The 72,089-nt window shown below is 40.6% G+C and overlaps 1 protein-coding gene across 1 annotated transcript; it reads right to left on the bottom strand.

The window, feature by feature from the left end:
• Positions 1–26,909: 26,909 nt before the first annotated feature.
• Positions 26,910–42,634, bottom strand: Atp6v1g3 (ATPase, H+ transporting, lysosomal V1 subunit G3). The gene is made up of 3 exons (NM_177397.3): positions 42,525–42,634; positions 32,606–32,706; positions 26,910–28,585 (listed from the first exon to the last, which is right to left on the bottom strand). Exons 1-3 carry the CDS (start codon positions 42,604–42,606, stop codon positions 28,412–28,414), a joined length of 357 nt encoding a protein of 118 aa, NP_796371.1. The 5' UTR covers positions 42,607–42,634; the 3' UTR covers positions 26,910–28,411.
• Positions 42,635–72,089: the final 29,455 nt, after the last annotated feature.

Genomic DNA, 72,089 nt, shown 5'->3' with positions numbered 1-72,089 from the left:
TCCATTTTCATTTCTGATTTTGTTAATTAGGATACTGTCTCTGTGCCCTCTGGTTAGTCTGTCTAAGGGTTCATCTATCTTGTTGATTTTCTCAAAAAACAGCTCCTGGTTTTGTTAATTCTTTGTATAGTTCTTTTTGTTTCTACTTGGTTGATTTAAGTCCTGAGTTTGATTATTTCCTGCCATCTACTCTTCTTGGATGTATTTGCTTCTTTTTGTTCTAGAGCTTTCAGGTGCGCTGTCAAGCTGCTAGTGTATGCTCTTTCCAGTTTCTTTTTGGAGGTCCTCAGAACTATGAGTTTTCCTCTTAGGAATGCTTTCATTGTGTCCCATAAGTTTGGGTATGTTGTGCCTTCATTTTCATTAAATTCTAAAGTCTTTATTTCTTCCTTGACCAAGTTACCATTGAGTAGAGTGTTGTTCAGCTTCCATGTGTATGTGGGCTTTCTATTGATTTTGTTGCTATTGAAGACTAACCTTAGTTTGTGGTCATCTGATAGGATGCATGGGATTATTTCAATCTTATATCTGCTGAGGCCTGTTTTGTGACTGATTATATGGCCACTTTTGGGGAAGGTACCATGAGGTGCTGAGAAGAAGGTAGATTCTTTTGTTTTGGATGCAATGTTCTATAGATATCTGTTAAATCCATTTGGTCCATAACTTCTGTTAATTTCACTGTGACTCTGTTTAGTTTATGTTTCCATGATTATTACTGAGAGTGGGGTGTTGAAATCTCCCACTATTATTGTGTGAGGTGCAATGTGTGCTTTGAGCTTTAGTAAAGTTTCTTCTATGAATGTGGAACTCTGCATTTGGAGCATAGATGCTCAGAATTGAGAGTTCTAGATTTTTCCTTTGATTAGTATGAAGTGTTCTTCCTTATTCTTTTTGATAACGTTTGGTTGAAAGTTGATTTTATTTGATATTAGAATGGCTACTCCAGTTTGGTTCTTGGGACCATTTGCTTGGAAAATTGTTTTCTAGCCCTTTACTCTGAGGTAGTGTTTGTCTTTGACACAGAGGTGTGTTTCCTGTATGCACAAACAAAATGCTAGTTCCTGTTTACATATCCAGTTAGTCTGTTAGTCTATGTCTTTTTATTGGGGAATTGAATCCACTGATGTTAAGAGATATTAAGGAATAGTGATTGTTGCTTCCTGTTATTTTTGATGTTATTTTTATATTTGTGTGGCTATCTTCTTTTGGGTTTGTTGAAAGATTACTTTCTTGCTTTTTCTAGGGTATAGTTTCCCTCCTTGTGTTTGTGTTTTCCATCTACTATCCTTTGTAGTGCTGGATTGTGGAAAGACGTTGCATAAATTAGTTTTTCTCATGGGATATCTTGGTTTCTCTATCTATGGTAATTAAGAATGTTGTTGGGTATAGTAGCCTGGAATGGTATTCGTGTTTTCTTAGGATCTGTATAACATCTGCCCAGGATCTTCTAGCTTTTACAGTCTCTGCTGAGATGTCTGGTGTAATTCTGATAGGTCTCCCTTTATATGTTACTTGACCTTGTTCCCTTACTGCTTTTAATATTCTTTCTTTGTTTTCTGCATGTGGTGTTTTGACTATTACATGACAGGAGGAATTTCTTTGCTGGCCCAATCTATTTGGAGTTCTGTAGACCTCTTGTATGTTTATGGGCATCTCTTTCTTTAGGTTAGGGAAGTTTTCTTCTATAATTTTGTTGAAGATGTCTACTGTCCCTTTAAGTTGGGAATGTTCACTCTCTTCTATACCTATTATCCTTAGGTTTCATCTTCTCATTGTGTCCTGGATTTCCTGGATATTTTGGGTTAGGAGGTTTTGGCATTTTGCATTTTCTTTGACTGTTGTGTCAATGTTTTCCATGGTATCTTCTGCATCTGAGATTCTCTCTTCTATCTCTTGTATTCTTTTGGTGATGCTTAAATCTATGACCCCAAATATCTTTCCTAGGTTTTTTTTTTTTTTATCTCCAGCGTTGTCTCCCTTTGTGATTTTCTTATTGTTTCTATTTCCATTTTCAGATTCTGGATGGTTTTGTTCAATTTCTTTTCTTGGTTAGTTGTGTTTTCCTATAATTTTAAAAGGGATTCTTGTATTTCCTCTTTAACAGCTTTGAGCTGTTTACTTGTGTTCTGTATTTCTTTAAGGGACTTATTTATGTTCTTCTTAAAGTCCTTTATCATCATCATGAGATGTGATTTTAAATTTTCTGGTTTGTTGGGGTATCCAGGGCTCACTGTGGTGGGAGAACTGATTTCTGTTGATGCCAAGTAGCCTTGATTAGTGTTGCTTATGTTCTTGCCCTTGCCTCTAGACATCTGGTTATCTCTGGTGTTAGCTGGTCTTGCTGCCTCTGACTGTGACTTGTCTCTTCTGCAAGTCTCTGTGTTAGAACTCCTGGGAGACCAGTTCTCTCCAGGAGGAATTTGGGTATGGAGAGATGTGGCACAGGGTCAGTTCCGGGGTACAGACAGAAACTGAAAGGATCCTGTGCCTGGCTGTTCTTTGGTTTCTGTGTCCTGATGGTTCTGTGTAGGTCCCTCTTGGGCCAGGAATTTGAGCAGAAGTGGTGGTCTTACCTGTGCCCACAGGTGTGTCAGAATTCCTGGGAGACCAGTTCTCTCCTGACTGTATTTGGGTATGGAGTGCTGTGGCACAGGATCAGCTCAAGGAACTGTGGCACAGGATCTGCTCTGGGCACAGACAGAAACCTCAAGTCACTTTAAAATGAGGTAATAAAGGTGGTCTACATAAATGGAAATGCAGAGTTAGAGTATGTCTCTATTGTCACTCCAAAGATTCCTAAGATAGTCTTTCCTATCAGATAGCTGATAGCACTGCTCTCAGCTGGGCTTGCTGAGAATTAGAAGCAAAATGCTTGCAAAGAATTTAGACGTTCTATTAACTGCAATATACATTATTGAAAAGTTCATTCTGATGGCAAAGGACTAGGCCACTTGATTGATTAATACCAATGCCCATGCCCAAGATAAAAAAACACTGCTTGGCTGAAGTGGATTGATTTCTCTATGCCTGGAATTCTATCTAGAAGGGAATGTTCCAGACTCATACATTAGGTGGCAGGGACTGGGGAGATGGAAGGGGAGTAAGGGAGAGGCTGATAGGAATTCTGAACATAATGACTATTTACACTACCCGTGCCTGATTGGTTAGTGCCAAATGTATAACTTTTAGTTAGTAGGTGCTGCTAAGTTCCAAAAGGCAATCATCAGACGATGCTACAAAGATATTTTCATGCTCAAGTAGTTTGGTATCTTTGCTAACTAGTATAGTATCAAGAGATATTTAATGTTGATACAAAGCAAAGAAATGTTTACAAGAAGGACTAATATCTGAAAACATGTCTCAGAAATAATCAGCCTTTTCTTATTTAATTAATTTGTGTACGTGAAGCAGGTGTGGGTATCAGAGGACAATTATCAGGAGTCAGCACTTTTCTTCTACTTCATGGGTCCAAGGGAATTAAACCTAGGTTGTCAGGCTTGGTATCAAGGGCCTTTGCCTGTTGAATTATATCATCCGCCTACCTAAACCTGAAAAAATAACACATGTATGTGTTGTTAGCTTCCTTAACTTCTTCTTCCACTAAAACTAGACAATTACTTTCTCCATTTTTGTCCTGGGTGATAAGAGCTATAAGACAAAAGGCCCATGGACAATGCAACTACATTTCTTTACAGAGTGTGTGAAGAGACATATATCCCCAAGAGAAATACTCTGCCCTAAACATGGGAAAGAGTTACTCCACTTCACATTCCAAAGTCAGTTTGGACAAGCAATTCTTCCATTAGATAGTCCCCAAAAGACCCAAGATTGATTATGTACAATTAATGCAAACCAAATGTCATTTTAAAAGTGGGCCCTAGGGTTATTGAGGAAAAAATGTACAGAAGGATTACAGAAGTTTGAGAATAACCAAAATATTCTTGGACTAAGTAAGACACTTGGTTTATTGGGGGACCAGAAGAACAAGTTGGGAGAAGGCTTAAGAAAGAGAAGGAGTGGCTGGGGAGGCGACCTAAGCCACAGCAACAGCGGTCGCCATCTTGGTCCGGGACCCGCCGAACTTAGGAAATTAGTCTGAACAGGTGAGAGGGTGCTCCAGAGAACCTGACAGCTTCTGGAACAGGCGGAAGCACAGAGGCGCTGAGGCAGCACCCTGCGTGGGCCGGGGACAGCCGGCCACCTTCCGGACCGGAGGACAGGTGCCCACCCGGCTGGGGAGGCGGCCTAAGCCACAGCAGCAGCGGTCGCCATCTTGGTCCGGGACCCGCCGAACTTAGGAAATTAGTCTGAACAGGTGAGAGGGTGCGCCAGAGAACCTGACAGCCTCTGGAACAGGCAGAAGCACAGAGGGGCTGAGGCAGCACCCTGTGTGGGCCGGGGACAGCCGGCCACCTTCCGGACCGGAGGACAGGTGCCCGCCCGGCTGGGGAGGCGACCTAAGCCACAGCAACAGCGGTCGCCATCTTGGTCCGGGACCCGCCGAACTTAGGAAATTAGTCTGAACAGGTGAGAGGGTGCGCCAGAGAACCTGACAGCTTCTGGAACAGGCGGAAGCACAGAGGCGCTGAGGCAGCACCCTGCGTGGGCCGGGGACAGCCGGCCACCTTCCGGACCGGAGGACAGGTGCCCACCCGGCTGGGGAGGCGGCCTAAGCCACAGCAGCAGCGGTCGCCATCTTGGTCCGGGACCGCCGAACTTAGGAAATTAGTCTGAACAGGTGAGAGGGTGCGCCAGAGAACCTGACAGCTTCTGGAACAGGCGGAAGCACAGAGGCGCTGAGGCAGCACCCTGTGTGGGCCGGGGACAGCCGGCCACCTTCCGGACCAGAGGACAGGTGCCCGCCCGGCTGGGGAGGCGACCTAAGCCACAGCAGCAGCGGTCGCCATCTTGGTCCCGGGACTCCAAGGAACTTAGGAATTTAGTCTGCTTAGGTGAGAGTCTGTACCACCTGGGAACTGCCAAAGCAACACAGTGTCTGAGAAAGGTCCTGTTTTGGGCCTTCTTCTTCGGCCAGGAGGAGGTCCAAATACAAGATATCTGCGCACCTTCCCTGTAAGAGAGCTTGCCAGCAGAGAGTGCTCTGAGCACTGAAACTCAGAGGAGAGAATCTGTCTCCCAGGTCTGCTGATAGACGGTAACAGAATCACCAGAAGAACAATCTCTAAACAGAGTCAACTATAACTACTAACTCCAGAGATTACCAGATGGCGAAAGGTAAACGGAGGAATCTTACTAACAGGAACCAAGACCACTCACCATCACCAGAACCCAGCACACCCACTTCGCCCAGTCCAGGGAACCCCAACACACCTGAGAACCTAGACCTAGATTTAAAAGCATATCTCATGATGATGGTAGAGGACATCAAGAAGGACTTTAATAAATCACTTAAAGAAATACAGGAGAACACTGCTAAAGAGTTACAAGTCCTTAAAGAAAAACAGGAAAACACAATCAAACAGGTAGAAGTCCTTACAGAAAAAGAGGAAAAAACATACAAACAGGTGATGGAAATGAACAAAACCATACTAGACCTAAAAAGGGAAGTAGACACAATAAAGAAAACTCAAAGCGAGGCAACACTAGAGATAGAAACCCTAGGAAAGAAATCTGGAACCATAGATTTGAGCATCAGCAACAGAATACAAGAGATGGAAGAGAGAATCTCAGGTGCAGAAGATTCCATAGAGAACATCGGCACAACAATCAAAGAAAATGGAAAATGCAAAAAGATCCTAACTCAAAATATCCAGGAAATCCAGGACACAATAAGAAGACCAAACGTACGGATAATAGGAGTGGATGAGAATGAAGATTTTCAACTCAAAGGTCCAGCAAACATCTTCAACAAAATTATTGAAGAAAACTTCCCAAATCTAAAGAATGAGATGCATATGAACATACAAGAAGCCTACAGAACTCCAAATAGACTGGACCAGAAAAGAAATTCCTCCCGACACATAATAATCAGAACATCAAATGCATTAAATAAAGGTAGAATACTAAAAGCAGTAAGGGAAAAAGGTCAAGTAACATATAAAGGCAAGCCTATCAGAATTACACCAGATTTTTCACCAGAGACTATGAAAGCCAGAAGAGCCTGGACAGATGTTATACAGACACTAAGAGAACACAAACTGCAGCCCAGGCTACTATACCCAGCCAAACTCTCAATTATCATAGAGGGAGAAACCAAAGTATTCCACGACAAAACCAAATTCACGCATTATCTCTCCACGAATCCAGCCCTTCAAAGGATAATAACAGAAAAAAACCAATACAAGAACGGGAACAACGCCCTAGAAAAAACAAGAAGGTAATCCCTCAACAAACCTAAAAGAAGACAGCCACAAGAACAGAATGCCACCTTTAACAACTAAAATAACAGGAAGCAACAATTACTTTTCCTTAATATCTCTTAACATCAATGGTCTCAACTCGCCAATAAAAAGACATAGACTAACAAACTGGCTACACAAACAAGACCCAACATTTTGCTGCTTACAGGAAACTCATCTCAGAGAAAAAGATAGACACTACCTCAGAATGAAAGGCTGGAAAACAATTTTCCAAGCAAATGGTATGAAGAAACAAGCAGGAGTAGCCATCCTAATATCTGATAAGATTGACTTCCAACCCAAAGTCATCAAAAAAGACAAGGAGGGACACTTCATTCTCATCAAAGGTAAAATCCTCCAAGAGGAACTCTCAATTCTGAATATCTATGCTCCAAATACAAGAGCAGCCACATTCACTAAAGAAACTTTAGTAAAGCTCAAAGCACACATTGCGCCTCACACAATAATAGTGGGAGACTTCAACACACCACTTTCACCAATGGACAGATCATGGAAACAGAAACTAAACAGGGACACACTGAAACTAACAGAAGTGATGAAACAAATGGATCTGACAGATATCTACAGAACATTTTTCCCTAAAACAAAAGGATATACCTTCTTCTCAGCACCTCATGGTACCTTCTCCAAAATTGACCACATAATAGGTCACAAATCAGGCCTCAACAGATTCAAAAATATTGAAATTGTCCCATGTATCCTATCAGATCACCATGCACTAAGGCTGATCTTCAATAACAAAATAAATAACAGAAAGCCAACATTCACATGGAAACTGAACAACACTCTTCTCAATGATACCTTGGTCAAGGAAGGAATAAAGAAAGAAATTAAAGACTTTTTAGAGTTTAATGAAAATGAAGCCACAACGTACCCAAACCTTTGGGACACAATGAAAGCATTTCTAAGAGGGAAACTCATAGCTATGAGTGCCTTCAAGAAAAAAACGGGAGAGAGCACATACTAGCAGCTTGACAACACATCTAAAAGCTCTAGAAAAAAAGGAAGCAAATTCACCCAAGAGGAGTAGACGGCAGGAAATAATCAAACTCAGGGGTGAAATCAACCAAGTGGAAACAAGAAGAACTATTCAAAGAATTAACCAAACGAGGAGTTGGTTCTTTGAGAAAATCAACAAGATAGATAAACCCTTAGCTAGACTCACTAAAGGGCACAGGGACAAAATCCTAATTAACAAAATCAGAAATGAAAAGGGAGACATAACAACAGATCCTGAAGAAACCCAAAACACCATCAGATCCTTCTACAAAAGGCTATACTCAACAAAACTGGAAAACCTGGACGAAATGGACAAATTTCTGGACAGATACCAGGTACCAAAGTTGAATCAGGATCAAGTTGACCTTCTAAACAGTCCCATATCCCCTAAAGAAATAGAAGCAGTTATTAACAGTCTCCCAGCCAAAAAAAGCCCAGGACCAGACGGGTTTAGTGCAGAGTTCTATCAGACCTTCAAAGAAGATCTAACTCCAGTTCTGCACAAACTTTTTCACAAGATAGAAGTAGAAGGTATTCTACCCAACTCATTTTATGAAGCCACTATTACTCTGATACCTAAACCACAGAAAGATCCAACAAAGATAGAGAACTTCAGACCAATTTCTCTTATGAACATCGATGCAAAAATCCTTAATAAAATTCTCGCTAACCGAATCCAAGAACACATTAAAGCAATCATCCATCCTGACCAAGTAGGTTTTAATCCAGGGATGCAGGGATGGTTTAATATACGAAAATCCATCAATGTAATCCATTATATAAACAAACTCAAAGACAAAAACCACATGATCATCTCGTTAGATGCAGAAAAAGCATTTGACAAGATCCAACACCCATTCATGATAAAAGTTCTGGAAAGATCAGGAATTCAAGGCCAATACCTAAACATGATAAAAGCAATCTACAGCAAACCAGTAGCCAACATCAAAGTAAATGGAGAGAAGCTGGAAGCAATCCCACTAAAATCAGGGACTAGACAAGGCTGCCCACTTTCTCCCTACCTTTTCAACATAGTACTTGAAGTATTAGCCAGAGCAATTCGACAACAAAAGGAGATCAAGGGGATACAAATTGGAAAAGAGGAAGTCAAAATATCACTTTTTGCAGATGATATGATAGTATATATAAGTGACCCTAAAAATTCCAACAGAGAACTCCTAAACCTGATAAACAGCTTCGGTGAAGTAGCTGGATATAAAATTAACTCAAACAAGTCAATGGCCTTTCTCTACACAAAGAATAAACAGGCTGAGAAAGAAATTAGGGAAACAACACCCTTCTCAATAGCCACAAATAATATAAAATATCTCGGCGTGACTCTAACGAAGGAAGTGAAAGATCTGTATGATAAAAACTTCAAGTCCCTGAAGAAAGAAATTAAAGAAGATCTCAGAAGATGGAAAGATCTCCCATGCTCATGGATTGGCAGGACCAACATTGTAAAAATGGCTATCTTGCCAAAAGCAATCTACAGATTCAATGCAATCCCCATTAAAATTCCAACTCAATTCTTCAACGAATTAGAAGGAGCAATTTGCAAATTTATCTGGAATAACAAAAAACCGAGGATAGCAAAAACTCTTCTCAAGGATAAAAGAACCTCTGTTGGAATCACCATGCCTGACCTAAAGCTTTACTACAGAGCAATTGTGATAAAAACTGCATGGTACTGGTATAGAGACAGACAAGTGGACCAATGGAATAGAATTGAAGACCCAGAAATGAACCCACACACCTATGGTCACTTGATCTTCGACAAGGGAGCCAAAACCATCCAGTGGAAGAAAGACAGCATTTTCAACAATTGGTGCTGGCACAACTGGTTGTTATCATGTAGAAGAATGCGAATCGATCCATACTTATCTCCTTGTACTAAGGTCAAATCTAAGTGGATCAAGGAACTTCACATAAAACCAGAGACACTGAAACTTATAGAGGAGAAAGTGGGGAAAAGCCTTGAAGATATGGGCACAGGGGAAAAATTCCTGAACAGAACAGCAATGGCTTGTGCTGTAAGATCGAGAATTGACAAATGGGACCTAATGAAACTCCAAAGTTTCTGCAAGGCAAAAGACACTGTCTATAAGACAAAAAGACCACCAACAGACTGGGAAAGGATCTTTACCTATCCTAAATCAGATAGGGGACTAATATCCAACATATATAAAGAACTCAAGAAGGTGGACCTCAGAAAATCAAATAACCCCCTTAAAAAATGGGGCTCAGAACTGAACAAAGAATTCTCACCTGAGGAATACCGAATGGCAGAGAAGCACCTGAAAAAATGTTCAACATCCTTAATCATCAGGGAAATGCAAATCAAAACAACCCTGAGATTCCACCTCACACCAGTGAGAATGGCTAAGATCAAAAATTCAGGTGACAGCAGATGCTGGCGAGGATGTGGAGAAAGAGGAACACTCCTCCATTGTTGGTGGGATTGCAGGCTTGTACAACCACTCTGGAAATCAGTCTGGCAGTTCCTCAGAAAATTGGACATAGTACTACCGGAGGATCCAGCAATACCTCTCCTGGGCATATATCCAGAAGAAGCCCCAACTGGTAAGAAGGACACATGCTCCACTATGTTCATAGCAGCCTTATTTATAATAGCCAGAAACTGGAAAGAACCCAGATGCCCCTCAACAGAGGAATGGATACAGAAAATGTGGTACATCTACACAATGGAGTACTACTCAGCTATTAAAAAGAATGAATTTATGAAATTCCTAGCCAAATGGATGGACCTGGAGAGCATCATCCTGAGTGAGGTAACACAATCACAAAGGAACTCACACAATATGTACTCACTGATAAGTGGATACTAGCCCAAAACCTAGGATACCCACGATATAAGATACAATTTCCTAAACACATGAAACTCAAGAAAAATGAAGACTGAAGTGTGGACACTATGCCCCTCCTTAGAAGTGGGAACAAAACACCCATGGAAGGAGTTACAGAAACAAAGTTTGGAGCTGAGATGAAAGGATGGACCATGTAGAGACTGCCATATCCAGGGATCCACCCCATAATCAGCATCCAAACGCTGACACCATTGCATATACTAGCAAGATTTTATCGAAAGGACCCAGATGTAGCTGTCTCTTGTGAGACTATGCCGGGGCCTAGCAAACACAGAAGTGGATGCTCACAGTCAGCTAATGGATGGATCACAGGGCTCCCAATGGAGGAGCTAGAGAAAGTACCCAAGGAGCTAAAGGGATCTTCAACCCTATAGGTGGAACAACATTATGAACTAACCAGTACCCCGGAGCTCTTGACTCTAGCTGCATATGTATCAAAAGATGGCCTAGTTGGCCATCACTGGAAAGAGAGGCCCATTGGACACGCAGACTTTGTGTGCCCCGGTACAGGGGAACGCCAGGGCCAAAGGGGGGGAGTGGGTGGGTAGGGGAGTGGGGGTGGGTGGGTAAGGGGGACTTTTGGTATAGCATTGGAAATGTAAATGAGCTAAATCCCTAATAAAAAATGGAAAAAAAAAAAAAAAAAAAAAAAAAAAAAAAAAAAAAAAAAAAAAAAAAGAAAGAGAAGGAGTTACCAATAATAAAAAGGAGAGAGGGAGACTGTATAGATAATAAGAAACTAATTACAAGTAACTTTTCACCCAAGAAAACAGAAGTGTTCTGCCTTTCACAGGGCTGAGTGAATATCCTCCTCCAGCTGGGAATGAGGTTATTATTATTTGGGTCTAGACAGCAAGGCTATAGTAGTGTCCTTTGTCAATAGTATTTGTAACCTTTATGGTGAAAAGGGACAAATTTCCCCACAGCTTTTAATAAAAGGTTCTCAGAAGTAGCTATACCCTCTTTAGGTCCTGGAATGAAAGAGATTGATAAAAAAAAATACTGTAGCAAGTCTTATCATCTCACCCGAGTGCGGGGAAGCCTGAGGCCTGGAAGGGAGAAAGAGAATTCAGGAAGAGGGTCTATTTTGAAGTGCTGTGGGTGTACTGGGATAAAGGACATAGAATTCTGGTTGTGGTGGGACAACAAAGGGAACGGGAGACAATGGCAGAGGGTAAATAAGAGGATGAGCCATAGGAGCCGTGGGGGAAATGCTGGCCCAAGGAGGTGGAGAGCACTTCAGGAGTGGGAGCTTTGTCTGAGTCCCATATGAAGAACCAGAAGGAGAGAAACATCACAGCACTGAATAGAGGGGAAACCAAAGGGAAATGAGTATAATAGCTTTCACCAGATGGGACCCAGCCCCGAGACAGAGAAAGGGAGGGCGTCTAGCCCCAGCCTGGCAGAAGGCGTCAACCTAAGATGTGCAGAGGAAAGGATCCTTCAGACAATTTAGCCTGAGAGTTTATAAACGTGGAGCCGGTACAGCTCAGAGCAGGGAGGAACATAGTCTCGCATCCAAGCACAGTGCCCTAGAAGTGAGACCCTGACATTCAGAATGCAGAAGAATGTGGCCTGCATTTAACAGGAACCAAGCAGCTAGATACGAGGAGGAAGACTTATTTTAGAGTGACTAAAAGAAAAAGGCACTTGCTGGGCAGAATTACCATCAAGATAAGGGTGTTCAAAGTGTGCAAACAGGAAGAGCTTAAGGGTGACAAAGTGAATGTCTGACCTGTCACCTATGTCACAATGGGTGGAGTAGGGTGGTGGTTGCTGGTTTTCCAGTGAAGAAGCAGTAACCAACACAAGGCCATACCATAACAAAGCACTTGATTAGCTTCAGGATTTAGAGACTGTGTCTGGGTCCTGGTTGTAGCAGTTGTTGGCACTGCCACTTTGAGCAGAGTATTTAACCTCTGGGTTTTGGTTTTTCAATCAGATCCACAGTATGACACACCACTGTTTGATTTTGATGAACACTGAAAACTGCAATGCACCTGAAGAAGTTGGTTCTGTGCCCATCAGATAGCACAATGATGTCTCCGTCACTTCATAAATATTGTTAAAGTGTTGTGCTAGACTGGGCCCTGGGATTCCAGACTCTGGCTTCAGGGCCCTTTCTAGCAAACTGTACAAGTACATATGACACCTGGTTAAAAATGTGTTTATGGAACTGACAGGAAAGATGAGAGGCCATCAGACTCTTAAAAGAAAGGTAACAGGTTGAGGTGTGTGTGTGTGTGTGTGTGTGTGTGTGTGTGAATGACATGTGAAAGTATTTTACCTAGAACTTGTGTATATTTGTACATGTACACAAACCCAACCACATGCACACACATATGTATACTCTCCCCCACGTATGCACACTCTCCTATACGTACATATAGCCATATACAGAATCATATACACATGCATATATGCATAGACACATCCACATCCACACACTTACAAACATACACATACATGCATACATACACATGTGCACACATGTAGCTGTATGCACATGTGTATACATGTACACACACATGGTAACAGGAAGTATACTGAGTAACTAAAATGTGATCTGTAGATTTCAACATTTGCAACGGAAGAACAGGAAGGGTGGACCCAGAACTTCTACAGCTGTGGTATCTTTGCACATGTGCAGTAGGTAAGTTTTTAGAGGGGAATGTGAATCATAGGAGTTAATGGTAAAATGTGAGTCCTGGTCAACTCAGTGTCTAGGCACCTGTGGAGGACAGATGTTGATGTCTGGATATCCTCCTCCATCACTTCCTCACACCACCTCCACCACCACCACCACCACCACCACCACCACCACCACTGTCGTCATCATCATTATCATCAACCTCATCATACTGCTCACCGTCATTATTTTATTAGTTTGTGCACGTGTGTGTGTGTGTGTGTGTGTGTGTGTGTGTGTGAGAGAGAGAGAGAGAGAGAGAGAGAGAGAGAGAGAGAGAGAGAGAGAGAGAAGGTCTTTATCTCACAATGTCAGCAAGCTCCAAGGACCCAGTGTTTTACACCCATTGCACAGGGCTCAGGGCCCTGACCCGTTCCTACACTGTTCAGCTACATAGATCCTAGGGACCACTCACCCGAGTGAGGACAGTGAACACTTTACTCACTGAACTATCTCCTCTGTACCCCACTCTTTCTTTAACTCCTTAAAAGTTCCATTGGAGGGCAGCCAAGAGCAATTGTGGTACAATTGTGGTAGCTTGTCTGGTTTGCAGGACTCTTGGGGACCACCCCAACAATAGCTCACAGGGACATATCTTATGCTTGACACTGAGATTTTCATTTAGCAATGTATGTCTTCTGTGAATAGAATTGTTTCCCATTCAGGTTACCTGTACTCAAATTTCCCTTAAATGTTTTAAAAATTAGTGTACAAGCTAGTGGTTTTCCAGAGTTTTTCTATGTATCCTTCATCTTGGATAGCCCACTCTCTATCTTGCTTTTCCTCCATTCCTCTGTCCTTTAGCTCCCAAATTTCCCCACTTCTTACATATCATATGTATTTACTGCTCTCACCAATCATATTTGACCCTATTGCTGACGATATCACACACTGCAGTTGCTGGACATAGAGACATCAATCTCAAATCAACTAGATTTCACAGTACCAGAAAGTGTCATTCAGGCAACCAGAGGAGAAAAGACATCAATGGTTTAATCCCTGTGCTGCCTAGACTTATGCCAACCTCACACACGCCAGAGTCACTTTAGAAAAGAGACTCTCAACTGAGAAAATGCGACCACCAGCTTGGCCTATGGGCTAGCCTGTGGTATATTTTCTTGATTGATGATGGTTGTGGGATGACCTAGAATACTGTGAATCGCGCCATTTCTGGATTGGTGGTATAGATTCAATAGGAAAGCAGGCTGAGCCAGGGAAGAGGAGCAATAGAGAGTAGCACTCTCCCATGGCCTCTTCATCATGTCCTGCATCCAGCTTCCTGCCCAGTTTGAGTGTCTGCCCTGACTTCTGTCAGTAATGGAGTGTGCCCTGAGTGTTGTAAGCTGACATACCCTTTCCTTCCCGTGTTGTTTATGGTCGTGATGTTTCATCACAGTAATCGAGGTTCTAAAACATCTGGCATTGGATTTTAGATGCTATAGTAGCAAACATGCCAGTCATGAAGAACTCACTGTGCAATAAGGGCATGACTGTTGCAGGAGTTAAAAAAAAAAACTACTTTTTGATAGGGTTTGAGGTCTGCTGCATATAGGGAAGAATTTATTTCTGTTACTGTAAATATTGTTAAAAGAACATAGCAAAGGGGGTCAGAGGCCCTGTGGGGAAACTACTATTGTGTTTTGATAAGTGATTATGTTGTCTAATTGTCATCTAAATATCTACCTTTATACCCACAGAGTTTTGATGCTCATGGCCTTGATGACAGAAGTTCTCTCTCCGCCCCTAGAGGCACATAAGGAAGAATCATAACTGGTCAAAAAAGTAGAGACCTGTGCATGCTCAGCCCTAAAGCAAACACCTTTATCACCCACCAAGGTTTAGAGAACATCTCAGAAGAGGAGTCAGAATGAGTCAAAGAGCTGGAGGACAGGACGTATTGTCTAATGCCTTCTGAGTGTGATTTGACTTTATACACATCAACACACAATAATCTTGTTATCTGCCCAAGACCTGTATATGAGCAGATTTCCAGCAGAGATGGGGAAAAGGCTTATAAGTTTGCATCCCCAGCCAAGTTGCTATTGACAGCAGGTGACTACTAGGGAAGAGAGAATCATTTTTCTTTGGGTATATGGTTACTTTTAGATCGCCAATGCTCCAGTCAGCATGAAATATACTCAGTGGGTTATTACTACTATTATTATTATTATTAAATAAAGAGGTCATGTGGTTTGGAGGTGGAAGTATGAGGACTGAAGTCCATAAAGAGACAGATAGATAGATGTGGCAAAAAGACAATGCCATGTAAAAGTATGATATTCTCAAAGAATAAATATAAAATTTATAAAAAAGGCCATTGAAATTTGAGGATAATTCCAATATATAATTGAACCTGTAGATCACTTTGAGTATTAGGGGCATTTTAATATTAACTTTTCTCATATGTAAATAAGGAATCTGTTTCTGTGTGTGTGTGTGTGTGTGTGTTTGTCATAATCCTGTTGAGATTGCAGGTGTATGCTACCATACCTTGTTTATGAAGTAGCTTTTAGTTATATATACTTATGCCATTTACCTCATTAACTCTACTAGTAAATATTTTATTCTCATTTGCAAATGGGATTGTTTTTAAATGTATTTTAAAATTATTTATTAGTGTATGGATAAAAATTATTTTTGCTTATTATTTATGTGACTTTTGTGGGTTTCTAGGCCTAATCTTATGTCATAGGTAGGCTTAAGATAAAAAACTTCTTACTTTATAATTTGAAAACCTTTACCATTTGAAAGTCTTTTTTTTTTTTTTTTTTTTTTTGCCTAATTATACTGACTAGGACTTGTCAGGTCCAAAGGAAAATCTACTTCTCCAAATTCCCATAGACAGAGGGGACAAATGACTATCTGTGGATCCTGTTAGCCTATGACTATCTGGACCCTATTAGCATACCAACGTATATGCTGGCCTCTAGGCTTCCTCATTATCATAAGTATCTGTTAAACATTTCAAAGTCCACACCAGCATCTTCTCTCCTTCCTCCTTAAACGTTGCCAGCTCAATGGTTCCCCTCCACCCCAGATATTAATTCTCTTTATAATCCTGCAATTTTTCTATGTTCTGTCTCTCTTTGCACCCCCCTCCCCCCGCTCTGGAGTCTTCTAGATGCCTCTGGCTGTTCTCTCTGCCCCCCTTCCCCTCACCTATCTAGAATAAAACCTTTCCCTTAACCATACCATAGAGTTGTCATATCGTCAATACATATGTTACTATATTGAAGAAAGTATTGGGGTGAGGGTTTGGAGATTTAGCTCAGTGGGAAAGCACTTGTTTACTAAGTGAAAAGATCTGCTGTGTTTGGTCTTCAGCTCAGGGGGGGGGTGGGGGAAAGTGCTGAGACAAGTCCCCTTGTACTTCTCCTGACCTTTAGAAAAGCCGTTTTGAGTTTTCTACCATCTAGTATAATTATCATGGGTCTCAAGGCTACTCAGCACGGAAAGTAAGGGGAAGAGTAGTGTTCAAGGACAGATACTTCCTCTGGGTCAGACATCAATCACTACTGCCTGGCACCATGGAGCAGAGTTTACCATGGTAACTGAGAGAATATCAGGACCTTGAAGTCTTGGCCATGAAATAAGCAAAATTAATACAGTGTTAGGCAGCTCTGTGGTAATGGAAACAGGCATGTTAACGCTCTCACAGAAGGGGGTTGGTGTCAGCAAATCCTCACCTGAGACTTCAGCCACAGCTCCTTCCTGCCCTGCAGCTGTCTGGGGGGTGGGGGCGTGTTAGAACTCATAGGAAGTGCAAGTTTGCCTGTGGTTGGGCTTTCAGTGATACAGCCTTGGTGAGCGATATATCCCCCATGCTGGTGGCACTCTTCTCTGCTATGGCTGCTTCTGAGTTCCCCATGTTTCTCTAACTAAACTCAATAAACTAATGTGGATAGAAGCGCTGCTCTGCTCTGTCATGGCCTTCTCTTGGTGGGTTGGATGTTTCCTCATAACTCTCTATCAAAAGCAATGCAGACAAGAGTGAAGAGTGAGATTGGTACACAATGGTGCTTTAAAAGAGATATACTGGACACTGGGCGTTAACTCTCTAAGAATACCAATAGCCCGAAACATCTGTCTTACACGTATATTTAAGTAGTGTTTTCTTGTATTTCCCTGCGTTTAAACAGAAGAATGGTACAAGAATATAGTGTTTCTTGTTTTTTTGTTAAAAATGCTCTATCAGTTTCATTTATTCTAAAACACATGGTCAGATCTTTCCTGTAAACCACTACTACCAGAAAAAGTACTTTCACAAATTCTGAATCTGAGAACATGTTTGCTTCTTTTACCACATCTACATCTGCCTATGCCTTTCTTTCAAGCTCACCATTAAAAACATTACCCCCACAAACCCTGTAATCATCTGTTTTCATTATGAATTAGCAGTTGTCTGCTTTCCCTTATTTCCAATAGAAATCTGAGATTGTGAAAGATGACCCCACTCAAGCTGTGATCACCTTGGTAAGAGAATCGAGCTTTTACTCACCACAGAAGACACGTTTAAGTGCCACGAGACAGTAGGCTTTGCCCTAAGGATTGTGTTAGCATCACTTATCAGCAAGCTATAGCACCCTACCAAGGAGGTGCCCCATAACTATGTGGCTATAACCTCTATCAGGACATTCCTTGCCCAGGGTTCAGGTTCATGTCTTCAAGTGTCTGGTTGTGCCCACAAGAAGCTTTCCAAGTGAAACACCAAAGGCCTTCCTGCAATCCTGTCTTTGCCTTCAGCCTGGTCAATGGAATATTCACTTTTGTCTATATTCTGCTGCAAGTCTTGCTGACTGAACTAGTTTTAAAGAAACTTCCATCATTTGGGGAGTGCTGTTTGTTTTGGTTGTTTACTGTTTTTTATTTGTTTGTTTTGTTTTTCTGAGACAGTATCTCACTGTGCATTCCAGGCTGGTTATGAATACCCTATGTAGATTATAGGCCTCCAGATGGGATTCCTCTTATCTCAGTCTCCCAGAGGAAGAAGTGTGAAAATCTTTTTAAACAGATCTTGATCTTACAGTTTTATTGCCCTGTAAATGCCAGACGCAGGATGTTAAGGCTTTGGGGTGTTACTTTGTACTCAAGTGTGAACCAGATGTATCACAAGAGCTTCCTCACCGTGCTATTTCCAAGACTCAAACCAGGGTGTGCTGGTTAGGTGCATGTCAACTCAACATAGTTTGGGATAACCTCAGTTGTGAAGATAATCCCACCAGATTGGCCCAGAACTAAGCCTGTGGGATATTTCCTTGATTAATTACTGGTGGGAGATGGGGGCTAGCTCACTATGGGTTGTGCCATCACTGGGTTTCTGGTCCTGTGTGCTATAAGAAAACCAGGCTGAGCAAACCATGATGACCAAGCCAGTAATAGCACTTCTGTGACCTCTATATCTTTTCCTGTCTCCAGGTTCCTGCCTTGCTTGGGTTCCCTCTCTGACTCCTTTTAATGTGGAAGTGTGAGATGAAGTAAACCCTTTCCTCTAAAGTTACTCATGGCCATGGTGTTTCATCACAGCAAGGAAGCCCTAAGTGAGACACGTACACAAAACCTGAGACCCAAATGCTCAGCTAACTTACATACTCTCACTGTCTGGTTAAGCAAGCCAAATTCTGCATAGCCACACACATGTGTGTTCACTTATTCCATCATTCTTCCTTTGAACAAATATTTGTTGAGTGTCTACCTAAGCTATTCATAGCTCCAAGATACACTAGAGACTTAGTTGTGTATGATATATCTATATCTAGATATAGATATATTCAGCTTAGTGTTTCTGCAGCCCTTTGCTGGATGTATTTCATTTGTTACTTATTATTTACAACTAAATATTAGGTAAGTTTTCAAGTTATTACAAGGAGATGGTAAGTAATAGAATGTTAAAATAGAAATGGCATGCCTAAGCATCTCCGTCTATAAGCCCTTCATCCTCACTGTGGGTCTTTTCTTTTTACTTTCCCAGTGTTTCCTGCCTCACAGTCCAGCATTCCAAATACCTACCTGGTTTGAAACCTCACATAACTAGTTGTGCTAATTAACAGATCCCGTTTCTTTTACTAGTTGTCAGACCCTTGGAATCTAAGGCAGCCTAGGTTAGAGTTCTGGAGGTTGCTAGGATGCAGAGTAAAACGTATTTGCTCTGCGGACATGAAAAAAGCCTGTACCACAGTTGGAGGAGCAGAAGAAAATAAGCTATTGTCATGGTGACATGGCTAGTAATAGATTCTCCATGTCATGGCTAGGTGAAGCTTCATTTAACTTAACCACTGTTTCTTTCAGTTGCATTATACAAAAAGCCCCCCGAGTGACCTTGACTGACATTTATTGCCAACAAACATGAAAGTCTTGAAGCAACAGTCTTCAAACTCCTTGTCAGTGTCTTAGCTATAACAAAGTCTACATGTGTAACATTTTCTCAACTTCGACTGAGTCTAAGATAGTTCATGATCTCAAAGAACTGGATTGTTTGGTCTATAGAAAGACCACACATGGAAACTGCCTTTCCTCTCTTCAGTCTAAAGTTGTTTGCTTCTTCTCCATTGGCCTTTTCAACCCTGAAAAGTGAAGTTAGAAATATCTCTAATTTTTTCCATTTCTCTTTTCTCTGCTCCTTATACCAATAATGCCTGGTACCACTTCTCTGACCAGACATAGGAAAAAAAAAATCTCTTGCCACACTCCTGATGTTGAGTGTGCTGAGATTGTTTGTATCTGGTGTTTGAACTAAAAACGTTTGCTTAGATGGTGGTTACATGCTGGAGTGCCACAGCCAACCTCAGCTAGGCATCCTTTATCACAGTCGTAAACCTCACCTCAGAACCATGAAATTACATCCACTATGGTGCTAGTCCCAATCCAAATCTTCAAGTGTGTATGAACTCAAGGTTCCCATTCTTCGCTGGAATTTCAAAACAACTTCAGTGCAAATGAAGTTTTGTAGGCTATTCCAAGAAGCTATGTAGTATAAGTAATTTAAAGTTGGGGTCTTGTTACTTATAACTCCCCCTGGCAGGGACTGGTATCCCATAGCAGTGCAGTTCTCAAACTGTAGGTCATAACCCCTTCGGAAGTCAAAGGACCCTTTGAAAGGAGTTGCTTAAGACCATCAGAAAACACAGACATTTACATTACAATTCATAACAGTGGCAAAATTACATTATGAAGGAGCAACAAAAATAATTTTATGGTTGGGGGTCAGCACAACATGAGGGACTATATTAAAGAGTCATAGCATTAGGAAAGTTGCGAGCCACTGCTATAGAATGATAAATGTTTGCCTGACAAACTGAATATAGGGTGTACTGGCTAGTTTTGTGTCAACTTGACACAGCTGGAGTTATCACAGAGAAAGGAGCTTCAGTTGAGGAAATGCGTCCATGAGATCTAACTGTAAGACATTTTCTCAATTAGTGATCAAGAGGGAAAGGCCCCTTGTGGGTGGGACCATCTCTGGGCTGGTAGTCTTGGGTTCTATAAGAGAGCAGGCTGAGCAAGCCAGGTGAGGCAAGCCAGTAAAGAACATCCCTCCATGGCCTCTGCATCAGCTCCTGCTTTCTCACCTGCTTGAGTTCTAGTCCTGACTTCCTTGGTGATGAACAGCAGTATGGAAGTGTAAGCCAAATAAACCCTTTCCTCCCCAACTTGCTTCTTGGCCATGATGTTTGTGCAGGAATAGAAACATTGACTAAGACATAGGGTATATTACTTTTAGGGACACAAGCTGGTACTTATATATTTTTTTTACTCTGGGATAATCATAGGAATGACATGAAAGTTATAGAAGAAAGATAAGGAGGGAGTCTCCAGGAGAAGATCAAGTGGCTGATGTCATCCAATGCAGGGTGTCAAAGTAGGACTTTTTGCAGGAGTGGCTAGAAAGACTTGGTAAAGACAAGTGTTTGAAGATTTCCCATTTTAAACCCTGAAAACCACCATGTATCCCTTGCCATCAATGATATCCAAGAAAAAAGATAAAATCCATTATATCCTTGGAGAGATATGCTTTTGCAAGGGGCCTGTGATTGCATAACTAGTTGCCTTCCAGATGGAGCAGAAACCACCTGCATGTGTGAGGTGTGGCAGCTATGTATCCTGTGGAAAGATGAACACATAGAAGCTACAAGGTCATTTCACAGACCCACCATGCATTCCAGGTTTCCTAGTTGTCTTTATTACTTTTGAATTTCTTTTTGGGGGTGTGGGAGGGGTGTAGGAAAGAAGATAATGGCCTATGGTAGAAAGTATGAAGAGAATGGAATAGACTAAACTGGACAAGAAGTTGGGGCTATGATCCAGACTCTAGCCTAAAGAGAGGGAGGTAAAAACAATGTTGAATTGATTATAAGCTCATTTATGTAGAACTAGAAATATCTCAGTTTAGTTGTGGCTTCTGTACAGAGTTATACCCTTGGTTGTGAAAGGAGAAACGAATAATAGTTGCACCTGTTAAATGGGTACAACATGAGTCTACTCCCTGGAGTGAGCAATCCAGGATGTAGGTGCAGGCCTGTTGACTACATGTGGATTTTCCTCGTGGGCAGGCGGTTTCTTCTTAATGACTTTGGTCATTTCATTTTGTTTAAAATGTGCTCTTCTTGAGCATTCTGCATGCTTAGCAACCCCATTAAGGAGGCCAGTTCTACCTTTCATCATGTCTCAACCCAGCTCTTAGCTGTAGCTAAGACCCTACTTAGCACTCACTCGGATTACTGTAGTATCCTCTGATTCAAAGCCCTTTCCTCCAGGTTTGCCCTGTTTTGCAAGATGTGTGCGGATTGCATTTGTTAACTACAACTCCTTAAAGCTCCTTAAAACCCCTCATTGGAGCCCCGTCCATTACAAATGAAGTACACACTTCTCACAATGGCATAAAAGCCACTTTGTAACCACCTCTGAGCTTTTCAACAGTGGGAGCCTTCTTCCTTCTTTAGGATCCTTCAGTTCCGTCTGCATTATATGCTCTAAATCTGGGCATTTGTACTGTTCTTTCTGGCCCGATGCCCCTCTTTCCCAACCATACGCCATGTGCACCCCCACTCATGCTCAGGTTTTTTAGGTTCCTTTGGGTTTTTTTTTAAGGTTTATTTGTGTGTGTGTGTGTGTGTGTGTGTGTGTGTGTGTGTGTGCACGCGCACATGCACCTTATTATATGTACACATTATGGATGCAGGTAGCTACAGGAGCCAGAAGAGTGTTTCTCCAGGAACTGACATTACAAGTAGTTGTGAGCCACCATGCAGGTGCTGAGAACTAATCCTGGATCCTCTGCAAGAGCAGTAAGTGCTTTTAACCAGGAAGTCAACTGTCTAGCTCCTCCCTATATTATCTAGAAGAACAATTGAAGATTCTAAGGTGGTAAGCTTTCACTATGTTAAGATTCGGATTTGACGTTTTATAATCTCTGACATCATCATATCATATCAATAACGATTGGATATGAGCAACATTAAATCCACTCTTTAATCAATTACTAGTATCATGCTCAAAGTGTCAAGTTAGATCTCAACTAACTTGATAAGCAGTAGTCATTTTCTGCCAGTATGGAAGTCACAGGCAGGACAGATAGAGCCATGCAGGATGCAAAGCAGCATGAAAGATCTGCAGAGTCACCCAGTAGGCTGCATCCAGCTTTCCTAGTGACCAGAGGAGACACACAAATTAAAGAAATATTAAAGGGTCAGTCAATGGGATTTGCTGGGCAGGGAAGTGATGAAGCCAAATTCCAGGAGAGAGAATTAGAGTCTCTTATTACTTTGATAGTTCATATAGTACTACTGCAGATGGGTAAGTTAGTGAGAAATGCACAAGTAAATGCATCGTAGACAGAATTAGTCACTCCATGGTGAGGGTGGGAGTGTTTTCACGTTGATTTGTATTCACCGCCTGATCGTCTCTTTCCTTTCTGTGGGACACATATGATCTTGAAAGTCTTTTTGAAAGCAGTGGTCTCTGAAAGTTTCACTCAGCACAGTCAGAGCCTTGCTGATTCCAGCGTTATTACCATACGATGCTCTCTGTGTTGACTTCAATTCACATAACATTCAGAGCTGATGGGCTTATTTGGGGTGTTTGGACATATTTACATTTGTGCATAGGAAAGCATCTTTCTGAACTGTGACAGCAAACTGTGAATTCCACCAGGAAACGGGGCCTCAGAATATTGGCAGGGTTCTCGTGTTCACTGGAATCTGTATTTAAATATCTGCGGGACCTGTCTTGTGGGACACATATGTTCTTATTAATTGATTGCATGTTAATAAAAATAACAAGTTAACAGTTTTAACGCTTTTTCAATGGAAGTGCTAGCATGATAAAACAGGCTCCCCTCAACTTCTGTTTGTTTGGATTCTACTTAACTGAAGATGAAGAAACAGCAGAGTTTACTTTTAAAATGAGACACTCTTTCTACCATCCCAGTACCTGGGAGACTGAGGCAGAAGGACCACTTCAAGGCTAGCCTGGGCTACATAGAAACACCCTGTCCCAAAAGAGCAAAGAAACAGATACAGGTGCAAGTGTGTGCACATGCACACTCCTCCTCATTCTTCCGCCCTTCCCCCTCTCTGATACACACATTTACACACTCATATACATGCACACACAGAAGCACACCTGTATGTATACACACATAGAGATTTATAGTTCTTCACATATACTGACTGTGGAATGTTTCCAGTAAAGTACTGCCCCTCCCTGCCTTACAGTCTCCTTCAACAGACATATTCAGACCAGCCTATTTTTTCTTTAATAATTTCTATCCTGATTATAGAGACTCTAAGCCACAAATATATGAATGCAGACATTCTGGTTCAATTTGCATTGTTCTTTCTCTTCAGCAAAAGGCATAAGAAGTATTTCTGCTGTGTACAACATTGAAGTAGGAGTTCAATCAATCTGAGGATACCAGGAACCTAGTGCATTCAAGGTCTAACTTGATTTTAAACCATTGAACACTCAAGTCTCTGGGGTGTTGGAATGAAGAATACTAGCTATAGAGCAGGGATGTGGTAGGGCAGAATTCAGCACGCTCAATGGAATTACTGAGGATCAATGAGTAATGAATATGTTTGTGTTGCAAGATTTCTGAGCTGTTTAAGTCATTAGGAAACACTTCTCATTGCTTCTTGAAGAAGGGAAGCTCATGGTACGAGAACCTCTTACACCAGCAATTCCACTTGGCCTCAAGAGAGGGTGGATCTGAGGACAGGGAGCTGGAGAGTGGTGAGTAAGATTTGATAAAGCAGAATCATTGCCTTTCAGTGATGTTTGCACTTATATGTATTTTATTCTAGGAGATTACTCCTAATAACACAATTTTGTTTTTATTTAGGACAATGAATTTGTTGTTCTGTTGAGGAAAATTCTAGCCTGACTAATGCCAGAGGATGGTGACCTGAGGCGTTGTTGATGAGTCTGAAGGTGGAAGCAGGCAGACTGTCCGCCTACTTCCTGCCTGAGATTCCTACCTTCACTTCAAAAACAAGACGCTGGTTCAACTTCAGAGGCAGAACCAAATCATGAGCACAATTAATAAAGGATAAGGAACTGCCTGTTTGGGCATTCAACACTGTTGGCAATCATTTTATGAATCTGCCATAATCTTCTTCCTAAACTCGGTGCCTTCTTTGGCTGTCTCTAGAAGGTTCCATTCACTCTCAGCTATCATCTCACTCACATTTGAGAACTCTAGTTCCAACAGGTACCTTCTCATCCTCTCACACTGTTGAGCCACATGCTCATCAGCACACGCCCATAATGGACTTCCTGTTAGTGTTAGTGTCCCTATCGGTATGTGAGGACATGCCACTTGAGAACTGCTTCCTATGTGTCCTCCCTCTAAAACGTCCTATATTTGTAAAATGTCCTCTCTCTACTCTCCACGTCAAATAGGACCTTGAATTTCAACTAGTTTATAGATATGATTTAAAATTTCCTATCCCTGTGAAAGTCAACCTATGCCAAACCAAGCATGCCTGACACATGTCTTCCTCATACTACAGCACTGTGTCTCTGATAATTTTTACACATTCTCACCTATGCATGACTTCTGCTCCAAACTTCCCACTTTCTGAGGGTGTGCGATTCCAAGTCACATATCTGCTGTGTTTTATTTAAATATTTAATAGCTGTCAAGACAGTTATCACCCTGTCCTGTTGGGTAAAACTCAGTAGCTTAAAACAGCAATTAATTATCAATAAGGAGCTTATGGATTTTCTGGATACTTAATTCAATTAAGTTAGGGTTAGGGTTAGGGTTACGGTTAGGGTTAGGTTTTGCTGAATTAGGCTGGGATAGTTCTCAAATGCTCCAGGATAAACTAAAACTGTGGCTTTGCATTTTTTTTTTGTGCTTTTAGAGCTTTATTGTAGAAAGACAGAGAGAAAGAGAGAAGGTAGAAAGAAAGAGAGAGGCCGGCCATGGCCACGTGGAGAGAGAGGGGAAGGGAGAGTGAGAAGGAGGGCTAGAGAGGAGAGTAAGAAAGGTGAGAGCTTAAAAAGCAGCTTTACCTATTTGACCAATAGTATTCTACTATCTTTTCCTAGCTACAAAGCAATGGTGGTGCTAACCCATGCCAAGCTTGAGCTTTTACATCGTTCAGAGGCACAGTCTAACTCTGTGGTTCAAGCCACCTTCCAGTCCTCCCCTGTTCTGCTGTTACAGACAGGAATCACCATCCCTGGCTAATTCTTGACTGTGTGTTTGCTAATATGGAGAAAAATATTTTGATCTCTACATTTATCTCCAATTTGGCAAATACCATAGTGTTGTTTTCAGGTGTAGTGAAGATGAGTAAGAACTCAGTAGAGTCTTTTCCCAGTTTATATTGTCTTCACAAAGGATCACAACAATAATAGGGAAGAATTAAATATGCTTAGGATTATTCATCTCTTCCTGTAGAACTGTGTGAAGAAAAAATGTTTTTTAGGATAAGTACATGCTGAGAAAGAGAGAGAGAGAGAGAGAGAGAGAGAGAGAGAGAGAGAGAGAGAGAGAGAGAGAGAGAGAGAGAGATATTTTGGTATGACTGGAAAGGCTTGCAGCAAAGTGGGTTATCTCTGAAATACATGAAATCTTTTCACATGTAAATAAAGTAAAACTTGGCAGCTGTACCATCTGTGAGAATGTGAGAGTTCTGGGAAAATGAGTCATTCAGTGACAAAGATATGAAACCAGTTTTGAATGTAAAAATATGTGAGCTACTTAAGAGTGCCGGATGCTGGCGTTAGCACTTACTTCTGGCAGTAGAGTATCTAAGATTGACAGGGGTATTAAGAAATTAACAAAGACTCCAAGGTGTGAAGGGGGAAAGCAGTAAGTGGTTACTACCGTTAACACCACATTTTAAAAACTGGTCTAATGTGGAATCAAATCCTAAAGTGTTATGAGAGACCCCATAGTTCTTTGACAATCTCTGGGCCTAAAAGAGCCGAGCTATAGAGACAATGAACAGTTTGCCAGTGGGATGTATAGAGCAAAAGGCACATGCAGGACAGATGCAGCTTGCCACATCTCATTTCTTTCTTCTCTGTGTGGCATTGCCTTGCTTGTGAGAAAAGCCAGGTGCTAATTTTGATGTGTTTTTAAAGGGTTTATGTTCCCCAAATAATCTTGTGTCAGCTTAAAAAATTTTAGCCTGTGTTTAAGATAATATACTTAAGCTTCCACATGCAAAAAAAATTGACTTTTAAAAAATTTACACGAGACGAGAAAGACAATTAAATTTTGCCATGTAATTGCAAACCACAAGCTGTGCTCAGAGCTGTCCTCCACATCATGCCTTTTCCAATGGCAGCTCTCGTCACTGTATGTATCTAGCCTCACTTCCATCTCCCATCTCCATAAGAGGGCTCTCCAAATCTGAGTTAAAGTGGAAATTTCTCATAGGGAAACAAGAGCAGCTCTGTTTGTTTTCCTTGATAGTAAACACATACATCAGAGACAGGCTTCTTTGGAATGTTTTGGGCTTTTCTGTTTATTAAGGAATAAACTATTTTTTCTTGTAATGGAAGAAAAAGATCACCTAAAGCCCAGAAACTAACTTAATAAGTTTTCCTTATTCATAAAGTTGGGAAAGTAAGGAATCAAATGGAATTCCAATTTTCTCATCTGTTTCAAATATAAAATTGACTATTTCTGAGATTCTAAACTATAAAAATGATAACAATGTTTATGAAGTTTGGGAATTAAAATTTTTCTACATGTAGTGCTTGAAAATCTAACACTGGGAAGAGGTATAGTGGCACATGCCTTTAATCCCAGCACTAAGGAGGCAGAGCAGGCGGATCCCAGTGAGTTTGAAGCCTGAGCTATAGGATGAATCCTAGGACAGTGAGAACTTGACTCAAAACAAAAACACAAACAGACAAAACCCCCACCAAGGTCAACAATACTGCTAGTGCTCAGCAGTGGGTATTTAGAAAGCTTCCTGGGAGGGAACTTGTGAGTAAGTGAAAGGTCTAGACACTGATGTCACACTGCCAGAGGAAAGCTAGAGCTGACACTGTTTCCCAGGCAACTCCAGGTCAAGTTCTGAGGCTCTAATGACCATTATGAGCAGGGAACTTTTCAAATGGCAGCTCTCATCACTCTATCTAGCTTCCGTTCCATTTCCCATCTTCCATAAGTGGGCTCTCCACATCTGAGTTAAAGTGGACATTCCTCACAGGGAAGCAAGGGACCAGCTCTACTAGATGTCTGTTTCTCCACACAAGGCCTAAGATAATTTATACATTGAACTAACAATGTACACGAGCTCTCAGAATGTAGCTCATTTAATAAGGAGAGCAGGGTAGCGCATACTAATTATTTTTGTTGGAGGTTCACTTCTTTACAAACTACAGAATTTATCCAGATATCTACTCTCTCAGATGACCACCTTTTCTTTCAAAAATGTCCTTAAAACAGAGTAACATTATTTATGTAACTTGAAGTTAGGCAGGGATAACTGTGATGGGACCCATTTCTTCTAAGGTGACTTCTAACATCATTTGTTTCTGTCTCTGTTCTCACAGACAGTTTAGAAATGCTTTTTGAACTGCCAATGAAATATTATGGTTTTCTTGCTAATTAATAAATTAAAGTATTTGCATATTCATTTCAGAGGTGTCTAAGGAACAAAATTATATTCTCCTCTTAAAAACTATTGAATAGGAAGAATACCTAATAAAGCACCTTCTAAGCCAATAAAAAGAAATGTGAAAATATACTGGAGTGATTGTTTGCTGTTTAAGTGTTAAAATTCAAGTTTCTCGCTTTCCTTAACTTGCTTCATACTAAACGCCATCCAGGAGAAATGACACCATGTTACTTATTTTTTAATTCTGTGACCTATATTAAATATGTGACATGAAAGTTTATAGTAAACATCAGGTGCACAGTTGCAGACCTTTAATATCAACAGAATGTGTATCCCACTCTATGCCTATGGACTTGGATGTGTGGAGCACATTCAGTTGGTGGCTCTGTAGTTCACATGGACTTCTGGTTTCATGTCGCACACCATGCTCAATAGCTGCTTAATCACGCTTTCCATACACTTGTTGTAGCTTCCGTTCAATTCTTTGATCTTCTCTAGTGTCTGCTCTTCTATTTCATCCGAGAGGTGGCTCTGAGAGCCCATTATCTGTGAAAGCAAAAGATGAGATTTATTTTAATGTATGCCACATCAAAACAGTTAAATTGAACTATTTTATGAACTTCAGCATATTTCTTTGATGGTCACTTTAAGGTGTGATTTTTTTATTATTATTTTTGCCAGCATTCTATCTTCCAGGAAGACCCTATTAGCATCTTAGTATGTAGTCATTAGTTAACTAAAATATAATGTAACAAAGAAAGTTATCGATTTAAAGGGAGCTGCAGCGAGCCACTGGGAGAGCGATCATTTTCTAAAAGCCAATGGCTTACTCTTAATTTCTCTCTTTCTCAAACCAAAAGGGTTGTGATCCCTTTGAGGATCAAATGATCCTTGCACAGGGGTTCCCTAAGACCATCATAAAGCACAGATACTTACATGACAATTCATAACAGTAGGAAAATTACAGTTATAGAGTTGCAATGAAATACTTTTATGGGGTCACCACAACATGAGGAACTGTGTTAAAGGGTCACAGCATAAGGCTGCGAGCCACTGCTCTAAGTTTAGCCACACCTCCTCTTCCTTTCTCCCTCCTCCTCTCCTTCCCTCTCTTTCTTTTCTGATATTTGAGTGTAACTCTCTCGTAGCCCATCTTTGCCTCAAATTCAATATGTAGCTGACAATGACATTGACCTTTTCATCTTCTTGTCTTCACCACTTTAGTGTGTCACAGTGCCCCATCTAGGGGTCCTGGGGATCGAACCCAGAACTTCACGAGTGTGCGGCAAGAACTCTATCAACTAAGCTACTTGATCTTTCTGATGTTTCTTCATTTCCTTTCTGTTTTAGAAGCTTTGTATTTAACACAGCCCCAGGCATGCATTAGTGACAGACTTGTGCTGCAGATTTGGTGGGTTACTTTAATTCCAGAGCACTGGTTCTCAACCTGTGGGTTGTGAGCCCCTTTGGGGAGAAGTCAGATGACTCTTTCATAGGGGTTGTATACCAAATATTCTGCATATGAGATATTTATATTATGCTTCATAACAGTAGCAAAATTATAGTTATGAACTAGCCCCCAAAATAATTTTTTGGTTAGGCGTCACCACAGCACAAGGAAATGTATTGAAAGGTTGCAGTATTAGGAAGAGGAAAAACCATTGATCTATAGTCTAGAAACTTACTGGGTCCTAAGATGGAAATGAAACACATTCTGGACTATTGGATCTACACTCATTTATGTTTATATTCCAAGAACCAGGAGGACAAGTCAAATCAAAGAATATAATTCTGAGAAGCTACAGTTCTTGAGAGCCAAGACAATTTTAACCCAAAGGAATTGGGATAACTGAGTGTGTAAGAAGTAAAATTTACGTACAGCTGATTCTATGTTTCAAAATAGTTGAGAACTACTTAACAAAACAATTCCACAAAACGTATTATTGATCCTAAATTCAGTAACTTAAGTGAGATTCTACAAAAATGGAACAAAGATTCAATTAAAAGTCTTACTTTATAAAAACCCAAAAGGTAAATACTTTTCAAAGTATTGCCTATACTCAGTACATGTCACAGAAGTATGAGGCTCCTCTCGTATTACAGAGAACTCAGCTCCTGTGCTCTGTAGCTCACACAGGCTTTGGCCTGAACATTTGGAGCATTTTATGAATTGGAAGTTGATCATCCTGCAGCATTCCATAATACACTTGAACCAAGAGTATTGTCCCTTCAGAGTTTCCCAATTTTTAAACCTTGCCTCATATTGATGCTGATGGTAAGAGACTTGATACTGTCCTTTATAATTGAAATATTTAAGTTGATGTGATAGAACAAGATGCTGACACCAGGAGGCCATGCCAGGGAAGATCTGCTCTAATGGTTTTATTCTCTGCTTGATGTAGCACAGGCTATGGTTACCCTCACATGTGCACCTTTGATTGCTTAGCTGTAAAACCGGCTAGGAAGTGTATTCTCCGAGTGATGAGGCATAATTATCCAATGCAGAGAGTCAAGCTCCTGTCTGATTTATATTGGATCCTTCCTGTGAACTAATGTTTCCAAAGGTTTAAACTAGCCAGTTTCTAAAATTATGGTCAGTTTTCTTCTAACTTTAAAATCAGATGTAGTGGTCACATCAGAAGCACTTACAGAAGATAGTCAAGGCTGGCTGTTGTTGGTGTACTGTTCTAGTATGCCATTCCCATGACAGGATTCACTAACAAGGGTAAGGACACAGGGAGATGCTTACTGACTTGCTATTTTTACAAGGGTCTATTGGACATCTACTATGGAGAAGTGGTAGGAAATTTAGGGAAACAACAGGGAACACAACAAAGAACCCGTAGTTTCTAGAATTATAAGTCTGCAATGGTGTACAGCTGCAATAAATGCAAATATACAGTATGTCATACAGTGATAAATGCTATGGAGAAAAATTAAAGACCATATTATTTTCCTTTGTTGTTTTTAGAGAGGTCACTTTAAATAAGGTGGTCAGGAGGGAAAGCTAACTGTTGAACATAGATAAAGAAAGATGAGCTTGTCTAAATACAAGAGGGCTGTGCAGCCTAGGAATACAGTGAGTGAAGGGGCCATGGAAGCAAGATACTGTTTCTCCTTAGGAAGACAAGAGTAGGTTCAGAAAAGCAGAAAATATAAGCACCAGTCATGAGGGCTGTGCCCACATGCATGGATAAGAGTTTAGGATGTTGGTTTCTAAACACTCACAAAAAGAACTTATTTTTCTGATTTTTCCACTATATCCTAAAGAGTGTGTGTGTGTGCATGCATGCATGTATGCTCAGAATTGAACTCAGAGTCTAACACTTGCTGGGCAAACACTCTACTACTAAGCTATAATTGTTCCTATTTTAACAGGGACAATTATTTGAACAAAGAACTTACTGAGAAACTTTTTTTTTCTTTTTACAATTGGGTCCAGGTTCTGAATATCCATGAGATCTTCATGTATTTCTTAAAATAAAAGTTGTAAATGGATAAATGAAGATGCCTAAACTCTTGTGTTTTGTTTTGCAATGACAGGTTTCTGAATAGCATTATATTTATTATTTTAATGGTGCAAAAATAGGTCACACAACTTAGCTTTAAAAATAGAACTTAATGCTTTCTTCTAAACCTGTTAGCAATATGGCATGATGTCCTTTCTGAAAATATCATGCTCTTATTTTTATTTATTATTTTATTTTGTTATTTATATATGCATATATATATACACACACACACATATATATACATATATGTAGTGTGTGTGTGTGTGTGTGTGTGTACATGCAGAGGCCAGAGAAGATACTGGGTCTCCTAGAGCTGAGTTACAGGTGGTTGTGAGCTGTAAGATGCTGGGAATTGAACTCAGGTCCTGTGCAAGAGCAGGAAGTCTCTTGACAACTGAACCATCTCTCTGCCCAACCATGCAACTTACCTTTCACTCTAAGCTTCATACACTTAAAAATGATAGTGTAAAAAAAAAGCCAGATTAAAAAAATATTTCAATGACAAAATTACTGAATGAAGGTATCCAGTTGCCAAGGAACCATAAGGAAATAGCACGGGCTTTCCTTGTTTCTTTGTTTTTGAAACAGCATCAGGATGCCTTGAGGTCAGCTCCTTGTGTTCCCACCTTCTGATTCTGGTATTACAAGGGTGTGTGGCACCACAGGGTTAGGGACATGGCTCTCCTAAAAGAGAGTTGGTCTAACAAATTCATTCTGCACTTTAGCCTGAAAAGCAGTCAATGGTTCTGTTATTAAACATTAATCCAATTCATACCTACCTACCTACATACATACGGTAAGAGTACTTTAAACTTTCAGTTGTTTATTTGATGATGTGAACACAAGTGCTCACGATACATCAGATAGCAACCGAGTGGCTTTAACACATGAAAACAAAATTAGTAATTTATTTGTTTAAGATTTAGCGGTATGTTCAGCTTTGGCTGGACTGTATATGCTGAACTCCAGCAGGTTGTTCTAATGTTCTGTCTCACCCTTTACACACAGGACACCTCGTCTGAGCACCCGGAGACGGTGCCAGAGTCTTGCTCACCTTAGCCTGCTTCAGGCGGAAGTCCTTCTCCATCTGCATTCTGTACTGGTCCGTCTCCGCCACAGCTTCTTCCTTAGCTTGCCTCAGTCGCTTTCCTTTTCCTGAGAATTAACCGCAACAGAAGTACCTTTGAAAATAGTTTTTCTGGTACAGGTCTCGCTATGTAGCCCTCGCTGGCCTGGGACGTGCTTCGTACCTTAGGCTGGCCTCAGATTACGGCTGCCACTTGTGTGCTGGTGTTAAAGGTGTGCACTACCACACCTGCGACCTTCAGTTAAGCGCTGGTATTGCTCTTGCAGAGGATCCAATTTCAGTCCCCAGATTTCATTTCTAATGGTTCCAACTGCCTGTGTCTGAGAGTGCACACTCACGGGCACAAGCTCACACACATAAACACGCTTCAGAAAATAGTAGTAAAAACTAAACATTTGAGCTGGAGAGATAGCTCAGCCATTAAAGGTAGCTTATTTATCTTGTAAAGAACACAAATGACTTTTCCTTTAAAGTTCATTGATAAATCTCCTCTTTGCCCACTTTTTAAAAACGATTTTCCCCCCATTATGTCAAACTTCATTAAAATGATATTCATTTTTTTCTCCAATTGGGTTCTTTAGAGCATAGAGTGACAACTTTCTTTCACACTTAAATGTTAATGTAAAATATCTACCCATATACCCACAGCAGTAACAGCTAGAGAACAGCTTTTAGCTGTCACTTACTCAAAAAAGACATCATTTGGTCAGATTTTATTTTATTTTTTAATTTTTTTGTCCTGACTGGCTGCCAGGCATCCTTCAGTCCACACCAACTGGATTCTATTTAGTGCTGGCAGATCTCCAAAATCATTGCAGACTGCAGCTCAGACTCTATCAAATGACTTTCAATTTTTAAAGCATTTTATTGGGATTTTTTTTTCTTCCCATTTGCTACCTTAGAATGTCTGATTAAGCCCCACAACACATCAAAGTAGTTTTTTTCTTTTTCTTCTGGTAGCTTTCTCTGAGGGGGACTTGAAAGAGGCAGTAAAACCAATTGTTTTTAATGGTTGGGAGATTTAGCTAGGTAGCCTTCTTTCCTTTTATTATGAGCAAAGGTGTAAGCCTTAAGCCACAAGACAAGGTAGATGAAAGTCCTCTACAAACACAGCAGTGGGGACCATTAGTCATGCACATGAGGTGTGTTCTTTTGAGAAGAGACTGATATTAATGACCGCCATGTCTCCACCAGGCTCCACTTTCTGGGGGCCAGGCATGAATGCCCTGTAGCTTTAAAACTTTAAAGAAACTCTGAACTTTATTGTTTTCCCTGGGAATCATTGCCATTTTCGATGCCATGTTCTTTGTTTATCTGACGTGGTTTACTCTGTGATCATGTCCTAAGTTCAGGTTATAAACTTTGTTAACTATTATCCTATACAGAGTTTGAACTAGATACTTGTTCCTCATTAAATAGCAAGAAGGATTTTTAAAATGTAATTGTATTTACTATTATTTGTGTGTGTGTGTACTTCTCTGTATGTATAGATGCCAGAAGACAATTCACTCTGTAGAGTTCGTTTTCTCTTTACACTTCTGTGTGGGATCAAACTCAAACTCAGCCTTCCAGGCAAGAGCTTTTACCTGTGGAGCCATCTCACTGGAACAGGAAGCAAAAAAAAAAAAGTCTTAATATAAACATTTATCTGTCACCTGTATCTTTGTAGCATTTGCGCCAAGTGTAGTTTGCTTCTAAATTTCCCTCCTAGCTGGGCAGGAGTTGTTTTGGTAGTTACTGAAAACATACTTAGAATAAAGACTGAGTCACTGAGTTATAAATTACCTTCGACATTTGGCTAGAACGATGTAGCACTTGTTTGGGATAGATAATGATCCCTGTTTCCACACCCTCTAAGCATAAAGCCGGATGGAAACTAACACTGCCTTGATGCTGGGAGATTAGTGGAACACAGCAAGCCTTGCCATCTGCCTATTGGTTAATGCCTCCTGACAATTGTAGACCCTAAATGCTTCAGGACCTTATGGCTTTAAGCAGTTCTTGGCAGTAAACATACCCCACTCACAGAGATTCTCTTGTTATTAATCTTGTCATTAACATCAGTACAAAAATAAAAACTATGTGTTAATATTTTCTTAGTGATCACTTGTATCCATAATTACCTTACAGATTGAATGGTGCAAAAATATTCCTGCTCCCCATCTTAATCCCCTAATAGGTAATATTACCTGTTTCAAAGTTGTGGCTCTAATACAGTTTTGAAAATGACAATAAGAGGGAAAGCTCTGTGTGCATGACCCCTGAGCAGAATCCAGCACTGCCCTAAGAGACTCCACACACAGCGATGGGTTTGGAGCCGGTTTGTGATTCCCCTGTCCTGGCACCGCTCACCTGCTGGTTCACATTCAATTACAGAGGAGAGCCACAGGAAGCCACTGCTGGCACAGCAATTTTCTGGATAGACTCAGCAGCTGCCCCTGTGTGAGAGCCTGCGTATGCTACACCTGATTTAACCCAGTGGACGAAATGGAAGCCTAAAGTTGCTGGTTTAGTTAGAGGTGAAACAAAAGGGGTGCATCAAATCCACTCGTATTAACCTCTAGCTTGCTTCTCTCTGTGTATGGGAAGAGGACCACAATTTGAAAGTGTACCTATTTCTTAAGTATTAAAACAGTCCCTATGAACTAAAAAAAGTCCATATTTTTATTCCCAATATAATCTTTATCAACATAGAGATGAGCACATGAGACAATCTGGATTTTTTTTTTTAATGTAACAGTTGAATTTATAGCCCTGCAGTACTTACAAGGATATACAGACTTATCAGGCCAAGAGTTCTGATTTGGAGCTCAGAAAATGTATTCATTATATGTTTCATGTTTTAAAATAAGGGTTAAAAGGGCGCTGCAGAGTGGACCCAGAGGAAAGGGTTGCCTTTTGTCTCCATTTCTTTGGTGATTCTTGACCATCTCCTATAAAAGCACAGAGCCAGACACAGTGAATGAAGAAATACACAGCACATAGGGTCCTTGCCATGGAAAAGGTGCTATTAATTCAGCGTAGTATGGAAGTATGTATGTCCTGCCCCAGCTTCCAAGAACATTATCAAACAAAATTTCAGGGAACATATGAGATCTTACTGGGAAAATAATGACACATAAATCTTGCTTCTGTTTGCTCTGCAGTCATTGAAAAATCATATTTATAGAGAGAAATGTCTTAAGCTTGTGGAACATAGATGCTTATCCTCAACCCATGCCACCATCCTGCATGTTTAAGCTATCATTATAAGCCAGGGATCTAAACAGATAACACTATCAGGGACTCTATAAAGACTGGTTGGGGAATGTCATAAAAACTATGGAGAGAATCTGGATAGCTTGAGTGATGGACAGGGCAATCCGGGAACTAGAAAAGGACAAGCTAGGTAGGGAGACATTGTAAATAATTGCACCTGAATAAAGACAGTCAGTTTTCCATGTTTGAACCATTGTACAGATAGACCTGTTCTACATTTAACCAGTAATTTAACTCAGAGAAACCCTGAAATGTGTTTTCTAGGGAGGAAAGGGGATGTGTACACATTGGAGTGATATTCCAACATGTGGGAAAGAATTTTAAAAAATTAACAGGTCAAAGCTAAAAGTGTTCTGTATAGGAGATGGGGCGCAAGGCTCAAAGGTATGCTGCTTAGCTGCATATCTAGGGCAAGCCAAAAGACTGTGTGTCCTAAGATACAAACAAGTACCAGAGACACCAAGACACCTCACTCTTGGTGTGGCTGCTATTAAAAATAATTTCATGGAAAAACAGGGTTTTTTTTTGTTTTTATCATCTCAGGGGGGAATCAGAATTAGACAGTATATATCACAGAGAAGACACTGAAAATTTCGAAACTATGAGCAAGTCATTTAGAACTTCTGAGTCTTTGTTCTCATCCAGATCGAAATAATCATCTCCCACACCAAGTCATCTTGAAGATGAGCAAAAGATGGTCAGGAAGCTCAGGGTAAGACTAGGTGTTTAGTGAGTCTGAATACCTCTAGATAGGAGGCACTGATATGCAGACAGGTCCGGGAATATCACTAGAGAGTCTCCTGAAAGCTCCTCTGAGGATATCCAAGGGTTGATAATCAGAATACGGCTGAACAGCTATGTCTGCAATTCAGGAGGACGGATGGGGAAGGAAGATTAACATGTAAGCAATCAAGGTCTTTGTATGTGCTGTGACAATGGCATCTGAGCAGAAATCAAAAGAGAACATACAGAATGAAGAGAGGGCTACTATTTTAAGGTAAGGAAATAGCAACAGCCAATCTTCAGTATCAGCTATATGGTAGAGAAGTATAGAAAAGCAAAAGAGACAGGAGGCCATGACTCACTACAAGCTACCGAGAACTGAAGTGAGGCACCCTGTGAGTTAGTATTACAGAATATCTAGTGTGTATCTTTGTACTAGCATAGAACCTTGGGTATAGCAGTGTAATGCCACAATCCTTACTGCCAGTCTGTATTCTGAATGTAAGCCCGGAGACAGATCATAGACTATATGGGCATAACATGGCAGGGATATTGAGCATTATGAAGAATAAAGGTGACTAAGGGTAGAGAGAAATTGTGAGAGGTTGTGATTAAGACAGGTGAGCTCTCTTGGAAGAAATGGCAAGTGAGCATAGGAGAAAGTCAAAGGGCCCTGTAGCTACCTGAAGGGCAAACATCATCCAGAGAGAAGGGACACTCAGCACAGCAGTCCTGAGCTAGGAAGTATAGTGTGCTTAAAGAGCAATTCTAGAAAATACCTGGAAGGAAAAAAAAATCTTGATTTGGGGAATCTTGTTAGCTTAATGATAAATTCTTCTTGATTTAAAGAATGCTATTGGTTTCATCAACCATTAAAATCACTGGAAAAATAAACAAGTTGTCAGGAAGAAAACCGTAACAAAAACAATCATCAAAGCCATCTCTGGTGACTGTGCCCGTTACCAAGTCTTCATCCGAGTCTTTCCCTTCACCTCTATTTTCCATGATGCCTTAATGTGCTTTTCTTTTTGTTTTATTTTCCTCTTAAAAATGATAACAAAACTGCATAGATCTTGGATTAGATTTATCTAAAGACTGTTACTAGACAAAAGTGTTCTGGCGTTTTCTACGACTTACTCAAAGATGTGAGAACACAATATACTCAAGAAATACTCTGTTATTGGGTGGGTTATAAAGAAAAAGGAAATATTTACAGGCCTGCAAAGTATATAAGGCAGGGCTATGAAACTTTATATACAGATTTTATTTTATTGGTTTATTAAAAGTCATGTATTCATGAACCAAAATCTCTACTTTCAGAGTGGAGATTTTATTAAACAAAGGATCTTGTCCAAAAAAAAAAAAAACCTGATTATCTTCAGATTTGGAAACAGATGAGAGATTTGCTGCCTTACTAAAACTGACAAGTGATATACCCACGAAAGCAAGACTGAAGGACTGTGTGTGCAGACGTTACCTCAGTAGAAAGCAGAGATGTTTCTTGAGTATATTTTGCATCTAAATGATTCACTGGGAGACTCAGATGACAGAAGACCATGATGATCAACATCTTGAGGTTCTTTGAAAGGCAAAGGACCTTGTTATGGGGAGAGGGAAGTTTCGAATCTTTCGCAATTGTTAGTGCAGTTACTTGAGACCTCATCATGGGGAGGTAACTGTTCCCAGAGGTGTCCTGAGATGGAAGGACTGTCCACAGACAGGTGAGGACAAAGACCTGTTTGGGCTATGCAGTCATTAAGAAGCAGAAGTTGGATTTGTACCAGACTCCTCGCAGGGAGGGCTGAGCTTGGTAGAAGGCAGGAGGGTGTATCTTTTACAGTCTAATTGTCTGTAGCTCCAGGGAACGTCCATGATTGATCAGTTTTTCTCATATCCAGATGTAAATGTTTAAGTGTTCACCATAGCTTTTGGTGTACATCATATGATGCACTTTATGGCTTTTAAGTGAACACATATGTCATTCTCTGTAGCTTAAAAAGCAGGTGACTAAAGTGTTTGTAACAGGTCATGGTACATGTTATAAAACAGTTTAAAAATACAGGCTTTTTGTATGACGTTGAACACCACGCATGGGAACATTCCTTCACATGGAGCTCTGGAGCATTCTCATGTGTAAGAGTGTGAATGCCATAAAATAACCATTTATTTCAGAGAAGGACAAGACTCCCACCCTCCCGTTGATGCTGGCATTGTGGATTTCTGATTCAAATCTGATCGATGCTTCTGCTCAATGTCAAGATCTGGACCTCCAGGGCAAATCTGTGACATTCCCTTGTAAAAATGTAAGCTGTATGAAGCAACATGTGGCTTCTGTTTTGATTAGTGAACATGTATAGAGCAAATGTTGACTCCAGGAGAGCAGTAAACCTGTTTGTTCCTGTATAAGCACCGTGGCTGCTTAGCAGGTAAGAATATTCATCAGAGCCTTCCTTGGTAAGCTTAAGCATATTCTGTCAAGATTTCCCTGCATAGGCATAGTCCCAGACCTGGCAGTAGGCTAAATAGAAGTGATCAGATCTCTCCTCCATGCTACACCATTTCCCTACTGTTTTTACTTTTGACACTATACATCTAGGATAGGAATTAAAGTGAAATATATTTACGTATTCAGTAATATATTCAGTTTTCAGTCATATGTATATGTATGATTCATTTTTCTTATTCTTCAAAGACATGTGTAGATTATAGATTATATAGACGACTATAGCCATAAAACATGCATATGTATGGACTCAGAGACTCAAAATTTTACATCAAGAAATAGAGACGTTTCTTTCCAGTGGATGGATTTTCTTCTCTGCTCCCTCATAATTGGACTTTTTCACCTGTTCTGCAGCCCTGCCTGCTCTCCTCAAAGCATCTTGTTCAGTCTCCAGTGAGGAAACTTGAGAGCTGTTTAGGACAGGCCTCAGCAACTTTGAGAGAATTCCTGGTGCACCATGTCTATAGCCGTTTAACCACGCACCTCCTGACATTTATAAACTCTTTTTTTTTTTTCATTTATAAACTCTTATGTGACAGCCTTGCTGGGATCTAAGGCAGGACTGTCTAATGGGCTAGATTAATTTTTTCCCACACAACATATATATGACATAATCTCTTTGCTCTTAGATTTTCCCAAAACAGTGAATAATGCTAAATACTTTTTTCTCTCTCCTTTTCTTTCCTCCCTCTCCTGACTGTTTCTTTCGCTTACAAAAGTATACTCACCCACAATGCAAAAAAAAAGTATACTCACCCACAATGCAAACGACTTTCTGAGTTTCTGACTTTCAAATAAATTTAAGAAAGGGATAGTGATGTTTTATAACCTTTACTCCAAATCTCTGTTCTGCTTATATATCACATTTTTCAAGTGAACATTTTTTCTGGGAAAAACTATGTATATGTGTTTATTAAAATGATAACTATATGTGTTTCTTTTATTCCTTGATCTCTTTTGAACCAGTGTTCACTCAGTCTTTAGCACACCAAGTACTTCAATAAGTTAGACCTGAGGTCTACTCATGAGGTTCCATCAACATCACCACATGCACACTCACCCAACGGAATGAGTGAAATAAAAACGACGGGAACATGAGAGGAGGGGCCACACACCAGGCATGTACAGAGGCATCCATCCCCCTTGGCCACAGATCACTTAAGAACTGAGTAAGCCTGGTGCTGCTGTAATCAAACTGCCACCTGCTGACAGGGAGGGGCAAAACAGCCTTGCTAGGGCAGCCTGTGCCAAAGTCTCTTCATGGCACGAAGAGGACATCCTGACATGCTCTGGAAGTCTTAGCTCAGCAGTGCTGGGAGTCAAAATATTTTTCAAATTGTTTTGAAATACGTGCCATTTACTATTATAGACTGATTAGGTGGTCACTATTAACTCTTGGGTGACTACTGGCTTGGATATTCAGGAGCCAAGACATGGTATATAAAATAAATTTGTGTATACACACACACTCACACACACACACACACACACACACACACACACACAGCACACACATACACACGAAGGTGTCCATTAATAAAATGACTTTTTGGAGCACAGATAATAAAATATGCAGTTTCAATATGATTTCTGCGGAATGATTGCCCAAGGTCAGCATAGTCACTGAAGGGGGAGAAAGAAACTTGGTGTTCGTATTCACTATGAACTCCAAAGCACAGCATCCTCAGTGGCACTCACTCCTAAACAACTTGCATAATTAGTGATATTTCTTCTTTAAGCACTTTGAGTAGAGTTGGCAAGATTTATTGGAACCGCAGAGTAATATTGATCGGATATGTGCCCAGTACCATCCTTGGAACAAAGATACCATGTCTATTGTATCTTATAATAGTTTATTATTCCAGGAATTTTAATTATGAGTAGAGATATTTGAATACAAGGCTTGAGAATTTTCTAGACTATTTAAACTGGTAGGTTCTGGATTGCTTGCCTTTCTGTAACATTATTGCATTCACACTCTCTTGCGATTGCATGCATGGTTTTGTCATGGCAAAAGGATATAGAGTGTTAGTAATGGTTTTAAGTACCTTCCTCCTTCCCTGCCTTTGCTGTCACCCCTCTAGAGTTGTGGTGGTGCTCACATGGCAGAATGTTCGGAAACCAATTCACCATAAGAAAGGGGAAGGGTTTTACTGCCACTGCAAACACCAGAGAATGAACACTGTCTGCCTGCTTCCTGTCTGACATCCCAGAAGTCACATAAGCAACATTTTAGAGACACTGCAACCCCCTTCCTATCCGATTTTGAATCTATCTGCAGACAAAGCAGGAAAATGCTATAAAGATGAATGACACTTCAAATTGTTACATATTAGTAAATGATAGAGAGAATCCTGGAAAAACATAGATCTTGGCTTAGGGAACCAGAATTCAAGATGTCAGTCTTGTATAAAAACTATATGAAATGTCTATACTGCATTGTTTAGGAGCTGGCTGCAGATGGAGACCTGGTCCAACTCCTATTGGTTCCAAGTCTTCTCTGTGTGACCGTGAGCATCCTAAAAATGCTGCTTAGCATCATGTCTTCCTTCCACAAAGACCATTGTGAAAAGTAAACAAAATAAATACTGAGCATGGTAGCTGATGTTGTATTTTTGTCTTTTAAAATATTGCCTTGGGCAAATCATAAAACCTATTTTTTGCATTCATGAATTAGAAATAGTTTTGATGCCTTACTCACACCGTGCATGTCAATAAGAGTAGGAAGAAAGTTAAAGACACTCACATGCAAACATAGATATATATGTCTAAATCAGAAGGCAGCAAATGAGACCAAAACAGAGACATTTAAGATGTTGGGATGTAAAAGGCTACCCAGAGAGGGAAAGCAAGCTGTTAAACGTTATCTCAATTTAATGAAACTGTAAATAGCTGCTCAAAAAGCATCAAGCAAATTGGTTTAACTTGTCTTCCTCCTTCCCTTTCTTTGCCGTCACTCCTATTAGAATCTTCTCCTCTGTTGTTGGTGCTCACGTGGCTGGGTGTTCAGAAACCAATTCACCACAAGGAAGGGAAAGAGTTACTGCTTAGTGATGGACTTGATCAGAAAGTTGCCTGTCTCTACACCATTTCACAGTATGGTGCCAACTGAGGTGTAAGTGTGTAAAAGAAGATGCAGAGGTAGGCTTAAGCCTATATCCATAACCTCAGAGCTATTCATTTTGCACACGGCCTCTCAAAAGCATCCACCCCAATTAACAAAAACCCCTTCCTGGTGTGGAGTGTGGAACATGCAGCTGCAGAGTTCCTCCTAATGGCTTAAGGTTTCACTAGGAAAGTAGTAACATCACAGTTCAAATCCAGGTCTGCTTGACAAGGACTCCCATGGTCCTCTCCCTCGTCCCTCTGCATTTTCTGACCAGCCCCTTGGGTGACACTTACTTTTCTTTGCCTCATCTAGCTTGTCCTTGGCCCTTTTCTCTGCCTGCAGGAGCTGTTGGATCCCCTGAGACTGGCTGGTCATGGTGTCTTGCTCCAAGGAAGGTGACTTCGGTGGAAGCTGGGAGATACGGGTCCTTTTCAACTTGTTTTGTCAACAGTGAACACATAGGTGTTTGTTCCAAACTTGCCTGATTGGATCAAAGAGTTGGATGCCAAGGTGAGCTCAAGGAGGAATCCAGGAAAACAAGTTAGTGACTCCAAGACACTGGCAATTCACTGTCACTGACTTGAGCTCTGTATTAACAAGGCAACTATACAGGGCTCCCAGGTTTCCTTAAAGAAATAGGTAGGACATCTCTAGGAACAATATTTGCCACCATATACCCCCACATCCCAATACTGACCTGTTGCTGAATTGCCTTTCAGGTTACAATGTTTCTCCCTGCACCTTGTATTTGCAATAATTTCTCAGGCCTTTATCTGTCTCTGTGATTGAATTATCTGCTTGAGGAAAATTGATTTTCCTTCTTCAAGGAAAGAGATTGTCTGTCTTTGTGGGTGAAGATCTATTTTCTTCTTGTCCTAGGCCTCAGGTAGAAAAGGAAGACCATTAGGGCACCTTATGCTGTTCTCTTGTAAGGCTTTGTTGGAGTTCATGATGATCTTACTACAGTGCTTCAGGCAACAATAGGAGGGATTATTGTCCTGCACTTGAGGTTAGTTTAGGCATATCTTTTCTGTTACTTTGTATCTATGTCCATCTATGCACAATGTACAGTGATGTCCACATATTTCACCTGATTCTGTACAGTAAGAGACAAATAAGAAAGCTACTCAAGTAAAGAATGCAACGTAACATTTCTATGCATCCAATGCTTGTATTGGAAAGGAGGGGTTGGTTCCTTTTTCACTTAGATGGTATGACCCACCAGTGGGTTTTTCATGGACTTCAGCTTGAAAAACTTCTGTCACTTAGTCTGTCAGGTGCAATTTCTTCCAATAGGTGCCTGGATTTAAACACAAATTTAAAAAGGAGGGCCAAGCCTTTTAAGGTTTCAAAGATTATTTTTTCCTAATCTTTTCAAGTGTCTCATCTATACCAGTGGAACAGGAAACAGCCATATCAGGCTCCTTTCAGTATGCACTTCTTGGCATCCACAAAAGTGCCTGGGTTTGGTAACTGTATATGGAATGAATTCCCAGGTGGGACAGTCTCTGGGTGGCCTTTCCTTTAGTCTCCGCTCTACACTTTATCTCCATATTTGCTCCTGTGAGTAATTTGTTCTCCTTCTAAGAAGAACCAAAGTTTCCACACTTTAATCTTCCTTCTTCTTCAGCTTCATGTTGTCTGTTAATTGTATCCTGGTTATTTCAAACTTTTGGGTTAGTATCCAGTTATCAGTGAGTACATACCATGTGTTTTCTTTTGGGACTGGGTTACCTCACTCAGGATGATATTTTCTAGTTCTATCCATTTGCCTAAGAATTTCATGAATTCATCATTTTTAATAGCTGAGTAGTATTCCATTGTGTAAATGTACCTGACTTTGTCTCCTCTTCCCTCCTTCCTCTCTGTTTTCTCTCTCTCTCCTTCTTCCCTTCCTTCCTTCCTTCCTTCTTTCCTTCCTTCCTTCCTTCCTTCCTTCCTTCCTTCCTTCCTTCCTTCCTCCCTCCCTCCCTCCCTCCCTCCCTCCCTCCCTCCCTCCCTCCCTTCCTCCCTCCCTCCCTCCCTTTCTTCCTTCCATCCCTCCTTCCTTCCTTCCTTTCTTCCCAACAAGATCTCATGTAGCCAAGACTGGTCTGAAACTCACTCTATGTAGGGTTAACTTTGAAATTTTGATCTCCCTGAGCACTGGGGTTGTAAACATATATAGCTACACTTGTTAATGCCTGTTGGGTACTGAGAACAGAACTTTGAGTGCTCTAGGCAAGTGCTAACCCAACCCAGCCATACCTCTAGCCCCTTCAATCAACTTTGACAATGCTTAATTTTATTGCTTAATATAATAATTAGTGCAAATGGGATAATAGATTTATCAATGTCATGGATCTTGATCAATGCACACTCCTACTGAATTTCAGCCGATCTTAGACTGTGATACCTTTCAGTAGCTGTAATGTTGGAATCCTTAGTTATTCTGTGAACTGTTAAGTGGAGATTGTTATGAGGAAGTTCTTATGCAAGCAGCTTTATTGAATATCTCAGCTAGACCGAGAAAAAGAAACTTAGAGGGCTTGATGTTAAATAGAACGACTTCATGAAAATTATTTTTCATCTTGAATAGAAAAGTCTATGTGTCCCACAGGCTTCCCCAGTTCACAAGAAACTCCTTGCTGGTTTCCTGTATGCTTTGTTATATTCATTGAAGTAAAATCCATAAAATATAAGTTGCTGTGTATATTTCCATCATCTGAAAGGATCTTTGTTAACAATCCGGCACCTCCACAGCCACCCCAAGGGGCCCAGCAATAGTGGGACATGTCATCACTTGATGCTAAGAGGCAACAGTCCCACTGTTGCCTAATGTCTCCTGCCCTCCTGCCCATATGCTACATCCCCTGATAAAAGGCCCCATTCCTCCTCTCCACACCCTTTTTTTTCTTCACCTCCACCAGAGGCAGGCTTTGTATATCTGTCCCTCTCCCTGAATAAACATGCAAATCCTGTCTCATGGTGTGACTTTATCGACTCTGCCACATAGATCTAACAATATTTTACTTTCATATATAAGAAAGTTTATGATGCATATACGAAAGACAATTAAGTGTTAGGTCCCAAACCTCAAACCCCCCAAATGTCAGTGCCACTGACGTTGTTCTAGAAGACAAAATGACAGTCTGAGAGGAAGCTGGAGTCTGACAGGGTAAACAGCAGTACTATTTGAAGGTAGATAAAAATCTTACACTTAACCATTCCTCAGAAACCTGTATAAAGGGTTTTCGTCTGCCAGGAAGGGTCACTGCTTTTATAATTTCCCCCGATGTCCAGCAAATGGGGTGTCTAGGTCCCTATGAACATATACTAGTAACACATATCAAAGTCCTTAGGTTCTTCTGGCCTGCAAAATCACCTCGCCCTTCCCTCCCCGCAAACCGTCTAGGCTGTTCCAGTTTACAGACTTCCCTACCTTCCGTCTGTTTGTTTTATGACTAGTGAGGCTATCCCTGTCTTTTTTGCTATTGTCTCTACCTCCTGAGAGATAGCTTTGGACTCCCTGAAATGCCCTTGGCTATTCTATCTGCCCTGAGCGGCACCTTTGAACTTTCCCAAATGAACCTTTTTTCTACTCATGGGATCATCTACTTCTGTTTTCACTGCACCCTCACATGATCATATTAAGATCCCTCCCCACCACTACCACAAGTTTATATACCTGCGTTACTCACGCTGGGAAATTATACCACAAGCATGTTTGAACTACTAGAACTCAACATTGACACAATTAAACACTGGTCTGACAAAGTTTCCAAACTTCAATCAGTATTCTATACTTATGCTCTGGTAGTAGTAATAGCAACTTCTTTGAAACTTATTTTTTAAGTTACAGGGGAGGAATTTCACAATTAACTGTTGGGCTTTCTCAAAATACCCAGGATTTGCAGAGACCACACCAATGTCAGCAGTTACTAAGTATGCCCCCTTGAAAGTTTCATGAGCAATTCTAATTTTATGATAGGAGAAGCTTGTTTCCATCTTATTTACTTAGTAGGATACTCTTCTGGCCCAGAATTATAACAGGTGAATGATCCCTTGTATAGAAATATGCAAAAGGGGAGTCATTGCCACATTTTTAAATAGAAGACTGCTCTTCCTCGCCTTTTTAAACGCCTGTATTGCATGCAGCCCAGGCTTGTCAAACTTGCTATGTAGCCATGCTTGAATTCCTCCTGATCTTCCTCCTAAAGCCTCCAATTTGGGGAAGCAGAGTTGTGCACTACCAGACTTCACTTATTCTTAGCGTGATAATAATACCAAGAAAGTGTTAACTGATAAGGACTTGGAATTTGAATATGACATTTGAATATCTTGAGTTTGTAAGCAATCGGTGGATAAGGATTTCCTTTTCTACTTATTAATAAAATACCAACCATGTACCAAATGCTGAATCTATTACTTTGTTGTTTATAATGTGCTTGTACTTATTTTATTTTAATCTCATGGTTCCCATCACACATCTTACTTGATGGTATAGCTGTTGCTTTGGTATATGTCATAAAGCAAAAAGGCTCTGGATGGTTTACCTGACAAGTTAAGGAAGTAGAGGATATTTTATCTCACAGTTCAGGGATCACTGTCCTTTATAGCAGGGAAGGCATGTTTGCTGAGGTGACAGGTGCTAAGTGATATTCCTATTGTGGTGGCAGAAGGGAAGTAGAAAAAGGTATGGCAGACAGGACGGCTGGGTTACAACCCCAAGTCTGACGCCCCAGGGACCAAGTCCTTTATCATTTTCCACTTCGTAAAGGTTCTTGAACCTCTCAAATGACCCACACCAGTTAGGGACCAAGTTGAAGCACAAAGCCCATGAGAAAGTTTTCATGTTCCAATAATAATAGCTTAAAAACACATTAACATAACTGATGGTGTAGACTGTGGAAAGTCTGATGGAGAGGCCCAAGCCTGTGGGGCTCCTGAATGGTAGAACCATTGTGTGGAGAATGATTTTATCACTGTACATGGCCTGCTCACTTCCTTGGGATGATTTTCTTTTCCTGATGAAAAATATGAAAAGAAAGCAAATATTACCAATTGCCGCTTTGCTTTGGAAGAAATTACTTAAAGTATAAATTAACTCCATGAGCTGTGTTAGCAGCTTCAGTCACTATGAACTAGGTAATGACCTTTTAGAGGTGTCTCGGATCAATTGGCTTATTACCTTGGGCCTTTGATGACAAAATATAAAGCGAAATCACAGTGTAGCAAAAGTGCTTTCCACGTAGCTGGAAAGCAAGAAAAAAGAGAGAGCAGAGCCCATGGTCACCATCCAGGTCTTATAGGTGGACCTGAGTTCTCCTTATAGACTCCACCTCTTAAAGCTATACTGCCTCCCAGTAATGCCAAGATGGAGACCAAGTGTTAACACATGAACTTTTGAAGAACATTCCAGATGAGAACATTAGCAGTTTTGAGTAGTTGGTAGTAACAATATCACACAAAATGATTTGGCTTCATGCAAGTGCCCAGTTTTTAACTCCTCGGGGATCTCATTTTAAACCCCTGTGAGTCTTCCTGTCTGTCTGTTTGAGTCTTCCTGTCTGTCTGTTTGATTCCACCTGCTTTTTTCTTGATGCGGATGATACTGTATCCTCTTTTGTTATACAAAGAAATTAAGATAAATAAAAATGGTTTCTTTAACTGACCGGGTATCGAGTAACTTTTAGATTTTGTATTAATGTTTATTTTGGTTTCTATGGGTTAGAATATTTTTTTAAAATGCATTACTATTTATTGTTTAGTACTGTTATTTGATTTTTTTTTGGTGTTGTTTTGTTTTTCATCCTCTTAAGTGATTAGCTGAGTGTTACCACTACCTTCATTGAAAAACAAAACAAAACAAAAGCCAGAACAGGAGGGACTATTTTTTAGCATATACACAAATAGGTATATCAGTCACAGCCATGCTGTAGGAAGTATACCTTACATTTAGGTTCCTGCTTTTTGCCCCAATTTTCTAAACCCTTTCATACTTTATCTTGACAATGCAAAATGCAAAGAATGGTACTAGAAACAGTAAAGTCTTTGAAACAAAGTCCATGCCCTAGTGTTGGAAAACGTTAGCAATGAGGATTGAAGGCTTTGCTGTGAAATCTCTCTTTCTTGTGTTCACACTCACTTTGGAAAGAGCCTCAAGTGTTCTGAATAGCTGCAATTATAAATTTAGCAAGCGCTCACTATAGATCTAGTTTCCCTCCATTAAAGTTTCATTTCTACTCAAACTTCCCCTTATGATCTCTTGCTTATACGGTTCAGTTTGTCACGTGATTCCCTCCTCCTGCTCTACCAGTTTGACCCTTGAACTGGATTAATTGTGAAAATTGGATTAATTTCTGGTTTCCAAAGGGCCTGGAATATCTAGGTATCTCACCACGGTGAACTTCTCTCTTTAAACACAACTGGGAGACTTGGTGTGGTGTTCCTACAGGGCCCAGCTCTCCTATTTCACTTCCCTTGCTCATTGTAGTTGGGTAGTAATAGATGAAAATATGCAAATAAGACACTGATGAGTGTCTATTTTCATATCTCTGTAACCAGATGAGGAAATAATGGTTCACATTCATGTCTTCTGCTCTGATTTTCTTCTCTATCTCTTCATGGCACTTCTCTACCGATCTATGGATGTTCCTATATCTCTTTTCTTGGAACCTTCCAGTAAGAGACAAATAAGAAAGTCCCTCACAGTAAAGAATGCAATGTAACATTTCTATGTATCCAACACTTCTATTGGAAAGGAGGGGTTAATTCTTTTTTCACTTAGATTGTATGGCCCAGAGATGGACTTTTCATGGACTTCAGCTTTCATGAGTAAAATTTCTGTCACTTAGTCTGTCAGGTGCAATTTCTTCCAGTAGGTGCCTGGATTTAAATACAAATTTAAAACAGAGGGCCAAGCCTTTTCATATCATCTCATTCCCTGGGATCTACATAACAGAGGAAGAGAACCAAGCCCTGTAGTACTCTGATTTCCACATGAATGTGTACCTAAATCCTTGCATTTAGCCCTGCCACTGAGCTATCATTACCACTCAAATTTTCATGGTTTTCCCACCTACTCAAAATACATCATTTCTCTAGAATTTATATTTTCACAACAAAATACATTATCTCCAGTAATAGTTTTCTTTTCAAGACAAAGACATTTCTTGCTGAGTGGTGCTTTGTAAAAGCACTTTGTGATTTGCAATAAGATAACCCAAGGTCTGCTCATGGGCCTAATTTTGATATTGTCTCTTATAAATTTTCAACTATGAAAAAATGTTTGCATGAGTTCAAATATATAACTAAGGTCTATTATCAACAGAGAAGTCTCACTAGCAGAGAATTCAGGCTAATGAACAAACTTTCAGTAGTAATTAGAAGAGGTCAGAGCGAGTAGTTCTTCATGATCAAACAGCATGCCAACCGAAAGGACAGATTTCAGCCCTATGCTCTTATTTAAAGATTTCCTTTATGCATCTTTACTTGTCACACACATACATCTCCCAGCAGCCACTCATTTGCACAAGACAAACAGAAGAGCTGTTATCCACTTGTGTTTCATCCACTATTGTTCTCAAAAGACTGATACCATGACATCCCAGTTCCCAGAAATGTGGCTCAAAGACCCAAGACTTAGCTCTAATCCTCCTGTCACTGATGAATTGTGAGATCTTGGGCAAGTTACATGGTCTTCACTATGAAATGCTGTGTCCTACTCCTAAGACTATCTTCAAGATTAAATTGGATCAAGTGTGAAAAATGCTTGTTGTACAGTAATCTCAATAAATCTTCACTGTTGTTATAGACATTGGAAGAGGCAGATATGATACCAGAAAGCTATGTAATCTTTACATGGCATAAGTTATTGCAGTGATTTCAACTCTCACACATCTGAACATTGCAGATTTGTTTCCTGAGTCAACATCACACAGTCTGATGTAATTTGTTTAATGTTACATCTTGTAAAGCAGAAAAAAATGCTCATTGCATCAGGAAAGAATGTGTATATTAAACAGTCTTTGTTTCTAGCAAACATGGAACTTCCTGACCTGTCCTTGAGTCAGTCACTAGGAGTGTGTCAGTATCACTAAGTGCTGTAAGGTTCTTTTCCTCTTCTTCTTCCTCCTCTTCCTCCTCTTCCTCCTCTTCCTCCTCCTCCTCCTCTTCCTCCTCCTCCTCCTCCTCTTCCTCCTCCTCCTCCTCCTCCTCCTCCTCCTCTTCTTCTTCTTCTTCTTCTTCTTCTTCTTCTTCTTCTTCTTCTTCTTCTTCTTCTTCTTCTTCTTCTTTTTCTTCTTCTTCTTCTTCTTCTTCTTCTTCTTCTTCTTCTTCTTCTTCTTCTTCTTCTTCTTCTTCTTCTTCTTCTTCTTCTTCTCCTCCTCCTCCAATACAATACAATTATAATACACTTCTTCACACTCTGGTTCTCATAGAGTGCATTGATCAACCTCTTCAAGAAGCAAAGGAACAAAACCCAGAAAAGCCATATGGTCATCATCCTGAACTAGGTCTGTCTAACATAAAAGAGCCTTTTCTTGAATAGCTTCTCAGTGATTAGTTTGTTATGCTAGAGTTAAGCATATATGTATGCACATGCACATAAACATCTCATATCCACACATCCTCACATGTGCACACACATCCCACATGTACACATACACACATCCTCACACGTGCACACACATCCCACATGTACACATACACACATCCTCACACGTGCACACACATCCCACATGTACACATACACACATCCTCACACATGCACACACATCCCACATGTGCACATACACACATTGGCTTTAATTTTTAGTGATTCTTACATTGATCAAGCCTCTTCTTCATCTTCAATGCTGCATGCTTTTCATCTTTTATATTAACAGAGATGAGTTGTGCCTGTTATAAGAGTTGGCACACTGAGAATTCTCAAGTAATAGTAATTATTTATGCCAACTGTTGGAACTGTGCTCGTGAAAGGGTGGCAATGGTAGCACTCAGAGATGAGTGAGATGGACTTGCAACTTAGGAGATTGCTGTAGGCTTGAAAGTCTATAGCTTGCCTGCATCAAGATAGAATGAGTACTCTCTGAAACCTTATAAAGTTCTATAGAGTTGAATTTGTTTATTCAAAATGTGATGATTCAGATGGCCCAGGTTAAACTAAATATATCAATCACTAAACTAAACTAAATATCATGAATCATGGAAAGAGATTGGTAGAGATGAGTTTTGATAGAACTGGGAGGGAGAAGAGAGAGGTTTGGGGCAAAAGTGTTCCTAATGCGTTATGTACATGCATGAAGTTGCCAGAGAAGAACAACCACTCTGTCACCAGTAAGTTTATGAACCCTAAAGTTTGGAAGCAGTTATCTAGACCAAAGAAAAGAATAGTAGGAAACTTATGTGTACATTCTGGGAAATCCATCTTTTCTGGTCACTGTTGATTGGGTTTTGCTATTGATCTAAAGCAATGACTTATGTTATTTTATGTGCTTCTTTATTTTGTAAATCAAACAAGGTGATTGAATTAATCTATTAGACTTAATTTTAGCCTTTACCCTTTATTGTTGGGATTTCTACATCACCATGAGAAAATGATAGTAAATACAGTATTTTATTAGAAATATATTAGATTAATATCCATTTTTCTTCATAGCCCTCTTTGAGATATAAATTGGTTGGATTGAGTATTCACAAATGTTATGTTGTGTGAGCAACTGAATGACAGAAGTAGCAATGGAAGAAATGTCCTTAAAGAATCCTCAAAGGAGCACTTGGCATGGTAGCAATATGTCAGTAAAGCATCTGACACTTTGCAAGACAATGATATGCATATTATCTAGTTTGTGTATCACAAAATACTGAGGAGTAGTCAGAAAAATTATGAATTCATCAATTATATACACAAAGAGCTGCAGACTATGAAAATAAGTCATTTACTAGAGTCCTTTGGCTTTGATGGGTCCTAAGGATCAATCAGGATTTGTTATTTATTTAGAATTATATTACTTTCCTTTATGCTGTTGTGCTCATAAAAGGTTTAAAAATACCATGTTTGAGGATTGGTATAAATAATACCCAGCTAAGGAAAAGATCTATCTCAATAACTAGCTATCCTATTATTGTGCATATAGCCTGACTCTGCATCTCACTACAGAGACACTATCTCATGTCTCATGTGTGTTGACTGTTCCCCTACTCATAATAAACATAAACTGGAAAAAGCCTAGATATCTATAAACAGATGAATGGATGGTGTAAATGTGGAACATTTACACAGTGGAATATTATTCAGCTGCTTTTAAAAGGAATTTATGAAATTCACAGCTAAATCAAAGAGCTAGCAAAGAATAATCCTGAGTGACCTAACTGAGACCCAAAAGACTAATACTATATGTATTCTCTTATATGTGCATGTTAGTTTTTAAGCCTTTGTTAGGCATGCTACAATCTGTATAACCAGAGCATAGATACAGAGTAAGGGACTGGGGAGCAGGAAGCAGGGGAGGATGGAGGACACTGGAATGATTGAATTGAACATGGAAAAGAGAAGGAAGTGGAGGTAAGGGAGAAACAGAAAGATAAATCTAAAACTAAGTGCCATTTGTGGGATCATATTCTACTATTGTAGAAATTTTTTAAAAAATATATACATATATGAAATAAATCTAAGTGGAGTCACCAAGAACATCAGAGAAGATGCCCCAACTAGATAACATCAAGTAAAACCTCTAGTGCCAAGAATAGGGTATTTTGCCTACAACTGAGTTATTAGTCCTCCCTGGGTGCTCCATGGGAACCCATACAACTCAGGCTATTGCTAAGGTTATTGGTTACTCTCCACAAACTGATGTCAAGGGACTATTACTGAAAACAGAACTTACATACCTCATTAAAGATAGTGAGTTTTGTTGGTGCCTAATTAGAACCTTTCTCCCTACAGAGTAGTGTTATAGTGTACAAGAAGTAACTGTCTGATACCAGAGGAGACAGATGCTCACCAACCTACCTACAAACAATGGTCTATAATGGTGATCGGCCTGCAGGATATCCTGGTGCAGCAAAGGCACAGGCTTTGTGGGAGTAACCAACCACTCTCTGATTAGATTTAAGTCACATTCTACTGGGTGGAATCCGTGCCTAACACTGCTTGGGAGACCAAAAAACCTGAGACTAGATAAACCATGCAACTGGGAGACAAATCAAATACTACTGTTCTTCTAAAAGAACATTTCAATAAAATTACTGTAATAGCATTCTGATATAACCATAGATCCGTGAATTGCTCAGCCATAATCAGAGAAGATGCTTGCCATAGATGGGGATAGCAGAGAGATCCAAAAATAGACAATGTACAGAATGTGAGAGAGTTTGGGACAATCATTCCTAAGTGGGATGACTTTTTCAGCCCCCTTCCTTCAGAGCTCAGGAAGGTCTGTGGAAGAGGAGGAAGAAAGATTGTAAGACCCAGAGGAAGTGGTGTCTTCCAGACACAACAGGACTGGTGCACATGTAAATTCACAGAGGCTGAGGCAGCCAAAGCAAACAGGGTCTCAGTGTTGAGAGGGGAAGTGAAGCTTCCATAACTAACTATTGCCAAATGATATCTATGTGTAATCAAAAAATTAGTGTTCCCTTATGGAGTCTCACTCAGTATTTTAACCATACTTAAAAGTAGGTCCCATGGCCAAAAATAGATGATTAAGACATAATGAAAAGGTTTTTTTTTAATATAGATTTTTTTCTCAAATAGCTTTGAGTATGTTGTTTCACTGGCCTTTTGAGTGTATATTGTATTTCCAATTTTGTGTTTTTATAAAGTTGTGTGTGTGTGTGTGTGTGTGTGTGTGCGTGTACACATATTTCTGTGTCTCTGTGTTTCTTGTGTCTTTTTAAAATTATGGTTTCTTTTTTTTCTTAAAGATAGAGAAATAAAGAGGGTTATATTGGGGTAGCATAGGTAGTCAGGTAGAGAGGACCTGGGAAGAGCTGGACGAGGAGAAACTCTGATCAAAATATATTGGCTGAAAAACATATTTTTTAAAAAACATAAAAATGATAATAAGAGAATACCCTGATATTCCACTGTCATTGTGGTTGGAAGCATCTTTATTTTCCTATGGGCATCTGTCATCATCTTCTTCCGGACACTTGCCATTCATTTTGGTGAAGAATACTCCAATAAACTTGTTATGGAATCTGAAAATGTAGTTTTTTTTTTTTCATGCTAACTGGGACCGAGACTTCTCTCTGCCTAAAGTACTGATATGGAATCCTACTGGCAGTCTCTTGAAGCACCATGTTCTCAGTTAGGGGTAACAATTGTTCCTGTGTGACTTAGAGCATCACAAGTTTGGGGAGGAATGGGTGTTTCCCAGTTTGTTTTGTAAAGAGAACTGAGACTGCTTTACACACCACTGGCCCATAACCACCCCTAACTTCCCTCACAAGAAACTTTTGAGGAGGAAGGCAGAGGGTGGTGTTCCTCTTTCCTTCCACACCCCCGAATATTATATTGTGAACCCCTTTATCTCATAAAGTAATCCTAAGCGCTCTACTATGTTCCTTTTATGGGTATGAGGGAGACAAAAAGAAGAACACCAAGTTTGTCTAGTCACAATGCTGGTCCTGGAGAACGCTTAGGAAACCTTGACAATAGAACACGGTGAACATTTGCCTGTTGCTATGTGCTTTATCTGTTTTCTGAATCCTCATCTCCTCTTAGCTGAAGCATCCATACCAAAGTTGTTGGAAGAGAACATGCCAGAAGACTGTTTAAAAATATTAGGGAGTTGGCTGAGGATGTAGAAAAGTTGAGAAAATGTTTGTTTATCATGCATGAAGTCTTGAGTTTGATCCTCATCACTGTTTAGAAATCTGGCATGGAAGCACCCATCTGCAAAAAAGAGGATGAGGCAGGAGGATCAGAAGTTGAAGGCCATCCTCCATCACAGAATCTGAGGCTACCATGAGTTACATGAGACCTGGAATTTCTACACAAAGAAAAAGTAATATCTCTATATCTCTTCTTTGCCTCTGTCCATCTGTCTGTCTGACAAAAAAGAGCAATATCTCTATATCTCTGCTTTGCCTTTGTCCATCTGTTTGTCTGACTCTGTCTCAGTTTTTCTCTCTAAGGAACTATTGTTTGGATGTTAATGGCTCCACAAAGGTCTATACATAAAAAGCTTAGTCCCTACCCTGTAGCATGATGGGGAGATGGTGAACTTTCAAGAGTGGGCCTATCTGGACAAAGGCCATCAGGGACATGCCTTGGAAGGGGTGCAAGGACTCTGGTGTTTCTCTCTCTCTACTCCCTGATTGTCTTGCTTGAGCTATCACACACTCTTCACCACGCTATGCTGCTTGAGCACAGGCTCAAAGGTAGCAGGACCATCATAGACCAAAATAATTCTTTTCTCTTCCTATGCTGTTATCATAATTATTTTACCACAATGATAAATAAAGGTTGACTAATAGACAGCATTAATAAAAAGACAGGACAAAAAGAAGCTTTCCCACCATGCAGATGGAAATGGGTCATAGTAGAAGAAGCAGAAGGAAACGTGTTCATGGTGGGAAGTGGGCGGATAATGCAGAGCTGGACCCATATTAATATAGGTGCCTCTTGCATCTTTCAAGGCAGAAACTTCTACTTTCTTGCAGAATTTGAGAATGCCATTGACCTATAGATGTGCTCTAATAATATTTGGTGCTTAACAGGTAGGAATATGACTTATATTATTATTATATTGGACAATATTAGTATTGAATAAAACTCTGCACTTTTAATTTTTTAACATGCATTCTGGGCAATGTTATTTAATTTTTCCATGATTCTTCCACTGAAACACAATAATATTGTAGGGATGAAATCTGACATATGAAAAGCCCCTAGAAAGTAAATATAGATATAGAAACGTTATAGATACGTTAGTTGCTATTTATCTATCCTATTTCCTATCTCTATCTATTTACCTGTCATCAACTGTTCAATTGATCCACATAGCTGATCATGGCCTGTGCAAGCTATAGCTCTTACAAACATATGTATATTACATAAACCAAAGCGTCAGAGAGAAGCACGGATTATCACAAATCATCTTCATAAAAGTTTTCTTTTTTCTCTTCTAACAAAAATACCTTGATGTTCTACAATAATAGGATTGACTCAATACAGAGTGAACTAGGGCTCTTCTAGTATTTTTAGCCAACTCTCGTGGCTACCAAATGCCTGTGAAGTAGATTGCTGATCATTTGGAATAACAGTAATTCAATTCTTTTCAAGTTAGCATCACACTCATTTACAACTCCGAGTTCATTTAAAACAACCTTCCTTTATAACACTTGTGACAGAAAGGACACAACTCAGGATCCAGTGGGTAGGCAGGCACCATCTAACAGGTAAATATCTCTTCTTTCCTGTAAATAAGAAGATACATGTATGTGAGCAGCATAATTATTCTGAAGCTTGTTTGTATGTTTTCCTTTATTAATTTACTCTTTATTAATTTAATCTTTCTTTAATTATCTTATAAGTGAACCTAAAGTCTATAACACATAGGTTCTCATAAAGACAGGAAATATGGAAAACCTGTCATGGAATTGATGACAATCGTTAGAAAGAGACAAGGGATTTAAAAATTGCACTTAGTGTGCTTATATTGCTGACATAAGGCATCAAGAATTTAATGTCAGCTGGAGTCACAGCACAGTGAGCAGCATGCTCGTCTAGAAAGCATGAGAACCTGAGTCAGGTCCCTGGGACCCACAAAAGCAGGACATTGCAGCCTCTGGCAAGCACACGCGCACAGAGGCAGTGGGGGGGTACATACATCACACATACACACATAGAAACATGTTTAAAAGAATTTTGTGTGTGATCCAAGAATGGAATGGTCTATAGAAATGAATACATTGATGGGGACACAAATAGAAGAGGCTCATGGGGATGTTTTTCTTAATGGGGCAACTGTCATTATTCCACTGCTTGCTAGAAAGGCTCCTAAGTACCGGCTTCACAATTGTAGGTGGGTGTGATGGATATGAAGATGACCACGGGATTAGAGAATTTGATAGTTTAAAACAGTGTAGTTTAGTGTGAAACTTTTAACCTGAAACAGAACCACATAGTTTTTTTAACCCAGAAGAGGGTTGAGTGACAGTTCACAAGAACTGTAAATAACAGATGAGTCAGAAGTGATGTGTGTCACATAAACACATTACCTCATGATAGCACTGGTAAATGTTTCCATGTGTGTCCACAGTTTGCTGTTTAGGTCTCAAAATCGATGCTTTAACCTGTGTATTGTATCATAAATTTATCTAGGGATCATAACTCTTTAAATAATGTTTTCCTACCTTCTTTGCCTGTATTATCCCGGGACTTGATAATGTCCTTGGCCTATACAAATAAATGCTTAATAATACTTGGTGCATGTGTGCATGAATAAACATAACACAGTTGGAATTTTCTATCTCCAGGGTCATTAATCAAATACTTCCTTCAAAACTAGCCCCGGCTTCTAAGACTGAATATAGGAGGAGGCAGCTGTGCAGAGCTATGGGTTTTAAGAATCATATTCTGTTTCTTGCTTAGAAAAGTTGCACAACGTTTGATGCTTTTCATTATAAAATGTGGAGTGTCTACATTATGGGGCGACTACAAGCTTCAAGCACACCCTTCATGATAGTCATAAATAATATAAAATACCTTGGTGTGACTCTAACTAAGCAAGTAAAAGATCTGTATAGCAAGAACTTCCAGTCTCTGAAAAAAGAAATTGAAGATCTCAGAAGATGGAAAGATCTCCCATGCTCATGGATTGGCAGGATTAATATAGGAAAAATGGCCATCTTACCAAAAGAAATTTACATATTCCATGCAATACCCATCAAAATTCCAGCTCAATTCCTCATAGAGTTAGAAAGAGCAATTCTCAAATTCATCAAGAATAACAAAAAATCTAGGATAGCAAAAGCTTTTCTCAACAACAAAAAACCTCTGGAAGAATTATCACCCCTGACCTCAAGCTATACCATACAGCAATAGTGATAAAAACTGCATGGTATTGGTACAGAAACAGGCAAGCAGGTCAATGGAAGACCCAGAAGTCAACCCACACACCTATGGTCACTTGATCTTTGACAAAGAAGCTAAAATCATTCAGTGGAAAAACAGACAGCATTTTCAACAAATGGTGCTGGTTCAACTGGTGGTTATCATGTAGAAGAATGCATATTGATCCATACCTATCTCGTTGCACAAAGCTCAAGTCCAAGTGGATCAAGGTCCTCCACATAAAACCAGATACACTGAATCTAATAGAAGAGAAAGTGGGGGAAAGCCTCGAATACTTGGGCCCAGGGGAAAAATTCCTGAACAGAATAGCAATGGCTTATGCTTTAAGAGCAACAATTGGCAAATGAGACCTCATAAAATTTAAAAGCTTTTGTAAAGCAAGGGACACTATCAATAGGCCAAAACAACAACCAACAGATGGGAAAAGATACTTACCATCCCTACATCAGATAGAGGGCTAATATCTAAAATATACAAAGAACTCAAGAAGGCAGACTCCAGAGAACCAAATAACCCTGCAACCCTATAAGAGGAACAAAGATATGAACTAACCAGTACCCCCAGAGCTGTGTTTATAGTTGCATATATAGCAGAGGATGGCCTAGTCAGCCATCAATGGGAGGAGAGGTCCTTGGTCTTGCAAAGATCACATGCTGCAGTACAGGGGAATGCAAGGGCCAGGAAGCAGCAGTGAGTGGGTTGGGGAGCAGGGCATGAGGAAGGGTATAGGGGGCTTTGGGGATAGCATTTGAAATGTAAAGGAAAAAATCTAAGAAAAAAAAAGGAAAATGTGGAGTACAGAGCTAAATAGAGAATTCTGAACTGAGGTATCTCAATTGGCTGAAAAACACTTAAAGAAATGTTCAACATCCTTAATCATCAGGGAAATGCAAATCAAAACGATCCTGAGACTACACCTCACACCAGTCAGCATGGCTAAAATAAAAAATGCAGGTGACAGCAGGTGTTGGCAAGGATGCAGAGAAAGAGGAACACTCCTCCATTGTTGGTGGGAATGCAAGCTGATAAAACCACTCTGGAAATCAGTCTGGCAGTTCCTCAGAAAATTGGACAGAGGACCTGAGGACCCAGCTATACCACTCCTGAGCATATAGGCAAAAGTGCTCCAACACATAACAAGGACACATGTTCCAATATGTTTGTAGCAGCCTTATTTATAATAGCCAGAAGCTGGAAACAAGCCAGTTGTCCTTCAACAGAAGAATGGATACAGAAAATGTGGTGCATTTACACAATGGAGTACTATGCAGCAATTAAAAATAATGACTTCGTGAAATTCGCAGGCAAATGAATGGAACTAGAAAATATCATCCTGAGTGAGGTAACCCAGGCACACACACACATACACAAAATCCACACATGGTATATAGTCACTCAAAGTGGATAATAACCCAAAAGCTCACAGTGCATATGATACAACCTACAGACCATATGGAGTGTAGAAGAAAGGAAGATGAGGGGGTGGATGATTCAATCCTGCATGGAGGGGGGAACAAGATGATTGTGGGAGATGGAAGGGGAGAGGGACAAGAGAGGGAGAAAGGAGGAGGAGGAAATAGGGTGGCAGTGTAAGAATCTGGAGGAGACATGAGAGAGGTACAGGGTCAGGAAATTGAATAAAATTAGGTTGCAGTGGGAATGAGGAACTGAGGATAGCCACTGAGGGGTCCAAGACACCAGAGAAACGTGAGGCTCATAGGACCCAATGAGATTGACTTTAGCTGTAATGCACGAATAAGGGGAAATAAAACCTGTGGAGACCACCTCCAGTGGATAGGCACAGCCCCTGGCAGAGGAATGGAGCCACCCACCCATCTCAAAGGTTTTTTTCTTTTCTTTTTACCCAGAAATGTTACTCTCCAAAGGAAAAACAGGGACAAAAAAAAAAAAAAAAGGAACAGAGACTGAAAGAAGGGCCAACTGGGGAACAGCAGCCCCACCTGGGGGATACATAATGTCTGCAGACACCAAGCCCACCACTGTTGCTGGGGTAAAGAGGCTCTTGAGGAGAGAAAGCAAGTGTGGCAGTTCCTAGGGAGGTTCGGCCAGCAACTGGCCAATGCAGAGGTGGATGCTTGGAGCCAATCATCAGACAGCTCAGGGAAACTGATGGGGGAGCTGGGGGAAGGACTGGGGGAGCAGAGGGGGATTGCAATCCCACTGGAAGAGTGACATAGGCTGGCCTGACCACCCAGTTCTCCCAGAGACTAGACCACCAACCAATGAGTGTACCTAAAGGGATCTTTAGCTCCAGATACATATGTCCAGAGGAAGGCCTTGCCAGACAGCAATGGGAGGGTAGGCCTTTGGTCCTGGTGAGGTTTGATGCCCCAGAGTAGGGGGATGCTGGAGCGGTGGGGCAGGAGAGGGGTGGGTGGGTGGGGGAGCACTTCCATACAGGCAAAAGGGAGGGGGGAGGGCAGATGTGCAATGTGTGTGTGTGTGTGTGGCAGAGTGGTAACTGGGAAGTGGAATATCATGGAATGGGGGAGGGGTAGGTGGAGGGGGTAACCAGGAAGTGGATTATCACTTGAGATGTAAATGAATGGAATGATTAATATTAATAAAAGAAAAAAATAACTCAGTGTAAGGAATTTTCAAAAACCCACTAAGCAAAATGGACTCTGGTGTAGGCACTAGTCTCATTCATTTAGCAAGTATTTATATGCTAGGAGTGAGCCCCAGACTCTACCACAGTTTTTCCTGGGAACCTGCCAGCCACTCCAGCCAGGGAAGCAGGCAGGTGATCTTCATTTTTCTCTCTCCTTCAATCCAATCCCCGGTCTTATCCCAGGCTCTGTAGCAGATCACTGGCTGGAGATGTTCATCCTTCTCTGCCTCAGATCCCAGGAGACTACAGAGATCTTGTGGGACACCCTGCTTTCCTCCCGTTTGTGGATTCCCTCGGTGTCCCGCCCCAAGTTTATCCTGTTCTTAAGTGTCAGCTCCCAAAAGCTAGAAACACGTTCTACCGAGACCCCTCAGTGGCCACGCTTGGCAGGATCACAGAAATATGCCCAATAGAAACCAAAGAGCAGGACACCGCCTCACCAAAGCAAGGCCAGATACCAGCACCTAGAATAACAATAACATCCGAAATCCAGATGCTTAGACAGCAATCTAAAAACACAGTCAATAACACCGAGGACAGCATGTCTCCACTAGAACTCAGCAACCTTACTGCTGCAGTCACTGGGAAATGTTACATAGCAGAAGCACAAGCCAATGACCTTAAAGTGGCCTTTATGAATATAAAAGATCTTTAAAGAGGGTATGAATGAATCCATTAATGAGAACACAAACAGTGGAATGAAATGAATAAAAGTTCAAAATATGAAAGTGGAAATAGAATCAACAAGGAAACCCAAATTGAGAGAAAGTTTGAAATGAAAAATTGAAGACCTTATGATTTTATGGCATTCCTATGTGCATGAATATTTGTACATGCGTGTTACTTTTTATGTGCATTTCTCATGCTTTTTCCTTTGGCTCTTCTGTTTTGTCCCATTCTGACTTGTTTATTTTTGCTTTATCTTATTTTATTTTTATTACTCCCTAGATGCCTGTTTGTTTTTCTCCTTCCTTCCTTCCTTCCTTCCTTCCTTCCTTTCTTTCTTTCTTTCTTTCTTTCTCTTTCTTTCTTTCTTTCTTTCTTTCTTTCTTTCTTTCTTTCTTTCTTTCTTTCTTTCCTCCCTCCCTCCCTCCCTCTTTTCTTTCTTTCTTTCTTTCTTTCTTCCTTCCTTTCTTTCTTTCTTTCTTTCTTTCTTTCTTTCTTTCTTTCTTTCTTTCTTTCCTCCCTCCCTCTTTTCTTTCTTTCTTTCTTTCTTTCTTTCTTTCTTTCTTTCTTTCTTCCTTCCTTCCTTCCTTCCTTCCTTCCTTCCTTTCCTTTCCTTCCTTCCTTCCTTCTTTCTTTCTTTCTTTCTTTCTTTCTTTCTTTCTTTCTTTCTTTCTTTCTTTCTTCACTCATTCACTTTACATCCCTATCACAGCATCCACTCTCCTCCCAGTACCCCCTCAAATGCCCTGCCACTCCTCCCTTTCACCCCTGGGTAACAAGCCACTTTGACACTTCAAGTCACTGCAGGACTAGACATGTTCTATTCCACTGAGGCCAGAAAAGGCAGTCCATTTAGGGGAACAGGATGCACAGGCAAGCAACAGAGTAAGATTAAGCCCACACTCCAGCTGATGTGAGATCTGCATGAAGATCAAGCTACACATCTGCTACATATATGCAAGATGCCTGGGTCTAGCCTTTGTATGCTTTTTGGCTGGTGATTCAGTTTCTAGGAGAGCACCCACGGGTCCAGATTAGTTGATTCTGTTGGTCTTCTTAAGTTCCTATCCACTCTGGGATCTTCAGTTCTTCTTCCCTCCAACTGTTTCACAAGACCTTCTGAGCTCCATCTAATGTTTGGCTCCATGTGCATGTTTGTCATTTAATAAGTAATAGATATGTTGTGGCTCCAGATGGGAGGGGAGGTTAGGAGGAACTAAGAGAAGTTTGGGGAGAGGAAGCAGTAATCAGAATATATTCCTGTTTTCAATAAAAGAAATGTAATAGTGAAAACAACCTAGATGTCCCTCAACTAAAGAATGAATAAAGAAAATGTGGTACATGTACAAGATGAAATATTACTCAGCTATTAAAAACAAGGATATCAAGAAATTTGCAGGCAAATGGATAGAACTAGAAAATATCATCCCAAATGAGGTAACCCAGACATAGAAAGATATGCGTGCTATGTACTGACTTATAGGTGGACATTAGCCATAAAGTACAGGATAACCATGTTACAATCCACAGATCCAAAGAGGCTAAGTAACAAAGGTTCCAGGGAAGATTCTTAAATTTTACTCAGAAGGGGAAGTAAAATGGATAGTGGAGGTGGATGGAGGAAGTGAAGAGAAGGAATGGGGTAGAGCAACTGGGGTAGGGATCAGGAATGGAGATAGTTGGGGTAGAGAGAACAGAAATTGGTGAGTGGAGGCATCTCTGGGACTAGCTGGAGACCTGGGATAGGGGAGGCTCCCAGGAATCTATGGGGGTGATCCTAGCTGAGACTCCTGACAGCAGAGGATATGGAACCTGAAGTGGCCACCTCTTGTAGTCAGGCCGTACTTCTAGTGGAGGAAGGGAGACAACAACCCACCCACAAAAACCTTTGATGCAAAATTTGTCCTATCTACAAGATGTGCCTACAAGATGGAGCAGTGTTTGAGAGACTGACCAACCAATGACTGGCCCAACTTGAGACCCATCCCATGGGAGAGAGTCAATCCCTGACACTAATGATAACCCTGCTATGCTTGAAAACAGGAACCTAGTATAACTGTCATCTGAGAGGCTTCATCCAGAGGCTGAGAGAAGCAGATGTAGAGATCCACAGCCAAACATTAGGCAGAGAGCAGAAAGTTTTGTGGATTCCGAGAGCCAGAGGGGTCAAGGACACTACAAGAAGTCCTACAGAATCAACTAACCTGAGCTCATGGGAGCTCACTGATACTGAACCACAAACACTCAAGCATGCTTGGGCTGAACCTAGGCCCCCGACATAAATGTAACAGATGTTCTGCTTGGTTTTCATGTGGGTCCCCTAACTATTGGATCAGGGGCTGTCTCTGACTCTGTTGTCAGGTTTTGGATTCCCCTACTGGACTGTCTTGTCTGGCCTCAGTGGGAGAGGATGCACTTAGTCCTACTGCAGCTTGATTTGGCAGGGCAGGTTGGCATCTGGGGCAGGGGACATACCCTTCTCTGAGGATAAAAGTAGGGGAACATGAGAGGAGGAGGTGTGCAAGGGTGGGGCTGGAAGGAACAGACGGAGGCTGCAGTCAGGATGTAGAATGAATATGTGTAAAACAGTGAAACTGGTGTGTTGGTTTGTGGGTGAGTGCACTGGATACCAGGTCTGAGAGTGTGAACTCCACATCTGAGACCCATATAATGGAAGGAGATCAAACTCTCACAGGATGTTATGGGACCTTCACATGTGTGCATGGCATGTGTACATACAACACACACACACACATACACGCACAAAAGTAAGTAAGTAAATAAATAAATAAAGTATAATGTTGAATATGTCATTAAAATTATTGCAGCATTCCAAATCTTTAGGCACAATGGCCTGCCTGTGATACCATGTCCCATTTTTTTAGGCCAGCTCTTTCCTGGGGCTCTGTTCCAGGCAAGTCAACATTGCAATGCAGATTACAGGGGATGCAGGTGACTGTTCAGCCATTGCCGCTGAAGGATCGGTGAGAATGTAGTATACCTCCTGACTGTAGACAGCGTCTACTCTCTTCCTGATGTTTCTGTCGTGGGTTGTGTACTGGCTGGTTTTATGTGTCAACTTGACACAGGCTGGGGTTATCACAGAGAAAGGAGCTTCAGTTGGGGAAGTGCCTCCATGAGATCCAGCTGTGGGGTATTTTCTCAATTAGTGATCAAGGGGTAAAGGCTCCTTGTGGGTGGGACCATCTCTGGGCTGACAGTCTTGGGTTCTATAAGAGAACAGGCTGAGCAAGCCAGGGATAGCAAGCCAGTAAAGAACATCCCTCCATGGCCTCTGAATCAGCTCCTGCTTCCTGACCTGCTTGAGTTCCAGTCCTGACTTCCTCAGTGATGAACAGCAGTGTGGAAGTGTAAGCTGAATAAACCCTTTCCTCCCCAACTTGCTTCTTGGTCATGATGCTTGTGCAGGAATAGAAACCCTGACTAAGAAATACTCAGAAAAAAAAATCAAGTAGCCATTTCCACAGTCTTGTAATTTATTTTGAACTTGGATTCATGAAAGAAAACTAAGCATTTAACACAAAGAAAAACAAACCTCACCGTGGCACATCCACCAGGGCTTTTGTTTCATGTCCCCACTTCCTTTATGTCTTCTGCCTCTGTTGTCAGATGAACTGTAATTTACTGTTCGGTTCTTCTACCTTAGTCTGGGAGAGCAACAGGAGACAAACTGAAGCATGGGTCTCCTCTCATCACTCAGTCTGGAAAATTCAATGTGTCTAAGTTCAAAACCCAAGACCTTCAAGTTCAGGGCTCTTCTAAACCAGCAACCAAAAAAAGCACCAAGCCCAAATGCAAAAAGATTGTAGCTTTAGCTGTTTAAACATCCCTAATTCATGCCTTATGCATGAATTTGTCTAAGGGACTATTTCTGAGATTACTTTCTTCTGGCAAGAATTCTGCTTTAAGTTAAGAAGTGAGGGGTAATGAGTGCTGTAGATAGAAATAGTCACTGAGAGTAGAGCAATTAAAACTGAAACTTTTTTTTATCTTTTGCTTACTTACCTCAATTAGAAAATATTTAATATTGATAATTTTGGAAAATATATTGGACTTTAAATTAAATCAAGGAAATACTGCTTTGTGATAGGATTTGTGTTTCTGTGGATTAATGATCTCATTGGATACATAATACAGAGGGAAACAAAGCATTTTAATTCAGGTAACCAACTTCCATTCTTTCTTCATCTCTCATCTTTATCAGTTCCGTGTCCATGTCTATGACCTCTATTTGTAATCATTACCTCTATCTCTGTCTCCTCTGTCATAATCTCTACTTTCCTCACTCCCAGTTCCATTCTAGGATTATGGGCTGGGAATGAAATAGGATCCAGGAAGTTCTCTACTGAATAACATTGGGCTGATTTTAGAATCAATTAGTTTTTGAGTCAGGCATCAAGCTGGTCGTAGGTTATTCTAAGAAATGTTAATATTCCAAGATAGTCCAGATCTGACATCTTAGCAGACAGAACCAGATTTTTCCCTCAGTAATGTTTTCTTTGGGACTTGTTTGAACACAAGTTGAGTAACCTCAAATAAGCAAAAGATGTGAAAATGGAAAACACAGTAGAAGGAAGAAAGCTTCTCCTGGCTTGGCAACTACTGTACCATGAACTGTATCCACTCTGAGTAATCAACTCTTCAAAACAATTTATTTTTAGTGGAGGGCAATGTTTAGCTTTTCCAAAGATTATGTTTTTAAAGTGTTATTTTTTTAAAAATATAGTTTACTAAAAGATGGCTTAGTGGCTAAAGTACTGAGTTCAGATTCCCCAGCACCCATGTAACAGCCTGCTATGGCTATGTGCACACCTATAACACCAATGCTATGGCAGTCAGAGATAGGAAGATCTCTCTCTCTCTCTCTCTCTCTCTCTCTCTCTCTCTCTCTCTCTCACACACACACACACACACACACACACACACACACACACACATCTGATTACTGGAGGGATTTGACTTCATTTTCTTTGATCCAAAGTGATTTCTATTGCTCCAGCTGAAACCTGCTTATCTAGAACCTTCCCTGTGGTCCTCTCTTAGTTTTCTATACAGTTCACACTTTTAAAGCTTTTGTGAATTGCATTTTCCAGATGAAAGGTTGTTAAGAGCCATGTCATTCAGAGTAGGTAGTTTAGCATACCATAACCAAAGTGGGATTAGAGACCCCATCCCCTACAGTTAAGGCACACTCAACCCAAGTTGTACTTAAAATTAGGATCTGGATCTCAAATAAATCATTTCCCCTTGTCACTAAAGAAACATGCAACTAAAGAAAAAAAAGTGCCCTGAGATGCTGTAGGATAAGTATTCCTTAACGAAATAAAACCATGACCTAGGAACCATAGAAAAATGAGGATCAAAAGTAAGTCATAAAAGATTGAATGATCTACACAATATAATCCCTTGAATTCAGTAACTATTTCAAAATTTCCTAATTTTATGTATTACACTATGTAGATATAAAGTGGAATTGTGGGAAGGTGTAAACTGAGAGCTAGTGAATTCAGAAAGTGGTCTTTAGAAGGGAAACTTCCAGTTGCCCAGTGTTGCATAGTTGTTTCATCCAGATTGGAATGAACATTCCATTCAGTAGGGAAAACTCCTTAAGGCAAGAAGGTAAAGAACTCAAAACAGCTTCAGGAAGTTCCCAAAACTGACCAAATTCACTAGGTCCCTTCCTCCCAAGGCAAAACAGTCCAAACTGCTGTGAGTCACTCTCAGATAAGCCAAGCTGCAAAGAGGACTCTCAGATCACAGCCACACCTAAACCAGCAGAAACCAGCAGAAAGTCCCTGAAGACCTTTAGACAAATCAGTCAAATGGAAAGGACACGCTAACCTAGTGAGCTGTCTGTAGGCTATGCAGAGTGTTCCAGGTGACCAGCTTTTCTGTACTGTTGCCCGTGCTAGAGTGTGCTTTATTGGGGTAGCTGTCTGTGAGTCATTTTTACTCATGTCAATAACTCCAAAAAGAAATCTCATTAACTTGGACTTTGGTGGTATCTATACTTTGGTCTGTTTAGAGTACCTATCTGGGATGAATAGATGTATGTGAATGTGTGTGTGTGTGTGTGTGTGTGTGTGTGTGTGTGTGTGTGTGATCATGTGATCTCAGGAAAATTTTGTAACACAACATCTGAATAGTGACATTGATCAGTTTCTTGAAGACACATACTAAAATTTTGTTAAGGGAAACACCTGTTATCATTTTGTCAAATCATAGGACCAGGAAAAAAATGTCACTTTCCTCTTTCCTAAATGTTTTATTGTAATAAAAGTAGGGATGGAAGATAGAAGCAGAAAGACACAGAAATTACTCAACAAGGAATGCTTTTGGTTTCCATTACTTTCCCCAATATCTCAACACTTGCTAGTGTCCACGACCCAAGGTAGAAACAGGCGCAGGCAAAGCTACCCAGAGCCAAGCAGAAGCTCAGAGACACATGGGTGTGGCTGCTGATGTTAGTCCTATTGAATGCTTCCTGTCATAAAAAAGGAAGTGTAGAAGTGTGTGTACATCCTTCTGCTTTAGACCTCTCTCTCTCTCTCTCTCTCTCTCTCTCTCTCTCTCTCTCTCTCTCTCTCTCTCTCTCTCTCTCTGCTTGTATGTATGCATGTGTGTGTGAGCCTCCAGGGTGTGTGTGTGTGTGTGTGTGTGTGTGTGTGTGTGTGTGATGGTGTGTGCACGTATTTGTCAGTTTGGATATGTGTTTCTATGCAGGAAGGTAGGCAGAAGGGAGGGCTGCTTGTGGTAAGTCAGCCCTCCTTAAGGGCAGTTGTTGATGCTTCCAGGGTGCCGGATATCACTCTCCATTCTCAAGGTCTGGGAATGATTGTCTTTAATTACCTGTTTGGTTTTACTCCCATATTTCTGGACTACTACATCTGTTTTGAATTTTCTGTCAATTACTAAAGCAATATATATTCCACGAAGAAAATTTAGGAAATACAGAAGACAGGAAAATAAAATAAAATGGGCTCATAACTCTGTCATCCTGCAGTAACCACATTAGCATTTTGCTCTGTTCTTCCAAGCGTTCGGTTTTACAAAACCGGGATGATGTTGTAGATGATGCTTTATGCTCTCCTCTGTTCCTGTCTATCCATTTCCCTGCATCCAACCCTCCTCATCCTTTAGCATCTACTCAGCTGTTGTCTCTAGGGGTCGTCTGGTAGAGTCCATGATCCTTCCATAAAATCGCTTGTTTGCTTCAACATTCTAATCTTTCTCTGTGAACCCTCTAAATGTTTAGCTACTGTTCGATTGTGTGGCCAATACTCCTAGAGGAAAACAATATATTACTGTGCTAACCCCTCAGAATGTTGTTCCTCTATCCCAATATCCCTAGCTCTGTATTCCCAGTGTTCCATTGGCCCTGGAATTGTTCTTGGGGTGTCTTGTGCTGATCCTTGAGTTCTATTTCCTCACAGGTCTTCACTAGACTCAATACAAGTATCTCATTGGCCTCAGTGCATTGTTTAGGACCAACAGAAATATTTATATGAAAAAATAAATCAAACATAAGACAGCCTTGTACATAGTAAGTCTTCAATACAAAGGAATCTTATTTACATTACTATCATCCCTCTCCCCCTCCCCTCCCCCTTCCTTCCCTCCCCCTCCCCCTCCCCTCCTCTCCCCCTCTCCCTCTCTCTGTGTTGTTCATATAGACATCACCTCCCTGCAGAGTGTGGGATGCTGCCATTGCACACAGTCTATAGAAGTATGAACCCCTGGGGGCATTCAGCCATTTCCAGTAGGAAGGATATGACAATGGTGGTGTTGCATATCAATGAGTGCTGTGAGAATCTCAGGCTTCAGTAAGCATGGTCTATTTCCATTGCACGCATACTAATCAGCCCTGCAACTCCATAGGTACTGTGAGACGCATGGTGTCTTGATATGCGTTAAAGACATTTTACAACTTAGAGGGGAAGAACCTTCTCCTGATACAACTGATACTTTCCCTCCTTGGCAACTAATGGACCTCCTGTGTAAGCCTATGAAATTTATGGAAAATGCTTGGGAAACATAGTGTTCCCCAGAGGGGGAAATAATAAGTGCTTGCATGCCTGGAAAGAGAAAAGCGAAGGGAGGCAGATGGAATTTCATGTTACTTGACTCCTAGATACACCTGCCCAACCTTGCAGCCGACTGGGTCATAACAAAGGGATAAATGCAGTAGGAACTATCGATGCATACTAGATTGCACTATGGAGGGGTTTCCATTTCATACAGCAAGAGCCAGACAGGAAATGTATTATTTATAGCAGCTTATTTATAGGAGATAGAGTTCTCAGGACACGGCTTTCTGTTTTATGAACTTATCTCCAATACAATTATCATATGTAAACATTCTACTTCCTACTGCTCCTCAGGATGGCCTTGTGGATAAATGTACTTTCCCATCACTAAAAGTATCTGTGTAACACAGTAGAACTAACTTATTGAAAACTTCATGGTAAAAGAGTGAATATCCTTGTGAGGATGCGGAGAGCAGGTAGAAGACAAGGTGAACTCAGAAGGCTCTCTCAGAGGCTACAAACGGGGTCTTTTTCATTATCATCTCCAGTGGTTTATCTTCATTATTTTATATTTTCATACCCAGCACTTGGTTCTTCTTAGCTATCTTTGTTGTACAAACTGGGAGGTCACCAAAGTGCAGTGAATTCAAAATAAATAGAATACAGTTAAAAAATTCAAGTCCATGAACCCAACATTCAAAATCTATAGAGTCACAACAGGGGCCATAGCTCTTTCAAGCTTATGATGTACACATAGGGAATGTGAGGACCTCAGGAAAAAATTTATTGGGATTGCCTTGTAGAATAAAATGGTATTCTAGGCATCCTGATCTTAAGGGCTCCAAATTTATAGCTTTTAAAAAAAAAAGCAAATAAACATACCGATTGCATAGGAAAACCTACAAATGCACAGACTCCAGAAAGGAAAAACCATTTTCTGGCTTCCTCCATATCAGCTCCCTCATACCACCCTGCTGCATGGCTGCCAGCCAACTCCATGGCAAGCCATTTTAAAAGCAACTGTGTGGCTCCATATTGATTGGCAACATGCAATTCGGCTCCATAAAGTCTGCAGAATGAATCAGGAGCTAATGCGGTTACATGCCCAGGTTCAATGTATCTTTGTTTGCTTACCAGAGGAAAAAACAATTCAACAGCAGGCAGTTTACAGTCCTGATTATAACTGGCTGGTGCAGTTCAGTCCTCCGTACCCTGGCAAAAGTCAGCCAACAGATTTGGTGATTTCATTTTTTATTTATTTTATTGTATAAAGCTAGTCTTTAATGGCTCATTTGTGATTGAGTGCAGAATTTCAGAGTCTCATACTATTGAGGTCTTTTAAACCTCAGGGTCTAATCAAGCTTATCTAGTTACACCCATATGACAATGACACGTCCGGGTGAACACATAATACATGTGCTATTTTATCTGTATGAAAAAATTTGGCCTTGGCTCATTCTAACAGTAAATCTGTTGGTTTAGCCCAGAGAATCAGAAGATAGATAACAGCTGTCCAGTGTGTGGGTTCTATTTAAGGAACAATTAGCTTGTGATAAATACTCCGATTTGAGACCAGAGTATCGAGTTACTATGGAATAAGAGTTTCATTAATGATTATTATCATATGTGTTGTTATGGTTCAAAATAGGGCTTTGCAAATTGTTACTGGATATTTAGCTCTTTCTACTAGCATGCTTTGTAATTACTGGCATGGTCCTCTATTAAATTTGAGGTATGACAGATCTCTTTGGGGGCCATAATAGAGAGGAAGGCTAGGTTTTATTTCGTGAGAGCTTTGAAAGCAACTGAGATCCTCTGACACTGTTGTATTTACTTGTTTTGATAATACCCCCCCCCCCCCCCCCGCTCGCTAGTCAAAAGAGATAATTCCTGAGCCTGTAAAAAGCAAATCATCTAATTTGTACTCAGACTCGGGAACATTTACTGCCGTTCAATAAAACATGAAGCAGAAGTAAGACATAAAGCACAGGGGCGTTCCACAACCTGCCTTCTTCAGCCTGCAAGTGTTTCATTTCCCAGGCTCCAGCCTGCTTTCCTTCCTTTAAATCGTCCAAGTGAGCTGGCTTTCTGCCACAGTCTCTTCCTCTCACACAAGCAGGATGTATGCTTTAATATTGCTGATACTAGATTTTCTGTCTTTTAAATACGTTCCATAATGAAAGAGGTGAGGATAAGGAAGGGAGGAAGAAGTGTGATTGCATCCTCTCTCTCTCTCTCTCTCTCTCTCTCTCTCTCTCTCTCTCTCTCTCCCTCCCTCCCTCCCTCCCTCCCTCCCTCCCTCCCTCCCCCTTCCTCCACCTTCCCTAGAAAAGACCGTTCAGACACAAGATTGACACAGGTGAGCTTACAGAAGTGAGATTCTGACTTTTCAGCCTGTGTTAGCTTGCCTTCTGATACGGCAATGACCACCATGGCCAAAAGCAAC

The sequence above is a fragment of the Mus musculus genome, chromosome 1, assembly GCF_000001635.26.
Source record: "Mus musculus strain C57BL/6J chromosome 1, GRCm38.p6 C57BL/6J".
Lineage (NCBI taxonomy): Eukaryota > Metazoa > Chordata > Mammalia > Rodentia > Muridae > Mus > Mus musculus.
This window is presented reverse-complemented; position numbering and strand designations above follow the sequence as displayed.

Coding starts and splice junctions, on each gene's coding strand:
- Atp6v1g3 (NM_177397.3), bottom strand. CDS start 42,606: ATGACCAGCCAGTCTCAGGGGATCCAACAGCTCCTGCAGGCAGAGAAA. Junction 32,707..42,524: donor GCTAGATGAGGCAAAGAAAA/GTAAGTGTCACC, acceptor GTTAATTCTCAG/GAAAAGGAAAGCGACTGAGG. Junction 28,586..32,605: donor TCCGCCTGAAGCAGGCTAAG/GTGAGCAAGACT, acceptor TTGCTTTCACAG/ATAATGGGCTCTCAGAGCCA.